The 55,432-nt window shown below is 68.8% G+C and overlaps 1 protein-coding gene across 1 annotated transcript; it reads left to right on the top strand.

Annotated features, from left to right (window-relative positions):
- Positions 1 to 3,296: 3,296 nt before the first annotated feature.
- On the top strand, positions 3,297 to 55,095 carry LOC118261507 (ryanodine receptor 1; the record flags this gene model as incomplete). Its single annotated transcript, XM_035572362.1, is given in 105 exon segments — positions 3,297 to 3,341; positions 5,643 to 5,762; positions 6,536 to 6,640; positions 7,541 to 7,615; positions 8,094 to 8,172; positions 8,730 to 8,842; positions 9,350 to 9,443; positions 9,526 to 9,619; positions 9,719 to 9,796; positions 10,717 to 10,873; positions 11,465 to 11,629; positions 12,303 to 12,424; positions 12,975 to 13,161; positions 13,667 to 13,802; positions 14,288 to 14,383; positions 14,654 to 14,772; positions 14,984 to 15,117; positions 15,909 to 16,150; positions 17,030 to 17,222; positions 18,758 to 18,930; positions 18,933 to 18,973; positions 19,456 to 19,560; positions 19,644 to 19,747; positions 19,832 to 19,915; positions 20,498 to 20,657; positions 21,537 to 21,684; positions 22,034 to 22,239; positions 22,446 to 22,620; positions 23,230 to 23,438; positions 24,008 to 24,384; positions 24,494 to 24,620; positions 25,150 to 25,310; positions 25,818 to 25,983; positions 26,082 to 26,168; positions 26,675 to 26,901; positions 27,347 to 28,172; positions 28,248 to 28,448; positions 28,672 to 28,783; positions 28,859 to 29,002; positions 29,414 to 29,687; positions 30,035 to 30,149; positions 30,226 to 30,358; positions 30,632 to 30,726; positions 30,817 to 30,952; positions 31,439 to 31,625; positions 31,818 to 31,929; positions 32,021 to 32,141; positions 32,240 to 32,409; positions 32,994 to 33,214; positions 33,304 to 33,394; positions 33,475 to 33,615; positions 34,181 to 34,344; positions 34,523 to 34,601; positions 34,691 to 34,780; positions 35,253 to 35,393; positions 35,481 to 35,558; positions 35,853 to 35,928; positions 36,139 to 36,262; positions 36,520 to 36,635; positions 36,868 to 36,935; positions 37,363 to 37,484; positions 37,935 to 37,984; positions 38,205 to 38,265; positions 38,347 to 38,585; positions 39,009 to 39,090; positions 39,495 to 39,709; positions 40,010 to 40,249; positions 40,252 to 40,320; positions 40,821 to 41,061; positions 41,152 to 41,239; positions 41,460 to 41,552; positions 42,165 to 42,179; positions 42,722 to 42,892; positions 42,983 to 43,042; positions 43,352 to 43,489; positions 43,814 to 43,926; positions 44,372 to 44,468; positions 44,567 to 44,673; positions 44,801 to 44,852; positions 44,945 to 45,025; positions 45,116 to 45,215; positions 45,655 to 45,734; positions 45,824 to 45,900; positions 46,406 to 46,479; positions 47,079 to 47,096; positions 47,986 to 48,066; positions 48,145 to 48,233; positions 48,576 to 48,704; positions 49,169 to 49,222; positions 49,224 to 49,274; positions 49,774 to 49,855; positions 50,094 to 51,334; positions 51,336 to 51,356; positions 51,358 to 51,456; positions 51,869 to 51,942; positions 52,069 to 52,210; positions 52,212 to 52,235; positions 52,356 to 52,442; positions 52,734 to 52,946; positions 54,014 to 54,144; positions 54,238 to 54,280; positions 54,374 to 54,504; positions 54,593 to 54,653; positions 54,737 to 54,883; positions 54,961 to 55,095. Coding segments are annotated over 105 exon segments (14,637 nt in total), but the record flags the coding sequence as incomplete, so codon positions are not given.
- Between the last annotated feature and the right edge of the window lie 337 nt (positions 55,096 to 55,432).

Raw genomic sequence — 55,432 nt, 5'->3', positions numbered from 1 at the left:
CCTGCTTGCACACGTGCATGTGCAGCCCCCCCGCCCAGCCACCTTCTGTCCCCACGCCCCCCCCCCTCACCCCCCCGCCTTGCACACGCGCGTGCCCGCCCTTACACGTGGCTGGTGTCCAGCAGGCGCGCGTGCCCCTCGCGCCCCTCGTGCAGTGCCGCGCGCCGCAGCTCCGCCGCCACCTCCGCCAGCGCCGGCTCCAGCAGGAACGAGTCGGGGTGCTGCAGCGCCCAGTGCCTGGGGGGGCACGGGGGGGGCACGGGGGGTGTGAGGGCACGGGGGGGGGACATGGGATGGGGACAGGGGTTGGGGACACGGGGGGGGGGGCACAGGATGGGCTGGGGACATGGGGACGTGGGGCACAGGGAGCACAAGGGGACCTGGGATGGGGACGCAAGGTGGGGTGGGGGACACGGGGTGCCAAATGGGGGACATGGGGGGGACACGAACACACGGGGGGGTGCAGGAAAACCCGGGGGGGGGACAGGACAACCCGGGGGGGGGACAGGACAACCCGGGGGGGGGACCCGTCTCACCGCACGAAGTGGCAGATGCGCAGCGCCCGCTCCTCCCGCCCGTCCCTCAGCGCCTCCTGGTACGTGGCTGCCAGTCAAGGACCCTCCTGCGCTGAGCACCCCAACCCCCCCCAGACCCCCCCAAACCCCCCAACACCCCCCCGAACACCGCCCCCACCCCCCCCAAGGCCCCCCCAGGCAGGATATAGGGCGAGGAGGCGTCGCGCCAGCTCCGCCGAGGGCACGACCCAGCCGTGCGCAGGTCAGCGTCAGGTCCACCGCGTACTCGCCGCCGCGCAGGCGCCCGTCCGGGTCTGGGGGCGAAACCCCCCCAGGCATCGTCACCCCCCCCCCCGGCACCGGGATGTGGGTGCAGCTTGGGGGGGGGGGGTGGGGATTTGGGGGGGGGCGGAGGGAGAGGTTGGAGGGGATGGGGAAGCCGTGGGGATGGGGAACCGTGGGGATGGGTTACCCGGGGGATTTGGGATCCGGGGGATTTGGGCTCCATGGGGTGGGGAACCCACGGGGCTGGGGAACCCGGGGGATTTGGGATCCGAGGGGTTTGGGCTCCAGGGCATATAGGGTGGAGGGGATGTGGGACCCCAGGAATGTGGGACCTGTGGGGATGGGGAACCAACGGGGATTTGGGATCCGAGGGGTTTGGGATCCATGGGGTGGGGAACCCACGGGGATGGGATACCCAGGGGATTTGGGATCTGTGGGGCGTAGGACCCATGGGGATGGGACACCCAAGGGCCGCAGCACCCAAGGGATGGGACGCTCAGGGGATGGGACACCCAAGGGCAGCAGCACCCAAGGGCCGTGGGGGCCGCGGCGGCGCCGCGCTCACCGAAGGCGTCGAGGCAGCGCTCCAGCAGCTGCTCCAGGCTGCAGGCCTGCGGCAAGTCCCCGAGCCCGGCGCTGGCCATGGCCTGGCTGATCTCCCGCGCCGTGGGGCACGTCATCCGCCGCCGGCACGGCCGCCGCGCCTTCGCCCCCCCGGGCTTCCTGCGGCACCGGGGCGCTCAGCGCCACCGCGCCCCCCGCCCTCGCCGGCACCCGGCGCGGTGCCGTGGGGCCGGCCCCACACATTGTATGGTGCCGTGGGGCTGGCCCCACATATTCTGCATCACCGTGGGGCTGGCCCCCCACATTTCACGGCACCATGGGGCTGGCCCCACACGTTGTATGGTGCCGTGGGGCTGGCCCCACATATTCTGCACCGCCGTGGGGCTGGCCCCACACATTGCATGGTGCCGTGGGGCTGGCCCCACACGTTGTATGGTGCCGTGGGGCTGGCCCCACACGTTGTATGGTGCCGTGGGGCTGGCCCCACATATTCTGCACCGCCGTGGGGCTGGCCCCACACATTGCGCGGTGCCGTGGGGCTGGCCCCCCACATTGCGCGGTGCCCCATGGCGGCACTTCCCCTCCCGGCACCGCTTGCCCAACGCTCTTCCGGGGGGGGCGGGCGGCCGCCGTGGGGCCCCCCCAAAACGCCGCCGTGGGGCCGTCGCCGTGACCCCAACCCCCGGTGTGGGGCACGGGGTCCCCCCCCCCCCGCCGTGGGGACGGGGAGGCGCCGGCTGCCGGCACTGGGCCCCAGTTTGGGGGCGAGACTGGTCCCAGTTTGGGGGTGAGACTGGTCCCAGTTTGGGGCCAAAGCGGCCGTACTGGGGGCACGTCCTGGTCCCAGTTTGGGAGCGGAACTGGTCCCGGTTGAAGGTGGGAGCGGGTCCCAGTTGACACCGAGGGTCACAGCCCAGTGCCGCAAACTGGTCCCAGTTTCGGAGCCGAACTGGTCCCGGAGCGGGATGGGGACAGGCAGTGGGGGGCCGCACAGCACCCCCCCTAGTACCCCCCCCAGGCCCCCCCCAGCCCCCCCAGCACCCACCTCTTGCCGTCCCCGAGGTCCATGGCTCGGCGCCCCCCGCGCGCCCCCCGCCCGCTCCCAGTCCCCGGCAGGAACTGGGCGAAGGAGGAACTGGGTGATGTCAGCCCCGGCGGGGGGGGGCCACGGCACCGCACCCCCACAGCGCCCGCCGGACCCCCCCGTGCCGGGGGTCCCCCCCCCACTGCGGGACCCCAAAATTGCTGGGGTCCCCCCCCGCTGTAAAGGATGCCCCCCATTTCTGTGCCCCCCTATTGCCATAGACCCCCCATTGCCGTGCCCCCCCCCCGTTTGCCAGGGGTCCCCCCATTTTTCAGGGGTCCCGCCCACTGCTGTGGGAACCCCCATTGCTGTGCCCCCCCCCCCCAGTTGCCAGGGGAGCCCCCCCATTTATCAGCCCCCGCCCCTTTCCCTGTGACCCCCCCCCGTGCCACCCATCCCCACCGGGACCCCCCCCATTTGGGGAGGGGGCTGGGGGGGCCATGGGGGGGGGGGTGACAGGGATCGCCCCCCCCAGCCTCCCCTTCAGCCCTCATTAGCACCCGGTGGTTAAGTGGGGCCAGCCGGGGGGGTGTGTCTGTGTGCCCCCCCCGTCCCCCCTTGTCCCCTCCCCCTCCCATCTTTGGCCGGGGGGGGCCGTGCCTCAGTTTCCCCCCCCCGTTACGTGCCGGGGGGGCCGGGCCAGCGGCACCGGGTGGCGGCAGCGGGCGGCGGCACCGGGACACGGCACCGGGACCCCCCCGCGAGGGACCCCCCCGGGACCCCCCCCGCAGCTCCAGCCCCCGCTCCCCGGAGCCCCCCTCCTCCCGTTACCGACCCCCCCACCCGGTACCGGGACCCCCCCCCCACCCGTGACCCCCCCCCCGTGACCGGGACCCCCTCCCCCAGCCATGGCCGAAGCGGACGGGGAGGACGATGTCCAGTTCCTGCGCACGGTGAGCTACTGGGAGGGACTGGGGATACTGGGAGGGGGGCTTGTGGAGGGACTGGGAGGGACTGGGGTGGGACTGGGGGCCCAGGGAGAACTTTTTTGGGGGGGAACTGGGGCTGGGGGCACTGGGGGGGGCGCTGGGGCTGGCTGGGGATACTGGGAGGGGGGTTGGGGGCGCTGGGATGGGACTGGGGATACTGGGAGGGACTGGGACACGACTGGGGGCACTGGGAGGACTTTGGGGGGGGGAACTGGGGCTGGGGACGCTGGGCTGGGGGGGGCAATGTGGGGCTGGGGGGGCTCTGGGGGGGACTGGGATGGGACTGGGAGCACTGGGATGGAACTGGGAGCACTGGGAAGGACTGGGACAGGGGCCCCCTGCCCCCATTGCCCTCCCCCCGGCCCCCGGCCCCCGGCCCCCACCTGTCGTGGCCCAAAAAAAGCACCCGGGGGGGGGGGGGGGGGCAGCTGCTGGGGGGGGGGGGGGGGCGAAACCAGAGCCGGGGGGGGGCGGGGAGCCAAAAATACCCCCCGGGGGGGGCGGGGGGGGGCGGCCCAGTTCATCCCGGTGTCCCAATTCCTCCCGGTTTGGCCTCAAAACGTGCGGGGAGGGGGGGGGTATTAACAGCCCCCCCCGCCATGGGAACAGCCTGGTTTTAAATGGGGGGGGGGGGGGCTTTTGGGGGGGGCGGGACTGATTGCCCCCCCCCCGGTGTCAGGTGCCCCCCCCCCCGCTGGGACCCGGGCTGACCCCGGCGGCATCCCAAAAATCCGCCCCCCCCCTCACCCCCCCCCGCCGAGTGACGGCCGCAGGTGGCAGCGGGGGGGGGGGACACAGCCTGGGGGGGGGTCAAGGGGCTGGGTTTGGGGGGGGGGGGGTTGCATTTTGGGGGGTTCTCTCCCATTTTTGGGGGGGGGTCTCTAATTTTTTTGGGTTGGTCTCATCTCTGGGGGTCTCATTTTTGGGGGGGTTCTGTCATTTTCTGGGGATCTCTTTGTTTTGGGGGCTTCATTTCGGGGGGGGCTCCCATTTTTTGAGGAGGTCTCATTGTTTTGGGGTCTCTCTCCTTTTCGGGGGGGGGCTTCTCTCCTCTGTTCTGGGGTGTCTGGCGGTTGTTGGGGTGCCGCTCTCATTGTTTTGGGCGTTTCTCCCTTCGGGGGGTCCCATTTTGGGGTCTCTCCCTTTGGGGGGGTCTCTCCCTTCGGGGGGGTCTCTCCCTTCAGGGGGTCCCATTTTGGGGTCTCTCCCTTTGGGGGGGTCTCTCCCATTTTGGGGTCTCTCCCTTTGGGGGGGTCTCTCCCTTTGGGGGGTCCCATTTTGGGGTCTCTCCCATTTTGGGGTCTCTCCCATTTTGGGGGGGTCTCTCCCTTCGGGGGGTCCCATTTTGGGGTCTCTCCCTTTGGGGGGGTCTCTCCCTTCGGGGGGGTCTCTCCCTTCGGGGGGTCCCATTTTGGGGTCTCTCCCTTCGGGGTCCCATTTTGGGGTCTCTCCCTTCGGGGGGGTCTCTCCCTTCGGGGGGTCCCATTTTGGGGTCTCTCCCTTCGGGGTCCCATTTTGGGGTCTCTCCCTTCGGGGGGGTCTCTCCCTTCGGGGTCCCATTTTGGGGTCTCTCCCTTCGGGGGGGTCTCTCCCTTCGGGGGGTCCCATTTTGGGGGGTCTCTCCCATTTTGGGGTCTCTCCCTTTGGGGGGTCTCTCCCTTTGGGGTCCCATTTTGGGGTCTCTCCCTTTGGGGGGTCTCTCCCATTTTGGGGTCTCTCCCGTCGGGGGGGTCTCTCCCTTCGGGGTCCCATTTTGGGGTCTCTCCCTTCGGGGGGGTCTCTCCCTTCGGGGTCCCATTTTGGGGTCTCTCCCTTTGGGGGGTCCCATTTTGGGGTCTCTCCCATTTTGGGGTCTCTCCCTTTGGGGGGTCTCTCCCTTCGGGGTCCCATTTTGGGGTCTCTCCCATTTTGGGGGGGTCTCTCCCATTTTGGGGTCTCTCCCTTTGGGGGGGTCTCTCCCTTTGGGGTCCCATTTTGGGGTCTCTCCCGTCGGGGTCTCTCCCTTCAGGGGGTCCCATTTTGGGGTCTCTCCCATTTTGGGGGGGTCTCTCCCTTCGGGGGGTCCCATTTTGGGGTCTCTCCCTTTGGGGGGGTCTCTCCCTTTGGGGTCCCATTTTGGGGTCTCTCCCTTTGGGGGGTCTCTCCCATTTTGGGGTCTCTCCCATTTTGGGGTCTCTCCCTTTGGGGGGTCTCTCCCATTTTGGGGTCTCTCCCGGCGGGGTCTCTCCCGTCAGGGGGTCCCTCACGTCTCGGGGTGCCCCCCAGGAGGACGAGGTGGTGCTGCAGTGCACCAGCGCCCTGCCCGCGGAGCAGCTCAAGCTGTGCCTGGCGGCCGAGGGCTTCGGGAACCGCCTCTGCTTCCTCGAGCCCACCTCCAACGCCCAGGTGGGGGCCGGGCCCCCCGGGGGGGGCACGGGGACGTGGGGACCCCATAAGGGGTGTGGGGATGTGGGGACCCCGTGGGGGGCACGGGAACCCCAGGAGGGGCGGGGGGGGCGGGGGGACTCCCGGGGGGCTTGGGGTTGCGGGGACCCCGTGGGGGGGCGTTGGGACCCCCAGGGTTGCGGGGACCCCGTGGGGGGGCGTTGGGACCCCCAAGGGTACGGGGACCCCTGGGGGGCACAGGGACCCGGGGGGGTTGTGGGGACATGGGGACCCCTCCCCCCCCGGCATTGGAACATGGGGACCCCATAAGGGGTGTTGGGATGTGGGGACCCCACGGGGGGGCCTGGGGACAGGGGGGCCCCGGGGGGGGCATGGGGACCCCCATGGGGGGCACAGGGACCCCATGGGGGGCGTGGGGACATGGGGACCCCCCCAGTGTGGGGACATGGGGACACGCCATAGACCTGGGCGTGGGGGCACTCCAACCAGGGGACGGGGGGACCCCAACATCGCCTGGTGGGGGGGGGGGCACCCTGTACCCCAAAACGTTGGGACCCCAACATCACGGAACGGGGGGGACCCCGACGTCACCTGGTGGGGGGGGGGTCCGTGGGGCCCCCCTCAAAACGTGGGGACCCCAACGTCACGGAACGGGGGGACCCCAACGTCACCAGACGGGGGCGCCCAGTACCCCCCACTGGGGGGGTCCCGCGGTGACCCCACGCCCCCCCCGGTGACCCCGTGCCCCCCCGCTGCCCCCGTGCCCCCCCCAGAACGTGCCCCCCGACCTGGCCGTCTGCTGCTTCGTGCTGGAGCAGTCGCTGTCGGTGCGGGCGCTGCAGGAGATGCTGGCCAACAGCGCCGAGACGGGCGCCGAGGTGGGTGGGGGGCACCCGGGGGGGGGGGTGGGGGTGGGGGGCGGCACCCATGGGGGGGTGGGGGGGGGCCCTGGGGGTCCCGGCCCCCGTGACGCCTCTCTTCTCTCTCTCCCCCCCCCCCAATGCCCGCCCCAGGGGGTCGATCTGGACAAGTGGGTAGGTGGCACCGTGGTGCTGTGACCCCCCCCGCCCCCCCCTTGTCCTTCGGCCTCACCTCCGGCCTCCTCCTCCTCCTCCTCCTCCGCATGGATCCCGGGGGGGCCCCGTCTGCGCCCCCCCACCCTAAAAAACCACCCCCCCACACTCCGATCCCGGAACCCTGAGACCTCCCCCCAGCCCTGTGTGGATCCCGGCTGCGGCCCCCCCAGGGCGAGGGGCACGGGGAGCCTTGCACGAGGGGCGTGCAAAGCAGGCGTGCAAGGCACGGGGTGTTTTGCACAAGGGGTGTGCAATGCACAGGGTGCCTTGCACAAGTAGTGTGCAAAGCAGGCGTGCAATGCACAGGGCGTCTTGCACGAGGGGCGTGCAATGCACGGGGGTGTTGCACAAGAGAAGTGGATGTGCAATGCACAGGGGGTGTTGCACAAGAGGCGTGGGTGTGCAATGCACGGGGGGTGTTGCACAAGAGAAGTGGATGTGCAATGCACAGGGGGTGTTGCACAAGAGGCGTGGGTGTGCAATGCACGGGAGGTGTTGCACAAGAGGCGTGCAACACACAGGGCACAAGCACACAGCTCTGGCACGAGGGGTGCGCAACGCACGGGGCGCCTTGCACAAGGGGTGTGCAACGCACGAGGGGCGTGCGATGCACAGGGGTTGTTGCACAAGGGGTGTGCAACGCACGAGGGCCGTGCCGCTGACCGTGTGCCCCCCCCCCCGGCCCCGTGTCCCCCCCCCAAGTCCTCGCAGGGCGGCGGGCACCGGACGCTGCTCTACGGCCACGCCATCCTGCTGCGGCACTCGCACAGCGGCATGGTGAGGGGGGGCTATGGGGGGCCCTGTGGGGCGGGGGGGGGCCCTATGGGGCTGGGGGGGCCCTATGGGGGTCCCTATGGGGCTGGGGGGGGGGGCTCTATGGGGTCGGGGGAGCCCTACGGGGCTAGGAGGGGTCTATGGGGCTGGGGGGGGGCTCTATTGGGGTCAGGGGGCTCTATGGGGTGGGAGGGGGGGGGCCCTTTGGGGGGCCCTATGGGGTGAAGGGGGGGGGGCTCTATGGGGCCGGGGGGGGCAAGGGGCTGGGGAGGGGTTTCTAGGGGTTAAGGGGAGGGCTATGGGGTAAGGGGGGTCTCTATGGGGCTGGAGGGGGGGAGTCTCTATGAGGCCTGGGGGGCTCTATGGGGCTGGGGGGGCCCTATGGGGTCTGGTAGGGGTCTCTATGGGGCCAGGGGGCTCTATAGGGCCGGGGGGGGGTCTCTATGGGGCCGGGCCGCCCCCTGACCCCGTGCCCCCCCAGTACCTGAGCTGCCTGACCACGTCGCGCTCCGTCACCGACAAGCTGGCCTTCGACGTGGGGCTGCAGGAGGACGCCGCGGGTACGGGGCCGGGGGGCTTTGGGGGGGGTTGGGGGCTCCATGGGGGGGTTAAGGGGTCTGGGGGGGGTTGGGGACTCTGGGGGGGGGTTAAAGGGGTCCCTGGGGGGGTTGGTCTCTCTATTGAGGGGGGGTTAAGGGGTCTTTGTGGGGTTTGGGGGCTCTATGGGGGGGGTTAAGGGGGTCTCTATGGGCTTTGGCTCCCCCCAGGCCCTATTTGGGGGTTTTGGGGTCCCTATACGGGGTGTAGGTGTCCCTATATTGGGGTTTTGGCAGTCCCTACGGGGTTCGGCTCCCCCTGGGCCCTGTAAGGGGGCTGTGGGGTTCCCTACATCGGGGTTTTGGTGTCCCCCAGGCCCTATATGGGGGTTTTGGGGTCCCTATATGGGGGTTTCGGGGGGTCCCTACGGGGTTCGGCTCCCCCCAGGCCCCATACGAGAGTTTCGGGGTGCCTGTACTGGGGCGCCGGGGCTCCCTGCCGGGCTCGGCGCCCCCCAGGCCCTACAGGGTGCGGGTGGGGGTGTCGGCGTGCCCCCCCCCCCCAAGCCCGGTGTGCGCAGGCGAGGCGTGCTGGTGGACCATGCACCCCGCGTCCAAGCAGCGCTCGGAGGGCGAGAAGGTGCGCGTGGGCGACGACCTCATCCTGGTCAGCGTCTCCTCCGAGCGCTACCTGGTGCGTGTGCAAGGCGTGCGAGGGGCGTGCGAGGGGCGTGCGAGGGCTGGGGACACGCGGGGGCACGCTAGGGGTGTGCAGGGGCCAGTGGCGTGCAAGGGTTGGGGGCGTGCAAGGGCAGTGCAAGGGCTGGGGGCGTGCAAGGGGCGTGCGAGGGCTGGGGGCGTGCAAGGGGAATGTGAGGGCTGGGGGAGTGCAAGGGGCATGCGAGAGGTGTGCAAGGGGCGTGCAAGGGCTGGGGGCATGGTGAAAGGGGGGGCGTGCAAGAGCTGCTGGGGGGGGGGTTCTGCCTGTGTGTGGGGTCCTGGGAGGGGGTCTCCTTGTGTGTGTGGGGGGTGTGTCCCCGGGGGGGTCTCTGTGGGTGTGGGGTCCCTGGGAGGGGTCTTCTTGGGGGGGGGCTCCTGGGGGGTTCCCCCTGGGGGGGGTCTCCCTGTGAATGGGGGGTCCCTGGGGATTCCCCCTGGGGGGGGGTCTCCCCGCTGACACCCCCCGCCGCCCCCCCCCCAGCACCTCTCGACGGCCAGCGGGGAGCTGCAGGCGGACGCCTCCTTCATGCAGACGCTGTGGAACATGAACCCCATCTGCTCGGGCTCCGAGGAAGGTGGGCGCGGGCCCAGCACCCTTGGGTGCCCCCCCCCGAGTGACCCCCCCACCCCAAATTTATGCGTGTGTCCCCCCCCCAGGCTACGTGACGGGCGGCCACGTCCTGCGCCTCTTCCACGGCCACATGGACGAGTGCCTCAGCCCCTCCGCGCCGGAGCCGGGCGGCGAGCTCAGGTTTTGGGGGGGGGGGAAGTCCCCCAAATTTTTTGGGGGTGGGGGGGGGTCCCTTGGGACCCTCCCGCCCACCCCCCCGACCCGTCGGTGTCCCCACAGCAGCGTGGTTAATTACGAGGGGGGGGCCGTCTGCACCCACGCGCGCTCCCTGTGGCGCCTGGAGCCGCTGCGCATCAGGTGGGGGGGGTCCCGTGGCCCCTGTGTCCCCCCCCCCCGCCCCGTGTCCCCCCCCGTCCCCCTGTGTCCCCCTGTCCCTGGGCTGTGTGCCCCACGTCCCTACCGCGCATCCCTGCGTCCCCGCGCCGTGTCCCCAGGTTGTGACCCCACATCCCCCGACCCCGTGTCTGTGTCCCCATTGTCCCCATGTCCCATCCCTGTGTCCCCACACCCCCGTGACCCCTCTCTGCAACCCCACCTCCTGTCCCCACGTCCTACCCTCATGACCCCGCAATGTCCCCATGTCCCCCCATACCCACCAATGTCCCCGTGTCCCCCCCCATGACACGATGTCCCCCTGTCCCCCCAGCTGGAGCGGCAGCCACCTGCGCTGGGGCCAGCCGTTCCGTCCCCAATGTCCCCATAACCCCCGATGTCCCCATGTCCCCCCGTGACCCCCCATGTCCCCATGACCCCCAATGTCCCCATAACCCCCGATGTCCCCATGTCCCCCCGTGACCCCCCATGTCCCCCTGTCCCCCAATGTCCCCATAACCTCCCATGTCCCCCCATGACCCCCAATGTCCCCCTGTCCCCCCAGCTGGAGCAGCAGTCACCTGTGCTGGGGCCAGCCGTTCCGTCCCCAATGTCCCCCCATGTCCCCCAATGTCCCCATGTCCCCATGACCCCCAATGTCCCCCTGTCCCCCCAGCTGGAGCAGCAGTCACCTGCGCTGGGGCCAGCCGTTCCGTCCCCAATGTCCCCATAACCCCCGATGTCCCCATGTCCCCCCGTGACCCCCCATGTCCCCATGACCCCCAATGTCCCCATAACCCCCAATGTCCCCATGTCCCCCAATGTCCCCATAACCCCCGATGTCCCCATGTCCCCCCGTGACCCCCCATGTCCCCATGACCCCCAATGTCCCCCTGTCCCCCCAGCTGGAGCGGCAGCCACCTGCGCTGGGGCCAGCCGTTCCGCGTGCGCCACGTCACCACGGGGCGCTACCTGGCGCTGACGGAGGAGCGCGGCCTGGCCGTGGTGGAGGCGGCCGCCGCCAGCACCCGCGCCTCCGCCTTCTGCTTCCGCGCCTCCAAGGTGCGAAGGGCGCGGGGGTCCCGTCCCGGGGGGTGCCGTCCCCGGGGGTCCCATCCCGGGGGGTCCCGTCCCAGGGTGGTCGTGGTCCTGGTCCCACTCTGGTCCCCATCGCGGTCCCGTCCCCATCCCCATCACGGACCTGGTCCTGTCCTGGTCCTCAGCCACATCAGGTCCCCACTGTGGTCCTGTCCCCATCCCAGTCCCCATCAGGTCCCCATCGTGGATCTGTCCCAGTCCTTGTCCCTGTCCCCATACCAGTCCCTGTCCCGGTCCCCTTCAGGTCCCCATATAGCTCCCTGTGCGGGTCCCAGTGGGGTCCCCGTCCCCAAACCAGGTTCCTCTGGGGTCCCTGTCCCCATACAGCTCCCCACATGGATCCCAGTGGGCTCCTTGGTCCTGTATGTCCCTGTATGTCCCTGTCCCCTAACCCGCAGGTCCTCATGGGGTCCCTGTCCCCATACACCTCCCCACGTGGGTCCCATTGGGGTCCCCCCTCCCCACACGGGTCCCATTGGGGTCCCTGTCCCTATACACCCCCCCCCCGCTGGTCCCATTGGGGTCCCCCCCAACCCTGACCGCCCCCCCTCGCAGGAGAAGCTGGAGGCGGGGGCCAAGCGGGACGTGGAGGGCATGGGCCCCCCCGAGATCAAGTACGGGGAGTCGCTGTGCTTCGTGCAGCACGCGGCCTCGGGGCTCTGGCTCACCTACGCCGCCGCCGACACCAAGGCGCTGCGCCTCGGGCTGCTCAAGAGGAAGGTGGGGGCTGGGGGGGCGCTGGGGCATCGCTGGGGGGCTCTGGGGGGGATTTTGGGGGGCTCTGGGGGGCTTTGGGGGAGTTGGGGGGGGTCTCTGAGGGGCTTGGGGGGGATTTGGAGGGATCTCTGGGGGGTTTTGGGGGGTCTCTGGGGGTCTGGGGGACTTTGGGGCATCACTGGGGGGGCTTTGGGGGTGTCACTGAGGGGTCTGGGGGGATTTGGGAGGTCTCTGGGGGGCTTTGGGTGGGATTTGGGGGGGTCTGTGGGGGGCTTGGGGCATTGCTAGGGGGCTTTGAGGGGCTTGGGGGGGTCTCTGGGGGGTGCTGGGGGGGTCTCTGGGGGGTTTTGGGGGGTCTCTGGGGGGCTGGGGGGCAGGGTGCTGTTGGGAGGGGTCTTGTGGGGACTTTGGAGCATTGCTGGGGGGCTTTAGGGGATCTCTGGGGGGGTTTGGGGGATCTCTGGGGGGTCTCGGGGGGTTTGGGGGGGTCGCTGGGGGTCTTGGGGGGATTTGGGGCATCACTGGGGAGTCTTTGGGGGGGGCTTTGGGGGTCTCACTGGGGGACTGCGGCGGATTTTGGGCATCGCTGGGGGTCTCTGGGGTGTCTCTGGGGGTCCGGGGGTGGGCTTTGGGGGTGTCCGGGGGTCCCACTGATCCCCCCCCTTCCCCCCCCCAGGCCATCCTGCACCAGGAGGGGCACATGGACGACGCGCTGTCCCTGTCCCGCTCCCAGCGCCAGGAGTCGCAGGCGGCCCGGATGATCTACAGCACGGCCGGGCTCTACGGGGTCTTCATCCGGTGGGCGCGGGGGGGATTTGGGGGGAAAGGGGCCAAATTTGGGGGAAAAGGGGCCAAATTTGGGGGGGGATGGGGCGAGATATGGGGGAAAAGGGGCAAGATTTGGGGTCAAAAGGGATGCAATTTGGGGTCAGGAGGGGCTGGGGGATTTGGGGGGGGGCAAAATTTGGGGAGGGATGAGGCAGGGTGTGGGGGGAAAAGGGGCAAGATTTGGGGACAGGAGGGGTGAGATTTGGGGTCAGAAGGGGCTGCAGGATTTGGGGTCAGAAGGGGCGAGATTTGGGGACAGACGGTGAAATTTGGGGTCAGGAGGGGCGAGATTTGCGGACAGGAGGGATGGAATTTGGGGTCAAAAGGGGCTGCAGGATTTGGGGTAAGACAGCAGAATTTGGGGACAAGGGGCTGCAGGATTTGGGGTCAGGAGGGGCTGCAGGATTTCGGGTCAGAAGGGGCTGCAGGATTTGGGGTCAGAAGAGACAAAATTTGGGCTAGGAGAGGCGCTAATGGGTTTTTTCCTGTGTCTGACCCCCCGTGTGTGTCCCCCCCCCAGGGGCCTGGACAGCCTGAGCGGGAAGGGCCGGGGGGGGGCCCCGGGGGCGCTGCCGATCGGGGCGGTGATCCTGAGCCTGCGGGACCTCATCGGGTACTTCCAGCACCCCCCGGCCGAGCTGCGGCACGAGGAGCGCCAGAGCCGCCTGCGCGCCCTGCGCAGCCGCCAGAACCTCTTCCAGGAGGAGGTGGGGGCGCGGGGGTCCCTGGGGGGCTTTTGTGGGGCTTTGGGGGGGCCCCTGGGGGGCTTTGGGGGGTGTTTGCGGGGCACAGGGGGCTTTGGGGGGGGCTTTTGGGGGTCCCTGGGGGGCTTTGGGGGCTGTGTGGGGGCTTCGGGGTGCCTTGGTGGCTTTTTGGGGGCTTTGGGGGGTCCCTGGGGGGCTTTGGGGGATGTGGGGGGGTCTCTAGGGGGCTCTTGGGGGGCACGGGGGGCTTTTGGGGGTCCCTGGGGGGGGCTTTTCGGGGTGCTTGTGGGGCCGTGGGGATGCCGATAGGGGTGCAGGGTTTTAGGGGATGCTCATGGGGCCATCGGGATGCTCGTGGGGATGCGGGGCTGCTTATAGGGCCGGGGGGATGCGGGGTTACAGGGGGTGCTCATGGGGCTGCTTATAGGGCCGAGGGGACGCTCGAGGGGCCGGGGGGGCGCTTGTGGGGCCGTGGGGACGCTCATGGGGCCGGGGGGGGCGCTTGCAGGGCATGATCCGGCTGGTGCTGACGTGCATCGACCGGCTGAGCGAGTACAGCACGGCCGCGCACTTCGCCGAGCTGGCCGGGGACGAGGCCGCGGCCTCCTGGAAGGAGATCGTCAACCTGCTCTATGAGCTGCTGGGTGCGGGGCGGGGGGGGCGGGGGGGGGGCGTGGGGGGGGTGGGAGGTGTGGGTGGGGGGGCGTGGAGGGGCGTGGGGGGGTGGGAGGTGTGGGTGGGGGGGCGTGGAGGGGTGGGGGGGTATGTGGGGGGGGTATGGGGGGCGTGGGGGAGTATGGGGGGGTCGTGGGGGGCACCTGGGGGGGGGGTATGAGGGGTGGGGAGGGGGTGTAGGGGGGGTTGTGGGGGGTATGGGGGGGGTTGTGGGGGGGTATGGGGGGCGGGAGGGTTATGGAGGGGGTAGGGGTGGTAAGGGCGGGGTCGTGGGGGGGGGGGTGTCCGTGGAGGATATGGGGGTCGTGGGGGGGGGTCGTGGGGGGCACCTGGGGGGGTATGAAGGGGGGTTGTAGGGGGTGGGGGATATGGGGGTTGTGGGGGGCACCTGGGGGGTGCAGGGGGGCAGTGTGGGGTGCCCCGGGGGGGCTCTGACCCTTGCTCCCCCCCCCAGCCTCGCTGATCCGGGGGAACCGCTCCAACTGCGCCCTGTTCTCCACCAACCTGGACTGGCTGGTCAGCAAGCTGGACCGCCTCGAGGCCTCCTCGGGTGCGTGGGACCCCCCCGTTATAGGACCGAGACCCCCCCCAAAAGGGGCCGTAGACCCCCTTATAGGGCCAGGGACCCCCTTATAGGGCCATAGACCCTTGCATGGCGGTGGAGATTAATGGGGTTGAGGGACCTCCCTGTGGGGCTGGGTACCCCCATGTGGGGCTGGGGGCCTCCCTATGGGGTCGGGGGCCCCCGTTTGGGGCCGGGGACCTCCTTATGGGGTCGGGACCCCCGTGTGGGGCTGAGGACCCCCTGGTGGCCCCGCAGGCATCCTGGAGGTGCTGTACTGCGTGCTGATCGAGAGCCCCGAGGTGCTCAACATCATCCAGGAGAACCACATCAAGTCCATCATCTCCCTGCTCGACAAGCACGGCCGCAACCACAAGGTCGGGCACGCGCACGTGTGCAAGGCCCCCTCCCCCCCCCCCCCCCCCCCCCCCCCACGTGTGCAAGGCCACACGTGTGCGTGGAGGCCACACGTGCATGCAAGGTCACGCTCATGCAAGGTCACACGCGTGTGTGCGAGATTACACGCGATTGTGCAAGGTCACCCGTGATTGTGCGCGGTCACACGCGTGTGCAACCCCCCCCCGGCAGGTGCTGGACGTGCTGTGCTCGCTGTGCGTGTGCAACGCGGTGGCCGTGCGCTCCAACCAGAACCTCATCACCGAGAACCTGCTGCCCCGGCGTGACCTGCTGCTGCAGACCGGGCTGGTCAACTACGTCACCAGGTGGGGGGGGCCGGGGGGGGGGTCTTTGGGGGTCCTGGGGGACTTCTGGGGGGTCTTGGGGGGTCCTGGAGGGGGTCCTCGGGGTCCTGGAGGGGGTCTTAGGGGGGTTTGGGGGGTCCTGGGGAGGTTCTTAGGGGTCCTGGAGGGGGCATGGGGGAGTTCTGGGGGGGGGGGGTTGGAGGGTCTTAGAGGGGTTTCTGGGGGTTCTGGAGGGGTCTTGGGGGTCCTGGGGGTTCTGGAGGGGGTCTTGGGAGGGGTTGGGGTGTCCTGGAGGGGGCTTGGGGGAGTTCTGGGGGGGTCCAGGGGGTGTTCTAGGGGTTCTAGGAGGTTTGGAGGGTTCCTGGGGGTCCTGGGGGGAGGGGGTTCTGGGGGCCTTGGGAGGGTCCTGGGGATCCTGGGAGAGTCTTGGGGGGTCTTGGAGAAGTCCTGGGGCATCCTGGAGCATCTCAAGGGGGTCCTGGGGTGGTTTGGAGGGTCCTGGGAGGGCTCCTGGGGGGTCCTGGGCTGGTCTTGGGGGTCTTGGAGAAGTCCTGGGGTATCCTGGAGCATCTTGGGGTGTTCCGGGGGGGGTCACAGGGGGTCTTGGGGCTGTTCCTGGGGGTCTCAGGGCGCGCTCCTGGGGGTCTTGGGGGAGTCCAGGGGCACCCTGAGGGACTCCGGGTGGTCTTGGGGTGTTCCTGAGGAGCTCGGGGTGGGGGGGGGCCTCGGGGTGCCGCTGGGGGTCTCGGGGTGCCGCTGGGGGTCTCAGGGTGCCTCCGCCCCCCCCCCCCACGCTCACCCCCTCCCCGCAGCGTGCGCCCCAACATCTTCCTGGGCACGCACGAGGGCTCGACGCAGTACCCGCGCTGGTACTTCGAGGTGCTGGTGGAGCACGTGCAGCCCTTCGCCACGGCCCAGGCCACCCACCTGCGCGTCGGCTGGGCCATGGCCGAGGGCTACAGCCCCTACCCGGGGGGCGGCGAGGGCTGGGGGGGCAACGGCGCCGGCGACGACCTCTACTCCTTCGCCTTCGACGGCCTCCACCTCTGGGCAGGTACCCGGCCTCCTCCTCCTCCATCCTCATCGTCATCCCTGTTGTCCTCGTCTTCATCCTCTGTCTTTGTCCTCCTTCGTCCTCGCCTTCCTCCTCCTCCATCCTTGTTTTCCTCCTCTGTTCTCGTTCTCCATCCTCATTGTCCTCCATCCTCATTGTCCTCCATCCTCATCGTCTTTGTCCTCCGTCCTCATCTTCATCCTGTGTCCTCATCCTCCGTCCTTATCTTCCTTCTCTGTCCTCCTCTTTTGTCCTCCGTCCTCCATCCTCCTTCTCCGTCCTCCATCTTCCTCGTCCTCGCCTCCATCCTCCTCATCGTTGTCCTATCCTCCGTCCTCCTCGTCCTCTGTCCTCCATCCTCCTCATCCTTTGTCCTCCTCCTTCATCCTTTGTCCTCCGTCCTCCTCCTCCATGCTCTACCTCTGTCCTCCTCCGTCTTCGTCCTCTGTCCTCCGTCCTCCTTCACTTTGTCCTCCTCCGTCCTCCTCTTTTGTCCTCCATCCTCCATCCTCCTTCTCCGTCCTCCGTCGTCCTCGTCCTCGCCTCCATCCTCCTCATCATCGTCCTGTCCTCCATCCACCTTGTCTTCATCCTCCGTCCTCCTCATCCTTTGTCCTCCTCCTTCATCCTTTGTCCTCCATCCTCCTCCTCCGTGCTCTACCTCTGTCCTCCTCCATCTTCGTCCTCTGTCCTCCATCCTCCTTCACATTGTCCTCCGTTGTCCTCCTCCTCCATCCTCCATCCTCCTCTTTCATCCTCGTCTTCCTCCTCGTCCTCCTCCTCCTTTGTCCCCCGTCCTCCTGTATTTTTTTTTTCACCCTCCCCTTTTCCCTCGCCCCCCCTCCCATCTTTCTGCCGCCCCTCCCCCCCCCCCCCCAGGCGGGGTGGCGCGCGCGGTGGCGTCCCCGCAGCAGCACGCGCTGGCGGCGGGGGACGTGGTGAGCTGCTGCCTGGACCTGGGGGTGCCCAGCATCTCCTTCCGCCTCAACGGCTGCCCCGTGCAGGGCATGTTCGAGAACTTCAACCTCGACGCCCTCTTCTTCCCCGTCGTCAGCTTCTCCGCCGGCGTCAAGTGAGGGGCTGGGGCGGGCCGTGAGGGGGGTGATGTGGGGCTGGGGATGGGGTGTTGGGGGTGCTGTGGGGCTGGGAGGTCTGCTTAGGGGGTGCTGTGGGGCTGGGGATGCTGCATAGGGGATGTTATGGGGCTGGGGGGGATGCTTGGGGGCTGCTATGGGGCTGGGGGGGATGCTTGGGGGCTGCTATGGGGTGGGGGTGATGCATAGGGGGTGCTATGGGGGTGATGTGGGGCTGGGGATGGTGCATAGGGGGTGCTATGGGGCTGGGGGTGCTGCTTAGGGGGTGCTATGGGGGTGCTGTGGGGCTGGGGATGCTGCATAGGGGATGTTATGGGGCTGGGGAGGATGCTTGGGGGCTGCCATGGGGTGGGGGTGATGCATAGGGGGTGCTATGGGGGTGATGTGGGGCTGGGGATGGTGCATAGGGGGTGTTATGGGGCTGGGGGTGCTGCTTAGGGGGTGCTATGGGGGTGATGTGGGGCTGGGGATGCTGCATGGGGGTGCTGTGGGGCTGGGGACGGTGTATAGGGGATGTTATGGGGCTGGGGGGGATGCTTGGGGGCTGCTATGGGGTGGGGGTGATGCATAGGGGATGTTATGGGGGTGCTGTGGGGCTGGGGATGCTGCATAGGGGATGTTATGGGGCTGGGGGGGATGCTTGGGGGCTGCTATGGGGTGGGGGTGATGCATAGGGGGTGCTATGGGGGTGATGTGGGGCTGGGGATGGTGCATAGGGGGTGCTATGGGGCTGGGGGTGCTGCTTAGGGGCTGCTGTGGGGCTGGGGATGCTGCATGGGGGTGATGTGGGGCTGGGGATGGTGCATAGGGGGTGTTATGGGGCTGGGGAGGATGCTTGGGGGCTGCTATGGGGTGGGGATGCTGCATGGGGGTGATGTGGGGCTGTGGATGCTGCATAGGGGATGTTATGGGGCTGGGGGGGATGCTTGGGGGCTGCTATGGGGCTGGGGGTGATGCATAGGGGATGTTATGGGGGTGCTATGGGGCTGGGGGTGCTGCTTAGGGGCTGCTGTGGGGCTGGGGGTGCTGCATGGGGGTGATGTGGGGCTGGGGATGGTGCATAGGGGATGTTATGGGGCTGGGGGGGATGCTTGGGGGCTGCTATGGGGTGGGGGTGATGCATAGGGGGTGCTATGGGGGTGCTGTGGGGCTGGGGATGCTGCATAGGGGGTGTTATGGGGCTGGGGGTGCTGCTTAGGGGGTGCTATGGGGCTGGGGGTGCTGCATGGGGGTGCTGTGGGGCTGGGGACGGTGTATAGGGGGTGCCATGGGGTGGTTTTGGGGCTGGGAATGGTTTATAAGGGATGCTGTGGGGCTGGGGTGTCGCATTGGGGCTGTTTAATCCTGGGGGGGGTCCCGTAGGACCACACCGGGGGGCGTCCGATGCCTTTGCTGCTGGTGGGGGCTTCGGGGCAAACGCCCCTGGTTCCAGGGGGGGGGTCACCCCACGGGGGTCCCACAGGGGGCCGCGACCCCCACCCCATTCCCTTCTCCACACCCCCCCCCCATCCAGGCTGCGGTTCCTGCTGGGGGGCCGCCACGGGGACTTCCAGTTCCTGCCCCCCCCCGGGTACTCGCCCTGCGCCGAGGCGCTGCTGCCCCGCGAGCGCCTGCGCCTGGAGCCCATCAAGGCCTACGGGGGGCAGGGGCCCGGCGCCCGCTGCCTGCTGGGGCCCACCCAGGCCCTGCCCACACCGCCTTCACCCCCTGCCCCGTCGACACCATGCAGGTGGGGGGCCGGGGGTGGTGGGGAGGGGGGAGTGGGGGAAATGGGGAGGGGGACTGGGGGGCTTGGGGAGGGGCGAATGGGGGAAATGGGGTTGGGGGGCTAGGGGAGGTAGCTGGGGGGGCTTGGGGATGGGTTTCGGGGGATGGGGGAGTGGGGGAAATGGGGCTGGGATTTGGGGCTGGGGGGCTTGGGGATGCTCAGGGGATGGGGTTGGGTGGGGGGGGCGAATGGGGTTTGAGGGGCTTGAGGATGGGGTTTGGGGGATGGGGGTCTTGGGGACGCTCAGGGAATGGGGTTGGGTGGGGGGAAATGGGGTTTGGGGCTGGGGGCTTGGGGAGGGGGTTGGGGGGCCTGGGGACGCTCAGGGGATGGGGTTGGGTGGGGGGGAATGGAGTTGGGGAGGAGAAGGGAGGGGATTTTGTCATTGTGTCCCCCCCCCCGGGTGTTTTTGGGGTCCCCATGGCCGTTGCCCCCCCCCCCAGATCGTGCTGCCCCCCCACCTGGAGCGCATCCGCGAGAAGCTGGCCGAGAACATCCACGAGCTGTGGGCCCTGACCCGCATCGAGCAGGGCTGGACCTACGGCCCCGTGAGTGCCCCCCAAACCCCCCCACGCCCCCCGCAGCCCTCCCAGGCTCCTGCTGAGCCCCCACCCCCCCGGTGCCCCCCCAGGTCCGCGACGACAACCAGCGCCTGCACCCCTGCCTGCTCGACTTCCACAGCCTGCCCGAGCCTGAGCGCAACTACAACCTGCAGATGTCTGGGGAGACCCTCAAGTGAGGGGGGGTCCGGGGGCCGGGGGGGGGTCGGGGGATGAGGTTTGGGGTCCCCCCCCACCACCACTTGTGTCCCCCCCCCAGGACGCTGCTGGCGCTGGGCTGCCACGTGGGCATGGCGGACGAGAAGGCGGAGGAGAACCTCAGGAAGATCAAGCTGCCCAAGACGTAGGGGCGCGGGGGGGGTCTCCAAATGAGGGGGCCTTTAGGGGTCTTTGATTGGGGGGGGACCCCTTTGGGTTATGGGTTTGGGGGGGTCCTTTAGGGGTCTTCGATTAGGGGGGAACCCATTTGGGGTATGGGTTTGGGAGGGTTCTTGGGGGGTATTCAATTAGGGGGGGACCCATTTGGGGAGGTTTCTTGGGCGGGTCTCCAAACTGGGGGGTCCTGTTTGGGGTCTCATTTTGGCGGGTCCCCATTTGGAGTCTCCATTTGGGTTCCCATTTGGGGGGTGTTGCTTGGTGGGGTCTCCAACTGGGGGGGGGGGGGTCCCTCTCTGGGGTCCCCATTTGAGGTCCTATTTTGGGGTGTCCTTTTTGGGGTCTCCAATTGGGGGGGGGGGGGTCCAATTTGGGTTCCCATTTTGGGGGCATTCCCCAGCAGGGTCTCCAACTGGGGGGTCCCTATTTAGGGTCAAATCTCGAGGTGTCCCTTTGGGAGTCCCCAACTGGGGGGTCCCCATCCCAGCCCCCCGCTGGGAGGGGGGGTCCCCGGGTGGGGTGGGGGTGTCCCAGCCGTGCCCCCCCCCAGGTACGTGATGTCCAACGGGTACAAGCCGGCGCCGCTGGACCTGGCGCACGTGCGGCTGACGCCGGCGCAGCTGACGCTCGTCGACCGCCTGGCCGAGAACGCGCACAACGTGTGGGCGCGCGACCGCGTGCAGCAGGGCTGGACCTACAGCATCGTGCAGGTGGGGGCCCCCCGCACCCCCCCCAGCCCCCAGACCCGGAGCTGCGTCCCCTGGTGTCCCCTGGTGTCCCCTGGTGTCCCCTGGTGTCCCCGTCTCCCCATGCGCACAGTGGCGGTGTCCCCAATTTCCCCGGCGTCCCTGTGCCCATGGTGGCATCCCCACGTCCCCCGTGTCCTCGACCTCCCCGGTGTCCCCTTGCCCCCCGTGTCCCCATGTCCCTGGCGGTGGTGTCCCCAGTGTCCCCACGTCCCTTTCCCCGTGGAAGCGGTGTCCCCGGTGTCCCCATGCTCACCGCATGCCTGGCACTATGGTGGTGGTGTCCCCGTACCCACAGCAGGAGGGTCCCCATAGCCCCGTGTCCCCATACCTCTAGCAGCGGTGTCCCCATACCCACAGCAGCGGTGTCCACATGTCCCCATACCCACAGCAGCAATGTCATGTCCCCATGTTCCTGTGTCCCTATACCCACAGCAGCAGTGTCCCTGTGTCCCTATGTCCCCGTATCCTGGTGTCCCCATACCCACAGTAGTGGTGTCCCCATGTCCCCATACCCACAGCAGCGGTGTCATGTCCCCATGTTCCTGTGTCCCTATACCCACAGCAGCAGTGTCCCTGTGTCCCTATGTCCCCGTATCCTGGTGTCCCCATACCCACAGTAGTGGTGTCCCCATGTCCCCATACCCACAGCAGCGGTGTCCCCATACCCCTAGCAGCAGTGTCCCTGCTGTCCCCATGTCCCCGCGTCCCCACACCCACAGCAGTGGTGTCCTCATGTCCCCACGTCCCCGTGTCCACATATCTCCAGCAGCAGTATCCCCACGTCCCCCTGTCCCCATACCTCGTGTCCCTGTGTCCCCACACCCGCGTCCCCGTCCCCAGGACATCAAGAACAAGCGCAACCCGCGCCTGGTGCCCTACAACCTGCTGGACGAGCGCACCAAGAAGACGAACCGGGACAGCCTCTGCGAGGCCGTGCGCACCCTCATCGGCTACGGCTACAACATCGAGCCCCCCGACCAGGAGAGCCGTGAGCGCGGGGCAGGGGCGCGGGGGGCTGGGAGAGACTGGCGGCGCTGGGGACACTGGGAGAGGCTGGGGGCACTGAGGGTGCTGGGGGCATCAGGGGCACTGGGGTGTACTGGGGGGCACTGGAGGCACTGGGAGAAGCTGGGGGCACTGGGGGCTGCTTGGGGGCGCTCTTTGGGCCGGGGGCAAAGAGGGTGTAGGGTGCCCCTTGGGGATGTAGGGTGCCCTTTCGGGTGCCATTTGGGGACACTGGGTGTCCTTTGGGGACACTGGGGTCCATTTGGGGGTGCAGAGGGTGCTGGGCGCCTTTGGGGGCCCCCCGGGGGGTGCTGACGCCCCGTTGCCCCCAGCCGCCCAGGGGGTGCCGCGGGGGCGCCCCGACAAGATGCGCATCTTCCGGGCCGAGCGGAGCTACGCGGTGCGCAGCGGCAAGTGGTACTTCGAGTTCGAGGCCGTCACCACCGGGGAGATGCGTGTGGGCTGGGCGCGGCCCCACGTGCGCCCCGACATCGAGCTGGGCGCCGACGAGCTCGCCTACGTCTTCAACGGGCACCGAGTGAGCCTCTTATCGCACCCCTATCGCCTCCTATCGCCCATTATTGCTCCTCTATCGCCCCCTATCGTCCACTATCGCCCCTTAGTGCTCCCCTATCGCCCCTTACTGCTCCTCTATCGCCCCCTATCGCTCCTTATTGCACCTCTATCGCCTACTGGGGAGGGCCTACGTGGGTGCCCCCCCCCCCCCAACGCTCCGGCCCGCAGGCGCAGCGCTGGCACGTGGGCAGCGAGCCCTTCGGGCGGACGTGGCAGGCGGGCGACGTGGTGGGCTGCATGATCGACCTGGCCGAGAGCCACATCACCTTCACGCTCAACGGCGAGGTGCTCATCAGCGACGCCGGCTCCGAGCTGGCCTTCAAGGACTTCGAAGTGGGCGACGGTGAGCGCGGCGTGGTAACACCCCCCCCCAGTGTGTCGCGATAACCCCCAGTGTGTCGCGATAACCGCCCTGCGTGGCGTGATAACCTTCCCATAGGTCATGTCCCCCATATGTTGCGACCCCCCCGTATGTCGCGATACCCACCCTCTATATTGCAATCTCCCTTCCATGTCACAACCCCCCCATGTGCCGCGATCCCCCCTCCACATCGTGACCCCCCCCATATGTCATGAGACCCACTCTCTATATTGCGATTCCAGCCCATGTGTCACAATCCCCCTTCCACGTCGTGATGCCCTCCCATATATCATGCCCCTCCCCTTCCATGTCACGGCCCCCCCATATATCATGACTCCCCCCATATATCATGACCCCCTCCTTATGTTGCAATCTCCCTTAGACGTCACGCCCCCCCCCCCCATATATCACGACCCTCCCCTGTATGTCGTGACCTCCCCCCCGGTATATCACGACCCTCCCCTGTATGTCGTGACCTTCCCCCAGTATATCACAACCTCCCCCCCCGTATATCGTGACCTCCCCCCGGTATATCGCGACCCTCCCCCGTATATCGCGACCCCCCCCCTCATGTCGCGACCCCCCCCCCAGGCTTCGTGCCGGTGTGCAGCCTGGGGCTGGAGCAGGTGGGGCGGCTGAACCTGGGCCAGGACGTGGGCAGCCTGCGCTTCTTCACCATCTGCGGGCTGCAGGAGGGCTTCGAGCCCTTCGCCATCAACACCAAGCGCCCGCTCACCCTCTGGTTCAGCAAGAGCCTGCCCCAGTTCGCCCCCGTGCCCCCCGACCACCCCCAGCTCGAGGTCAGTGCCCCCCCGGGGCTGGGGGGGTGCTCGCGGGGGGGGTGTCCCTGCTCAGGGTGATGCGTGGTGCCGGGGGGACCCCGACACCTGCGGGGGGCTGAGGGGGGGATGCGTGTCCCTAATGGGGTCTCCAATAGCCGTGGGGTCAGGCGTGTCCCTGTAGGGTCCCCAACACCTCTGGGGCCCTATGGTGGGGGGAGGCACGGCCCAATGGGGTCCCCAATGCCTGGGGGGGGGGAGATACATCCCTATGGGGTCCCCAATACCTGTGGGGGCCTGTGCTGGGGGGATGCATGTCCCTATGGGGTCCCCAATACCTCTGGGGTCCTATGGGGTCCCCAATACCTGTGGGGGCTGTGCTGGGGGGATGCATGCCCTTCATGGGGTCCCCAATACTTATGGGTCCCCGTAATGGGGTGACACATGTCGCCATGGGCACCCCAATACCCACAGGTCCCTATGGTGGGGGGACGCCCATCCCCATGGGCCCCCACTGCCACCCCCCCAGCCCCTTGATGCCCCCCGCCCGTGCCGTGACCCCGTGTCCCCGGGGGGGGGGGGTCCCGCAGGTGACGCGGATGGACGGGACGGTGGACGCGCCGCCCTGCCTGCGCCTGTCCCGCCGCGCCCCCGGCCCCCCGGCTGCCCCCCCCGAGCTGCTGTTCCTGCGCCTCAGCCTCCCGGTGCAGTTCCACCCCCGCTTCCGCTGCCCCCCCGGCACCACCCCGCTGCCCCAGGCCCCCCCCGAGCCCCCCGACGACGCTGGCCTCGAGCCCCTCTCCGAATTCGAGCGCCTCCGCCGCTCGGCCGGCGCCCGGCCCCCCGAGAGCGAAGGGGAGGGCGAGAAGCCCCCCGGGGGGGGCCCCGCAGCCCCGGCCCCCCGCGAGCAGCCCCGCGGGGAGAACGAGAAGGATGCGACCACCGAGAAGGGCAAGACCCGGAGGGGGTGAGTGTGGGGGGGGGGGAGACCCCTTGGGTGCCCCCTTGGGGGGATCTTGGGGGCGGCGGGGTGCCCCAATATCCCCCCCCTATGATCTGCCCCCCCCCCCCCCCAGGTTTCTGTTCAAGGCCAGGAAGACGCCGTTCGCACCCCCCCCGGCGGTGCCCACCGTCCCCCGCCTGGAGGAGGACGTGGTCCCCGACGAGCGTGACGACCCCGAGGTCATCATGAACACCACCACGGTACGGGGGCGGGCAGCCCCCCCAGACCCCCAGCCCTCCCTTCCCCCCCCCCCCCAATCTCATGTCCCCATCCCATTCCCATCTCCCCGAGGTCCCCATCCCTTCATCCCCATGGTCTCTGTCCCCACAGTCCCCATCCTTTCATCCCTGTCCCCATAGTCCCCATCCCCATGGTCCCTGTCCTTTTGTCCCCACCCCATAGTCCCTGTCCCCATGGTCTCCACCCTTTCATCTCAGTCCCCGTCCCTTCATCCCCATGGTCCCCGTCCCTTCGTGCCCGTCCCCACGATCCCAATGGCCTCCATCCCTTCATCCCTGTCCCCACGGTCCCCATCCCAACCCTTTAATCCCTGTCCCCATCCCTTCATCCATCTCCGTCCCTTCGTCCCCGTCCCCATGGTCCCTGACCCTTTGTCCCCACGGTCCCCACGGTCCCCATCCCCGTCCCTTTGTCCCCATGGTCCCCATCCCTTCGTCCCCTGGTGTCCCCCCCCCCCCCGCAGCCCCCCCAGCAGCCGTGTGCCCGCAGTACTACTACTCGGTGCGGATCTTCGCGGGGCAGGAGCCCTCGTGCGTCTGGGTGGGCTGGGTGACCCCCGACTACCACCAGCACGACGCCGCCTTCGACCTCTCGCGCGTGCGCACCGTCACCGTCACCATGGGCGATGACAAGGGCAACGTGCACGACAGGTGCCGGGGGGCAACGCGGGGCTGGGGGGGCACCGAGGGGCCGGGGGACGTGGGGACATCATGGGGCTGGGGGCATCGAGGGGGACACCGGGGTGCTGGGGGCGCCGGGGAAATGGGGACATGGAGGGGGACGCTATGGGGTTGGGGGTATGGGGACATCGAGGGGGACACCAGGGGGCTGGGGGACATGGGGACACTGAGGGGGACACTATGGGGCTGGGGGCGTTGAGGGGGGGCACCATGGGGCTGGTGATGAGTGGGGGGGTCACCTTGGGGCTGGAGACATGGGGATACAGGGGGTCTGGGGACGTTGGGGGGGACACCCCCTATTCTCCCCCCACAACACCCCCAATTCCCCCCCAACACCCCCTCTTTTCCCCCCATTTCCCCCTCATTCCTTCCCCCAACACCCCCAATTCCCCCTCCGACACCCTCAATTCCTCCCCAATCACCCCCCAACACCCTCTATTCCCCCCCCCAACACCCCAAATCCCCCCCCCCCCGCAGCATCAAGCGCAGCAACTGCTACATGGTGTGGGGGGGCGAGTTCGCCAGCAGCACCCCCCAGGCGCGCGTCAGCCACAGCGACCTGGTCATCGGCTGCCTGCTCGACCTGGCCACCGGGCTCATGACCTTCACGGCCAACGGCAAGGAGATCAACACCTTCTTCCAGGTGGGACCCCCACCCTGAGTGCCCCCCCCCCCCATCCTGGGGGTCTGGGGGGGGCTCCAGGCCGTGCCCCCCACCCCGCTGACCCCCCTTTTCTCCAGGTGGAGCCCAACACCAAGCTCTTCCCCGCCGTCTTCGCCCTCCCCACCAGCCAGAACGTCGTCCAGTTCGAGCTGGGCAAGCTCAAGGTGCCCCCCCCCGCCCCGGGATGCCCACTGGGGGCTGGGGTCCTTGGGGGGGGGGGGAGGTGTTCCTGGGGCCTTTTGGGGTGGTACTGGGGGGAGGATGGAAGTGGGGGGCAAGGGGAGGGTCTGGACGGTGTTTGGGGGATGTTGGGGGGGGTCTGGGGGGTGTTTGGGGAGGGTCTAGGGGGTGTTGGGCGGGGTTGGGAGGGTCTTGGGTGGTATGGGGAGACCCTGGGGGGTGTTGGCGGGGGTCTGGGGGGTCTGGGTGGTGTTGGGGGGGGTGTTGGAGGGGTCTTTGGGGTGTCAGGAGGATCTGGGGAGTGTTGGCAGGGGTCTGTGGGGTATTGGGGGGGATCTATGGGGGTATCATTGGGGGTCTGCAGGGTATTGGGGGGGGGATCTATGGGGCATCACAGTGGGGCTGTGGGATATCAGCGAGGGTCTATGGAGTCGGACCCTGGTTCACTGGTGCCCCCTGCCTGGCTGAGCCCCCCCCCACCCCCCCGCAGAACATCATGCCCATCTCGGCCGCCATGTTCAGCAGCGAGCGCAGGAACGCGGAGCCGCAGTGCCCCCCCCGGCTGGCCATCCAGCTGCTGGCCCCCGTCACCTGGAGCCGCATGCCCAACGAGGCGCTGGCCGTCGACACCGCGCGCATCAGCGAGCGCCACGGCTGGGCCGTGCAGTGCTCCGAGCCCCTCGTCATGATGGCCCTGCACATCCCCGAGGAGAACAGGTCGGGGACACCCCCAAACCCCCCCGGGGGAGCCGGAGTCTCTCCCCAGGTGTCCCACCCCAAGGTGTCCCTATCCCTGGGGTCCCCAAGTGTCCCATCCATGGGGTCCCCAAGTGTGCTATCGACTGGTATCCCCATCCCTGGGGTCCCCAGGTGTCCCACCCCTGGGGTCCCCAAGTGTCCCACCTCCAGGTGTCCCTGTCCTTGGGACCTGAGGTGTCCCACCCCTGGGGTCCCCAATTGTCCCACACCAAGGTGTCCTTATTCCTGGGGTGCCTGTGTGTCCCCACCTCAATGCACCCCATCCCCGGGGACCCCAGATGCCCCTGTCCTGGGGACAGATGGTGTCCCATCCCTGGGGTCCCCAAGTGTCCCACTCCAAAGTACCCCATCCCCGGGGTCCCTAAATGACCCCCCCCTCACCGTGACCCCCTCTCCCCGCCAGGTGCATCGACATCATGGAGCTGTCGGAGCGCCTGGACCTGCTGCGCTTCCAGTGGCACACGCTGAAGCTGTACTGCGCCGTGTGCGCCCTGGGCAACAACCGCGTGGCGCACGCGCTCTGCAGCCACGTGGACCAGGCCCAGCTCCTCTTCGCCATCGAGAGCCCCGAGCTGCCGGGGCCGCTGCGCGCCGGCTACTACGACCTGCTGCTGGCCATGCACCTCGACGCCGCGCAGCGCGCCCGCGCCTCCATGAGCGCCGAGTTCATCATCCCCATGACCGAGGCCACCAAGAGCATCACGCTCTTCCCCGACGGCAGCCGCGTGCCCGGCCCCCCCGGCGTGGGGCCCAGCGCCTGCCTGCGCCCCCAGCCCCATTTCGCCGAGCCGTGCTTCGTGCTGGCGGCGGGCGGCGGGCGGGCGCTGCTCAGCCCCGGGGTGCCGCTGGGCGCGCTGGGCGCTCGGGCCATCCGCATGCTGGCCGAGGCGGTGGCCGGGGGGGGTCCCCACGCCCGGGACCCCGTGGGCGGCAGCGTGGAGTTCCAGCTGGTGCCGGTGCTGAAGCTGGTGTCGGCGCTGCTGGCCGTGGGCGCGCTGGGGGACGCCGACGTGCGCCGCGTCCTGCGCATGATCGAGCCCCGCGTCTTCGGGGAGCCCCGGCGGGAGGCGGCGGCCGGCGAGGAGGAGGAGGAGGAGAGGGAGGAGGAGGAGGAGGAGGAAGCACGGAAGAAGGCTATTGAGGCCGGCGAGCTGGAGGAGGAGGAGGAGGACGAGGGGCTGGAGGAAGGGCTGCTGCAGATGAAGCTGCCCGAGTCGGTCAAGCTGCAGGTGAGGGGACCCTACCGGGGGGGGGTGTCCCCGTCCTTGGGGTCCCCGTGCCCCCCGCTGACGCTGCGGCCGCAGATGTGCAACCTGCTGCAGTACTTCTGCGACCGGGAGCTGCAGCACCGCGTCGAAGCCATCGTGGCCTTCTCGGAGCGGCACGTGGAGCGGCTGCAGCGCGACCAGCACCGCCGCTACGGGCAGCTGATGCGGGCGCTCACCATGTCGGCCGCCGAGACCGCCCGGCGCACCCGCGAGTTCCGCTCGCCCCCCCAGGAGCAGGTGCCCCCCCCCCCCCCCCCCCCCCCAGCCTGGGGGCGTGCATGGGAAACGGGGACGTGTGGGGATGGGGATGGGGACACGCACGGGAAATGGGGCCGTGTGTGGGGCCGTGCACGAGGACGTGCCCAGGACTATGCCCAAGGCCATGCCCGAGGATGTGGTGGGAGTCGGGGACGTGCCCCAGGGGACCTCAGGACCCACTGAGCCCCCCGCGCCCCCCCAGATCAACATGCTGCTGCAGTACAAGGCGGGGGCAGACGAGGAGGAGTGCCCCGTGCCCGAGGACATCCGTGACGAACTGCTCGACTTCCACAACGACCTGCTGGCGCACTGCGGTGAGCTCCCAATCCCACCCCGCTGACCCCTCCCCGTGTCCCCCCACCCCGCTGACCCGTCCCCGTGCCCCCCAGGCATCGAGCTGGCGGGCGAGGAGGAGGAGGAGGCGGAGGAGACGTCGCTGCACCACCGGCTGCTGGGGCTGGTGCAGAAGGTGGTGGGGCTGCGCAAGAAGGCGCCCGAGGAGGAGGCGCCCCCCGAGGAGCCCCCGGTGCCCAGTGAGTGGGGGACGCGGCTGGGGGGGGCTGAGACCGTGCGCGCCGTCCCCAGATCCCCAGCAGGGCTGTCCCTAGGGCATGGCCGAGCTGTCCCCAAGGTGCCAACAGGGCTGTCCCCGAGGTGCCACCCAAGCTGGCCACAAAATGCCATCGGAGCTGTCCCCAAGGTGCCAAACGGGGTGGCCACAAAATGCCACTGGAGTTGTCCCCAGGGTTCCAACAGGGCCAGCTCAAAGGCATGGCCAAGCTGTCCCCAAGGTGCCATCAGAGCCGTCCCCAAGGCACCAGCCAAGCCATCCCCACGGCACTGGCAGGCTCAGGCTGTGCCAAACCGTCCGCGAGGTGCCAGAGCCATCCGTCAGCACGGGCTGAGGTCTGTCCATCCGTCTGCCCCCCCCCCCCCCCCTGCAGGCACGCTGCAGGAGCTGATCTCGCAGACGATGGTGCACTGGGCGCAGGAGTCGTTCATCCAGAGCCCCGAGCTGGTGCGCGCCATGTTCAGCCTCCTGCACCGGCAGTACGACGGGCTGGGCGAGCTGGTGCGCGCGCTGCCCAAGGCCTACACCATCAGCGCCCACTCGGTCGCCGACACCACCGAGCTGCTCGAGTGCCTGGGCCAGATCCGCTCCCTGCTCATCGTGCAGATGGGCCCCGAGGAGGAGAACCTGATGATACAGAGCATCGGGTGCGCCCCCGGCCCCTGCGGGCACCCCGCGGCCCCTTATGGGCACCCCAGGGTCCTTCGGGCACCCCGTGTCCCCTCCGGCACCCCGTATCCAGCTCCACCACCCCATGCCCCCCCCAAATCCCCTGTGTGGGCACCCCGTGTCCCCTCTCCCACCCCATTTCCAGCATCTCACAGCCCCCCCCTTGTGCCCCCCATGTCCCCCTTGAACCCCCTCCAGCACCTCATACCCTCCCATGCCCCCCCAGCAACCCCCCCACTCCCCGATCACCTCCAGGCACTCGGGGGCAGTGTCCCGGAGCCCCCCCACAGCTCTGTGACACCCCCGCGTTCCCCCCCCCCCCCAGGAACATCATGAACAACAAGGTCTTCTACCAGCACCCCAACCTGATGCGGGCGCTGGGCATGCACGAGACCGTCATGCAGGTGATGGTCAGCGTGCTGGGCGGTGGTGAGTCCAAGGTGAGCCCCAGAACCCCCCCCCTTGAGCCCCCCCAGACGCCCCCGGCCCCCTTTTCACGCGTGTCCCCCCCACCAGGAGATCCGCTTCCCCAAGATGGTGACCAACTGCTGCCGCTTCCTCTGCTACTTCTGCCGCATCAGCCGCCAGAACCAGCGCTCCATGTTCGACCACCTCGGCTACCTGCTGGAGAACAGCAGCATCGGCCTGGGTGAGCCCCCCCCGCACCTCTGGTGGCCCCTGTTCCCAGCTCGGTGCCCTGGGGGGGGCACAAAAAAAAAAAAAAGCCTTTTTTTTTTTTGGCACCCCAAAATCCCTGCACCCCCACCCGGCACCCTTGGTCACCACCCTGACACCGTGGGGGTCCCCGCACCCCATCCTTGGCACCCTGGGGTGCCCCAATCCCAGCCTGGCACCCCCAACCCGGGTCCCCCACACACACCCTGACCCCCCCCCTGATGTTGTGCCCCCCCCTCCCCCCCAGGCATGCGGGGCTCGACCCCCCTGGACGTGGCGGCCGCCTCCGTCATCGACAACAACGAGCTGGCGCTGGCGCTGAAGGAGCAGGACCTGGAGAAGGTGCGGGGGACGCGGGGTGGGGGGCGCAGGGTGGGGGCCGTGGGGAGGGGGCCGTGGCCGTGACCCCCCCCGGTGGCCGGTGCCCTGCAGGTGGTGACGTACCTGGCGAGCTGCGGGCTGCAGAGCTGCCCCATGCTGCTCTCCAAGGGGTACCCCGACATCGGCTGGAACCCCTGCGGCGGCGAGCGCTACCTCGACTTCCTGCGCTTCGCCGTCTTCGTCAACGGTCGGCACCCCGCACCCCCAAAAGTCCCCGCGCCCCGATGTCACTGTCCCCAAGTCCCCCCGCCCCCAAGTCTGTGTGCCCCGATGTCTCTGTCCCCAGGTTCCTGAACCCCAAGTCCCTGCGCCCCCAAGTCTCCACAACCCAATGTCTCTGCCCCCAAGTCCCCGCGCCCCAAAGTTTCTGCCCTCAAGTTCCTGCACCCCCAAGTCCCCGTGCCCCGATATCTCTGTCCCCATGTTCCTGCACCCCAAATCCTCATGCCCCCAAATCCCTGCACCCCCAAGTCTGTGCACCCCAAGTCTGTGCCCCCCAAGCCCCCATCCCCGCACCCCGCCCTTCCTTGTACCCTCCTGACCTTGTCACCGCCCCCCTGGGTCCCCCCCCTCCACCTCTGCACCCCGGGGTCCGGGCACCCCCAGCCCCCCCAAAGTCTCGGCGCCCCCTCCCTGCCCTCAGGGGGGTCCCTGACGCCCCCGGTGCCCGCAGGCGAGAGCGTGGAGGAGAACGCCAACGTGGTGGTGCGCCTGCTCATCCGGCGCCCCGAGTGCTTCGGGCCGGCGCTGCGGGGCGAGGGCGGCAGCGGGCTGCTGGCCGCCATCGAGGACGCCATCAAGATCTCCGAGGACCCGGCCCGCGACGGCCCCACCATCAAGAAGGACCGGCGGCGAGAGCTGTGCGTGGGGCGGGCACTGGGACCAGCACCGGGAGGGGGACCGGGACTGGGATGGGGACCGAGACGGGGACCCCACACATGGGCGCACCCCAAGGCTGTTGGGGGTGCACGAACGTCCCCATGTCGGGTGTCCCCACACACCGGGGGGGTGCCGGGGGTCCCCTCACCCCTATGTCTGCCCCCACGCCGCAGGTTCGGGGCCGAGGAGCCGCACGAGGAGAACCGGGTGCACCTGGGCAACGCCATCATGTCCTTCTACGCCGCCCTCATCGACCTGCTGGGCCGCTGCGCCCCCGAGATGCACGTAGGGACCGGGGCTGGGGGTCTGGGGGTGTCCCTGGGGGTGTCCCCGGCCGTGCCAGGCACCCCACGCCCCCCCCGCTCGCCTCCCGCAGCTGATCCAGGCGGGCAAGGGCGAGGCGCTGCGCATCCGCGCCATCCTGCGCTCCCTGGTGCCGCTCGACGACCTCGTGGGCATCATCAGCCTCCCGCTGCAGATCCCCGCGTTCGGCAAAGGTGGGCACCGCGGGGGGGCAGGGGTGGAAGGGGGGGTGAGTGGGGGGGTGAGTGCTACCCCGCACCCATGGGTGCTGCGGCCCCCCCCCCCCCCCCAGACGGGAACCTGGTGGAGCCGCGGATGTCGGCCAGCTTCGTGCCGGACCACAAGGCGCCCATGGTGCTGTTCCTGGACCGCGTCTACGGCATCGAGACGCAGGAGTTCCTGCTGCGCCTGCTCGAGGTCGGCTTCCTGCCCGACATGCGCGCGGCCGCCTCGCTCGACACGGTGAGACGGGGTGCGGGGGGGTCCCCAAAACCTGCCCCCGCCTCGCCAGGGGGTCTCGGGGGGTCCCCTGGTGCCACGGGGTGGTGTGGGGGTGCCCCAAGCCTCCTCTTGTCCTACAGGATGGGGAGGGGGTCCTCAAAACTTTCCTTGTCCTGGGGGGGGGCAGGTGTGGGGTCCCCTTGTCCCGTGGGGCGGTGTGGGGTCCCCCAAACCTTCGCTTTTCCCATGGGATGGGTATGGGTTCCCCTTGTCCCATGAGGCAGGTATGGGGTCCCTTTGTCCTTATGGGATGGGTATGGTGTCCCCCAAACCTTTCCTTGTCTTATGGGATGGGGATGGGGTCCCCTTGTCCCACAGGCTGAGTGCGGGGGTCCCCCAAATCTCCCCTCCTTCCATGAGGTGTCCATAGGGTCCCCTCGTTCCATGGTATGGGTATGGGGTCCCTTTGCCCTAGAGGACGGGAACAGGCCCCCCCAAACCTCCCCATCCCCACGGGTCGGGTCCGGGCGCTCCCCACAGGATCCATCCCCCCAAATCCCCCCACACCATATGACGGCCCTGATGCCCCCCCCCCCCCCCCCCAGGCCGCCTTCAGCACGACGGAGATGGCGCTGGCGCTGAACCGCTACCTGTGCTTGGCGGTGCTGCCGCTCATCACCAAGTGCGCGCCGCTCTTCGCGGGCACCGAGCACCGCGCCATCATGGTGGACTCCATGCTGCACACCATCTACCGCCTCTCCCGCGGCCGCTCGCTCACCAAGGCGCAGCGGGACGTCATCGAGGAGTGCCTGATGGCGCTGTGCCGGTGGGGACCCCCCCGAAATTCACCCCCTGCCCCCCCCACCCCGGTCCCCCAGCCCCTTGACGCCCCCCCCCGTGTCCGTCCACCCGCAGGTACATCCGTCCGTCCATGCTGCAGCACCTCCTGCGCCGCCTCGTCTTCGACGTGCCCATCCTCAACGAGTTCGCCAAGATGCCGCTCAAGGTGGGCGCTGCGCGACGTGTCCCCCCCCGGCTTGGGGACCCCCCCGGCGGGTGTCCCCATGTCCCCCCGTGCCCCCCCAGCTGCTGACCAACCACTACGAGCGGTGCTGGAAGTACTACTGCCTGCCCAGCGGCTGGCCCAACTACGGGGTCAGCTCCGAGGAGGAGCTGCACCTCACCCGCAAGCTCTTCTGGGGCATCTTCGAGTCCCTGGCGCACAAGGTGGGGGGGCGGGGGGGGGCATGGGGACGTGGGGATGGGGTCGTGGGGATGGAAAAATGGGGTTGGAGAGGGGTGGGGACGTGGGGATGAGGAAATGGGGGTCAAGAGGGATTTGGGGACATGGGGATGGGGACGTGGAGGTCAAGAGGGATGGGGACATGGGGATGGGGACACCAGGGAGGGGGATGTGGGGGTCAAGGGGGATGTAGGGATGGAAAAATGGGGGTCAAGAGGGATGGGGACGTGGGGATGGGGATGTTGGGGTCAAGGGAGATATGGGGACATGGGGATGGAAAAATGGGGTTCAGGAGGGATGGGGAAATGGGGATGGGACAGGGATGTAGGAATGAGGATGGGGACATGGGGATGGAGACATGGGGACGGGGATGGGGACACTGGGATGGGGCCACAGGGACGAGGAGCAGAACCAGACGGGGCTGGTGCCGTGCGTGGGGGACTGCGGGGCCTCTGAGGACCCCGTCGGGGGCTGGAGAGGAGCCGGGTCCCTTCCCTGTCCCCATCCCCATCCTATCCCCGTCCCCCCCCCCCCCCATATCCCCCGCAGCGCTTCGACGCCGAGCTGTACAAGCTGGCCATGCCGTGCCTCTGCGCCATCGCCGGCGCGCTGCCCCCCGACTACGTGGACGCCAGCTACTCCTCCAAGACCGAGAAGAAGGCCTCGGTGGACGCCGAGGGCAACTTCGACCCCAAACCCGTCGAGACCCTCAAGTAGGGGCCCCCCCGACCCTCCCTGACCCCCCCAGCAACCCCCCCAGCCCCGCAGCGGCTCCGGCCCCGCTGCCCCCCACATCCTGGGGCTGCCGGGGGGGATCCTTGTGGGGCCTGACCCCCCACCCTATATCCATGTGTCCCCCCCACCCTATATCCGTGTCCCCCCACCCCGCAGCGTCATCATCCCTGAGAAGCTGGACGGCTTCATCAACAAGTACGCCGAGTACACGCACGAGAAGTGGGCTTTCGACAAGGTGCGGACCCCCCCCCCGGTGGCTGTGACCCGCCCCCCACCCCCGTGGCTGTGTCCCCCCCCCGATGTCCCAGCATGTCCCCCCCCCAGATCCAGAACAACTGGACCTACGGGGAGACGGTGGACGAGGAGGCCAAGACGCACCCCATGCTGCGCCCCTACAAGACTTTCTCTGAGAAGGTGCCGTCAGCGCGTCCCGGGGGGGGGGGGGACAGCACCCCCTCCCCCCAGCCCCGGTGGGATGCCCCCAACCCCATCCGGGACCCCCAGTCCCTATCTGGGGCCCCCAACCCCATCCAGGGCCCCCAAACCCCTCTGGACCCCCCAGCCCTATCCAGGACCCCCCCCCCCCCCAAACTTTCCTCCACACCCCCAATCCCCTTCCTGGGACCCCCCAACCCCATTTGAAACCCCAAAGCCCTTCCACGTCCCAGCCCCCCCAGCCCCATCCTGGCCCCAAACCCATCTGGGACCCCCCCAGCCCCATCCACCCCCCACCCCCCCCAGCCCTATCCCGACCCCAAACCCCATCCTGCCACCCCCCATTAACCCCCCCCCACCCCATTCAATTCCCCGGCCCCATCCCCCCCCCACCCCCATTCCCCTGCCCCCCAACCCCCTGCCCCCCCCCGCTGACCCCCCGCCCCCCCAGGACAAGGAGATTTACCGGTGGCCCATCAAGGAGTCCCTCAAGGCGATGCTGGCCTGGGAGTGGCTGCTGGAGAAGGCGCGCGAGGGCGACGAGGACAGGGCCGAGCGCAAGAAGCCGCGCAGGATCTCCCAGTCCGCCCAGGTGGGGGGGCTCCGGGGGGGCCCCCAGCCCCTGCCGACCCCCCCACGCTGAGGTTTCCTCGTCTCGCCCCCCCCCCCCCCCCACCAGGCCACCTACGACCCCAGCCACGGGTACAGCCCCCAGCCCGTCGACCTCTCGGGGGTGACGCTGTCGCGGGAGCTGCAGGTGAGGGGTGCCAAAAGGAGACCCCCCCCCCCCCGACCCCATGTCCCCCCCTGACCCCGTGTCCTCCCCGACACCATGCGCCCCCCTGACCCCGTGTCCCACTACTGACCCCGTGTCCCCAAATGACCCTCTGTCCTTCCCCCGACCCCATGTCCCCCCATGACCCCATTTTCCCCCTGACCCCGTGTCCCCGCCGACCCCGTGTGCCTTCCTGACCCTGTGTCGCCCCCTTGCCCGTGTCCCCTCCTAACCCCGAGCACCCCCCGACCCCGTGCCCCCCCGTGCCCCCCCCAGGCCATGGCGGAGCAGCTGGCTGAGAACTACCACAACACCTGGGGCCGCAAGAAGAAGCAGGAGCTGGAGGCCAAGGGTGAGCAACCCCCCCCCCCCCCGGCCCTCCCCGGGGTGCAGCACCCATGGGTGCTGCCCCCCAAAAGCCCCCTCCCCCAAATTCCTGCTCCCCACGGACACCTCTCTCCCCCTGGGTCCCCCCTGCTGTGTGTCTCCCATGGGTGCTGCATTGGGTTCCCCCCCCATGGGTGCCCCCACCCCTGGGTGCTGACGGGGGGGGGGCACCCAGGGGGGGGCTCGCACCCCCTGCTCGTGCCCTACGACACGCTGACGGCCAAGGAGAAGGCGCGGGACCGCGAGAAGGCGCAGGAGCTGCTCAAGTTCCTGCAGCTCAACGGCTACGCCGTCACCCGGTGGGTGCTGGGGGGGCGGGGGGGTCCTGGGGCACTGGGAGGGGGATGGGGAGGGGCTTCAAAGGGGGGGGGGGGGCGCAGAGGGATTTGGGGGCGTAGGGCAGGTTGGGGGCAAGGTGGGGGTTTGAGGAGGGGTTTTGGGGAGGGTTTTTGGGGGGGGGTTGGGGGTTTTTTGGGGCGGGGAGGTTTGGGGGGGGCGGGGGCTGGGGGGGGGCAGGGGCTGAGGCATGCCCCCCCCCCCCCCCCCCTCGGTGCAGGGGGCTGAAGGACATGGAGCTGGACACGTCGTCCATCGAGAAGCGCTTCGCCTACGGCTTCCTGCAGCAGCTGCTCAAGTGGATGGACATCTCGCAGGAGTTCATCGCCCACCTGGGTATGGGACCCCCCCCACACCCCGAGATAAACTCCCCCCCCCCAAAACCCTCCTGGTGCTCCCCGGGACCCTCCAACATCCCCCACCCCCTTGGTGCTCACCCTCTTGTGGTACCCCCAAATGTCCCCCCCTGCCTTGTCCCTGTGCAGCCGTGTCCCACCATCTGCCTGCCCCCCCCCCCCCCCACGTCCCCAGTGCCCCCCCAGCCCCTGACCATCCCGTCCCCCCCCAGAGGCGGTGGTGAGCAGCGGCCGGGTGGAGAAGTCCCCCCACGAGCAGGAGATCAAGTTCTTCGCCAAGGTCAGGGGGACCCCAAAATTGGGGGGGGGGGGGCGAGGACCCCAAAAGGAGGTGGGACGGGGACAGGGTGGCTTCGGCGCAGGCACCCCAGCGGCGCCCCCACCCATGGGAGCTGGGCAGTGGGGTGCTTGGGGACCCTTATGGGGTGCTTGGGGGTCCCTTATGGGGCGCATCCCATGCACTGGGGGTCCCCCGGGGCATTTTGGTGCCCCTGTGGGGTCCTTGGGGTCCCCTGGGGGGTGTCTGGGGGCTCTGCAGGTGTTTGGGGTCCCTTATGGGGGTCCCCCATAGGGGGGTTGGGGGGGGGTTCTTAGATGCTGGCCACGGGGATGCCCACGGGGGATTTTAGGGGTGCTGGTGGGAGGAGGGGGTGTCTCCTCGGGGTCCCCCCCCTGCCGGCCGCCCCCTGAGCCCCCTGCCCCCCCAGATCCTGCTGCCCCTCATCAACCAGTACTTCCACAACCACTGCCTCTACTTCCTCTCCACCCCGGCCAAGGTGCTGGGCAGCGGCGGCCACGCGTCCAACAAGGAGAAGGAGATGATCACCAGGTGGGGGGGGCGCGGGGTGCCGGGACCCCCCACCCCCGGGCGTGGGTGGGGTATTCGGGGTGCCACGTCCCACCCCAACGCCCCCCGTTCTGGTCCCTATAAGTTGGGGTCCCCCCTACAGGTTGGGTTTCCCCCCATAGATTGGGGTCCCCTTTGCAGCTTGGGGTCCTCCCTACGTGTTGTGTCCCCCCCCCACCCCAAGTTGGGGTTCCCCCCCTTACAACTTGGGATCCCCTACACGTTGTGTCCCCCCCATAGATTGGGGTCCCCTTTACAGCTTGGGGTCCCCCCAAAAGTTTGGGGTCCTCCTTACAGATTGGGGAAGGTCAAAATCCCCCCCTACATCTTAGGGCGATCTGGGGATCCCCTCTAGGTTTGGGGGTGCGTGGGGACACCCCCAACGTTGGGGGATTTGGGCATCCCCCCCTCCCACTAACGCTCCTCCTTCAGCCTCTTCTGCAAGCTGGCCGCGCTCGTCCGCCACCGCGTCTCCCTCTTCGGTAAGGGCGGCCGTGGGGCAGCTGCGGGGCGGCCGTGGGGCAGCTGTGGGGCTGCCGTGGGGCAGCTGTGGGGCCGCCGTGGGGCAGCTGCGGGGCGGCCGTGGGGCAGCTGCGGGGCCGCCGTGGGGCAGCTGTGGGGCCGCCGTGGGGCAGCTGCGGGGCGGCCGTGGGGCAGCAGCGGGGTGCCCCAGAGGCCCCTCACCCCATCCCGGTCCCCCAGGCACGGACGCGCCGGCGGTGGTGAACTGCCTGCACATCCTCGCCCGCTCGCTGGACGCCAGGTGGGACGGGGACCCGGTGCCTCCCAGTGCCGCCCGGCGCCGCCCGGTGCCACCCGGTGCCACCCGGTGCCCCTTCCGCAGGACGGTGATGAAGTCGGGCCCCGAGATCGTCAAGGCCGGGCTGCGCTCCTTCTTCGAGAGCGCCTCGGAGGACATCGAGAAGATGGTGGAGAACCTGAAGCTGGGGAAGGTGACGCAGAGCCGCACGCAGGTCAAGGGGGTGGCGCAGAACATCAACTACACCACCGTGGCCCTGCTGCCCGTCCTCACCTCCCTCTTCGAGCACGTGGCCCAGCACCAGTTCGGGGACGACGTCATCCGTGAGTGGGGGGACACGGGGGGGGTTGGGGGGGGGGGTAATGGCAGGGGGTTGAGGACAAGGGGACGCAGCAGAGGGTCAGGAGTAAGGGGGGGGCTGTGGGGACAGGGGGGACACATTGGGGACGGGGAGCATTTTGGGGATGGGGGGACACATCAGGGACAGTGGGAGCACTTTGGGGACAGGGGGATATATTGAGGACAGTGGGAGCAGTTTGGGGATGGGGGGGACACATCAGGGACAGTGGGAGCTCTTTGGGGACAGGGGGGTCTCACTGGGGACACTGGGAGCAGTTTGGGGATGGGGGCTGTGGGGAGCAAGGGGCGCTTTGGGGACGAGAGAACGCGTTGGGGATGGGACAAGGGGGGGGGTGTGCAGGGGTCACTGGGCTGGGGATCCCCCCCCGACTGTTCCCTCCCCACAGTCGACGACGTGCAGGTGTCCTGCTACCGCATCCTGTGCAGCATCTACTCGCTGGGCACCACCAGGAACCCCTACGTGGAGAGGTGAGGGGGGGGACCCAGCTTTGGGGTGGCCCGGGTGGCTTTGGGGTGCCCCGGTGGCTTTGGGGTGCCCATGGGACACTTAGGGTGGATTTGAGGTACCTGTGGGACGCCTGTGGTGGCTTTGGGGTGGCCATAGGGTGCCCAAGGTGGCTTTGGGGTGGTCTTGGGGCACCCGTGGTAGCCTTGGGATGCCTGTTGTGGTCGTGGGGTGCCCATGGGATGCCTATGGGGGCTTTGGGGTGGCTGTGGGACGCCTGTGGTGGCCTTGGAGCGCCCATGATGGCTTAGAGTTGCCCATGGTGGGCTTTGGGGTGCCGGTGGTGGCTTTGGGGATGCCTGTGGGGGCTTTGGGGTGCCGGCGGGGGCTTCGTGGTGGCTGTGGCTCAGCAGCCCCGTGCCCGCAGGCAGCGCCCGGCGCTGGGGGAGTGCCTGGCCCGCCTGGCCGCCGCCATGCCCGTGGCCTTCCTGGAGCCGCACCTCAACGAGTTCAACCCCTGCTCCGTCTACAGCACCAAGTCCCCCCGCGAGCGGGCCAGTGAGTGGGGCAGGGCCCCCCCAACCCTCTTCTGGGGCACCCCTGAGCCCTCTCCTTTCACCCCCAGGTTTGGGGCCCCCCCCAGCTCCTGCAGCTTTGGGGCTCCCGCTGTTCTCCCTCGCTTCTGTCTTTGGGGCACCCCTCTATCTCCAATCCCCCTCTCACCCTAATATCAGCCCCCCCCCCCCCCCAAATCCCCAATCCCCTTACACTGGGTCTCCCCAACACCCCCATTTGTCCCCCTATCCCCCGTATCACCCCCATATCACCCTAATATTGGGGCCCCCTATCTCCAGTCCCCCCTATCTCCAATCCCCCAACGCCATGACCCCCCACACCGTGCCCCCCCATCACCCCACTTCCCCCCCACCCCATGTCCCACAGTCCTGGGGCTGCCCGGCCGCGTGGAGGAGATGTGCCCGGACATCCCGGACCTGGAGCGCCTGATGCGGGACATCGGGGGGCTGGCGGAGTCGGGGGCGCGCTACACGGAGATGCCGCACGTCATCGAGGTGACGCTGCCCATGCTCTGCAACTACCTGCCCCGCTGGTGGGAGCGCGGCCCCGACACGCGGCCCCGCGGCCCCTGGGCCACCGCCGTCACCGGCCAGCACCTCAACGCCCTCCTGGGCAACATCCTGCGCATCGTGGTCAACAACCTGGGCATCGACGAGGCCTCCTGGATGAAGCGCCTGGCAGGTGGGCAAGGGGGGCCCGGCGGGCTACGGGTGCTGCTGGTGGTCCTAAGAGGGTGCTGGTGGACTTGGGCAGGTCCTGGAGATGGTGCTGGTGGCCACGGGTGGTCCTAAGATGGTGCTGGTGGCTGTGGGTGGTCCCTGGGTGGTCCTAAGAGGGTGCTGGTGGCACTGGGCAGGTCCTAGAGATGGTGCTGGTGGCCCAAAGAGTGTCCTGGTGGCCACAGTTGGCTCCAGGAGGGTGCTGGTGGTCCCAAGAGGATTGTGGTGACCCCATGAGGGTCCTGGTGGCCCCGGGTAGCCCCAAGAGGATGGTGGTGACCCCAAGAGCACCCTGGTGGCCCCAAGAGGGTCCTGGTGGCCCCAAGAGGATGGTGGTGACCCCAAGAGCATCCTGGTGGCCGTGGGAGGCTCCTGGGACGCTGCCGGTGTCCCCGGGTGGTCCCGAGGGCGGGCACCATGTCCCCGTGCGCGCCCCCATCCCTGTCCCCGTCCCGCAGTGTTCGCCCAGCCCATCGTGAGCAAGGCGAAGCCGGAGCTGCTGCGCTCCCACTTCATCCCCACCATGGAGAAGCTGAAGAAGCGTGCGGGCAAGGTGGTGGCCGAGGAGGAGCAGCTGCGCATGGAGGCCAAGGCCGAGGCCGAGGACTCGGAGCTGCTCATCCGCGACGAGTTCTCCGTGCTCTGCCGCGACCTCTACGCGCTCTACCCGCTGCTCATCCGCTACGTGGACAACAGCCGGTGAGGGGATGGGGATGGGGACCAGGGGGACGCGGGGGGCGTCCTCGTGGGGATGCCGCCATCCCCTGACGGCGGCCGCGGTGCCGGCAGGGCCAAGTGGCTGACGGAGCCCAACTCGGACGCGGAGGAGCTGTTCCGGATGGTTGGGGAGGTCTTCATCTACTGGTCCAAGTCACATGTGAGCGGGGGACACTGGGGACAGGGGGACGTGGGGACGGGAGGGCGTGGGGAACGGTGGTGCTCGGAGGGACCGGGGGGTGGTTGGAGGGGGGCAATGGGGATGTGGGTCACTGGGCTGTGGGGGGAGGTGGGGACATGGAGGGGGTGGCTGGTGGGATGTGGGGAGGTGGAGGGACATGGGGACGTGTTGGGGCTCAGCCTCGTGCCCCCCTCCCCAGAACTTCAAGAGGGAGGAGCAGAACTTCGTGGTGCAGAACGAGATCAACAACATGTCCTTCCTGACGGCCGACAGCAAGAGCAAGATGGCCAAGGTGGGGGCGTCCCTGCCAGGGCCCCCCTGGTGCCCCCCCGGTGCCCCCAAATCCCCCTCATCCTGCCCCCTGTCTGCCTGGCACCCCCAGACCCTGCTTGGGGGGCTCCATCCCTCCCGTCCCATCCGGTGTCCCCAAACCCACTCCATGTCCCCGAACCTCCCCAAACCCACTCCGTGTGCCCAGACCCAGCCATCTCCATCCCTCCTGACCCCATCTGGTGCCCCCAAACCTCCCCAGACCCAGCCACTGTCCCCAGACGCAGGCATCTCCATCCCTCCCGACACCACCTGGTGCCCCCAAATCCATCCAGTGTCCCCCAACCCACCTGGTGTCCCCAAACCCAGCCATCTCCATCCCTCCCAACCCCACCTGGTGCCCCCAAACCTCCTCCAAACCCACTTGTTGCCCCCCAACCCTCCCCTTCTTCAGGGCTCCCCATCCCTCCTCTTCCACCCAGACCCCCAACCCCCTCCTGCCCCCTCCAGTGCCCCCCAACCCAAGGGTCCCCCCCCCCCCATCCTGAGCCCCCCGTGTCCCCGCGGGCCGCGGTGGCGGGGACCTAACGCTGTCTCTTCTCTCCTGCCCTTGGCTGCGGGCGCTGGCACCTAGTCCGGAGACGGCCAGGTTAGCGGGGCCACGCCGGGTGGGGTGGGGGCCGCTGCGGCTGGGACCCCCCAGGACCCCCCCCGGGTCCTCCTCCATGGACCTCTGGGGCTGCTGGAGCTGTGGCACGGGGGTCCTGGTGCTGGTGCCCCCCAACTTTATGTCATGGGGTCTCTCCCCCCTTGGTGTCCCCATTGCTGTGGCCCTGTGGCGAGGGGCTCCTGGCCTTGATGGTGATCCCGTGGCCTTGATGATGGGGTCCCCATGGCCTCGATGATGATCCCATAGACTTGATAATTGGGTCCCCAATGCCCTGATGATGACCCCATGGCCTTGTGACGTCCCCATGGCCTTGATGGGGTCCTCATGACCTTGACAATGATCCCATGGCCTCAATAATGGGGTTCCCATGGCCTTGATCATGATCCTATGGCCTTGATGAGGTCCCCGTGGCCTTGACCACGGTCCCCATGGCTTTGATGCTGATGGTCCCGTGGCCTCGACGATGTCCCCACCCTCGTGGCCGGGGTCGGCGGCGCTGACGCCCCCATCCCTGTGCCCAGGGGGGCGGCTCGGAGCAGGAGCGGACGAAGAAGAAGCGCCGGGGGGACCGCTACTCCATCCACACCTCGCTCATCGTGGCCACCCTGAAGAAGATGCTGCCCATTGGCCTCAACATGTGCTCGCCCACCGACCAGGAGCTCATCACCCTGGCCAAGGGCCGCTACGCGCTGGTGGGTGGCCGGGGGGGCCCGCGGGGTGCGGGTGGCACCCCTGGTGGGGGGACGCAGCCCCTGAGGTGTCCCCGTGTCCCCCCCCTGCAGAAGGACACGGACGAGGAGGTGCGGGAGTTCCTCAACAACAACCTGCACCTGCAGGGCAAGGTGAGAGGGGCTGTCCCCGTCGTGGCTCCTTCGTGTCCCCACCGTGTCCCCCAAGTCCCCATGGTCCCTATGTCCCCATACGCTCACACTGGCCCATGTCCCCATGGTCCCCTCCGTGTCCCCGTGTCCCTCCATGTCCCCATGGTCCCAGTGTCCTTATGGCCACCTCCATGCCCCTGTGTCCCTCAATGTCCCCATGGTCCCCCCCATGCCACGTGACCCCGCACATCGCCATTGCCCTCCCCATGTCCCCACGGTGCCCGTACCCGCTCACGTCCCCACCTCCCCGCCGTGTCCCCATGTCCCCAGTGCGAGAACTCCTCGTCCATGCGGTGGCAGATGGCCCTGTACCGCGAGATGGCCGGCAAGGCCGAGGACTCCGACAGCCCCGAGAAGATCGTGCGGAGGGTGCAGGAGGTGTCGGCCGTGCTCTACCACCTCGAGCAGGTCTGGGGGGGGCCTGGGGGGCTGGGGGGGTCCCTGGGGTGCTCTGGGGGGCGCTGGGGTGCTCCTGGGGGTCCTCAGGATGCTCGTGAGGGTCTCCAGATGTACTTGGGAGTGCTATGGGGGAGGTCTGGGGTACTCCAGGGGCCCTGGGGTGCTTCTGAAGGTCCTCAAGGTGCTCTTGGGGGTCTCCAGATGTCCCTGGGGGTGCTGCTGGGGGTCCTCAGGGCGCTCCTGGGGGTCTCCAAATGTCCCTGGGGAGCTCTGGGGGTCCCTGGGGAGCTGCAGGGGCCCCTGGGGCAGCCCGGTGATGCCCCCCACCCGCAGACAGAGCACCCCTACAAGTCCAAGAAGGCCGTGTGGCACAAGCTGCTCTCCAAGCAGCGCCGGCGCGCCGTGGTCGCCTGCTTCCGCATGACGCCGCTCTACAACCTGCCCAGGTGGGACCCCGGGGACTGGGGGCAACTGGGAACCTGCTGGGGGCAACTGGGGGTGGCCTGGAGGCAACTGGAGGCAGCTTGGGGGCAACTGGGAATGTCCCAGAGCCTTACAGGGGCAACTGGGAGCACCCTAGGGGCAGCTGGGAACATCCCAGAGCCTTACAGGGGCAACTGGGGAGTCTCTAGGAACCACTGAGGGCAACTGGGAGCTCCCTGGGGAGCCTTTGGGGTGACTGGGATCCTCTTGGGAGCAACTGGGGAGGCACTGGGGTCAACCGGGAGCCCCTTTGGGTCAACTGGGCAAGTCCTACAGCCTTCCAGAGGCAACCGAGGGCCCTCTAGGAGCCACTGGGGGTAACCGGGAAGCTACTGAGGGTAACTGGGGAGCCTCCGGAGGCAACTGGGGACCTACTGGGGGTAACTGGGTGCAACTGGACACCCGCAGGCACCGTGCCTGCAACATGTTCCTGGAGGCCTACAAGCTGTCGTGGCTGGTGACCGAGGAGCACCCCTTCGAGGACCGCATGATCGACGACCTGTCGGTGGGCACGGGGGCACCGGGGGAGGGGGTGGGGGGGGTCACCGGCTCAGCCCCCCCCCCCGCTGAACCTGCCCCCCTCCCCCGGTGTCCCTGGGGTAGAAATCGGGGGAGGAAGAGGAGGAGGAGGAGGAGGAGAAGGACGCGAAGCCGGACCCGCTGCACCAGCTCATCCTGCACTTCAGCCGCACGGCGTTGACGGAGAAGAGGTGTGTGTGTGGGGGGGGTCCCCCAATTTGGGGGGGGGGGTCCCTGTGTTGGGGAGGGGACGCTCCCCCCCCCCGTGGGGTGGGTCCCAGTGCAGCCGCTGAGCCCCCTTCCCCTGCGCCCCCGCAGCAAGTTGGAGAAGGATCACTTGTACATGGCGTACGCTGGCATCATGGCCAAGGTGGGTCCTGTGCGTGCCCCCCCGCCCCCCCCAAAAAAATTAACTGCGGGGGGGATCAGGGGTTAAACCCCCCCACCCCCTGACCCTTCCAGAGCTGCCACATCGAGGAAGGGAGTGAGGAAGAGGAGAAGAAGGATGAGAAGGAAGAGGAGGAAGCTGAGGATTCGTTCGAGGTGGGTTGGGGGCTCCACCCTGCCCCCCCCCCCAGCTCCCTGCAGCCCCCCTGACACCCCCCCCCAAAAAAAAAAAAAAAAAAAAAACAGGAGAAGGAGATGGAGAAGCAGAAGCTGCTGTACCAGCAAGCCCGGCTGCACACGCGCGGCGCCGCCGAGATGGTGCTGCAGATGATCAGCGCCTGCAAAGGTGGGGGCTGGGGGGCACCCCGAAAATGGGGGGTCCTGGGGTGCCCCGAAAATGGGAGGGTCCTGGGGGGGTGCCAAAAAACTGGGGGAAGTCCTGGAGCACCCCAATATCTGGAGGGTCCTGGGGTGCCCCAAAACTTTAGGGGGCTGGGGGCACCCCAAAACTGTGGGGGAGGGTCTTGAGGCGCCCCGACATTTGGGGGCATCCTGGGGTGTGCCAAAGCTGGGGAGGGTCCTGGGGCACCCCAGAAATGTGGGGGGGTCCCGGGGTGCCCTGAAACTTGGGGGCATCCTGGGGCACCCCAAAACTTGGGGGCATCCTGGGACACCTCAACATCTGGGGGTCCTGGGGCACCCCCATATTTGAGGGGGGGTCCCGGGGCACCCCGACATTTTGGGGGGGCCCCGGGGGGGCGGTGACCATGCCCTGGTGCCCGCAGGGGAGCGGGGGGAGATGGTGTCGTCCACCCTCAAGCTCGGCATCTCCATCCTCAACGGGGGCAACGCCGACGTGCAGCAGGTCTGTGGGGGGGTGGGGGGGGGGGGGGGGCGTCTCTCCAGGTGTGTCCGGGTGCCCACACGTGTCCTCCCCCCCCCCCCCCCCCCCAGAAAATGCTGGACTACCTGAAGGAGAAGCGCGAGGTCGGCTTCTTCCAGAGCGTCCAGGCGCTGATGCAGACGTGCAGGTGAGGGGGGGGTGGGGCAGGCTGGCCGCCCCCCCCCCCCCCCCCCCAACCACTGGGACCCTCCTCAACCACTGGGAGCCCTCCCCAACTGTCAGGACCCCCTCCAACCATCAGCCCCACCCCCCCCCCAACCACAATTGGGACCCCCTCATTGCCTTTGGGACCCCCCCCCCCCAACCACAATTGGGACCCCCTCATTGCCTTTGGGACCCCCCCCCCAAAGATCAGGGACTCCCCCCACAGCCATCAGGACCCCCCCCCCCACAACCATCAGGAACCCCCCCAACCACCATGGACCCCCCCCCCATGGCCATCAGACCGCCCCCCAGCCATCAGACCCCCCTCCCAACCACCAGTAAGCCCCCCCCAATCAGGACCCCCATGGGTTTCCCATTGCCCCCCCCCCCCCCAACCCCCACCATGGACCCTCTCTGGGGGGGTCAGACACAGCCTGAGGGGGTGGGGGGGGCCCTTGCTGACCCCCCCCAATTTGCCCCCCCCGCAGTGTCCTGGACCTGAACGCCTTCGAGCGGCAGAACAAGGCGGAGGGGCTGGGCATGGTGACGGAGGAGGGGACGAGTGAGTGGGGGGGCCCTGCCCCAGGGACCCCCCCCCGGGAGCGGGATGTGGGGGGGGGGCTGCCATGGAGGGGGAGGGGGAGGTCCCCGTTCTGCTCCCCCCATCCCACTGCATAGCCCCCCCCCCCCCCAAGACCTTGCTATTAATTGTGGCTGTGAACCTCTAATGCCCCCCCCGAACCCAAATGACTCCCCCAAACCCAGATGACCCCCCCAAAAGATCCTAATTCCCCCTAAAACCCCTAATACTTCTCCTCCATCCCAAATAACTCCCTCCAAAAAATCCTAATTCCCCCCCCATGCAAATAACCCACTCCAAAACCCCTAATACCCCCCCAACCCTAGCACTCCCCCCCAAGTCCCCCCACACCCTAATTCCCCCCCAAACCCCAATACCCCGCAACCCTAATACCCCTCGGGGTCCTAATAGCCCTCGTAGGGTGTCCCTGCTACCCCAGACCTTAATCTCCCCCCGTTGGCCCCTATTTCAGGCTATTTGCGTCCCAAATCTCACCCCCCCATTTCCCAAAGCCCCCCCAGACCCCCCCCCCGCTCACCTCCTCTCTCCCCTTCTCTCCCCGTCCCGGCTCCCGGCGGCAGTCATCAGCCGTGAGAACGGTAAATACCCAAAACCGTAGGGTCTGTAGGGCCGGGGGGGGGGTGCGTCGGGGTCTGTAGGGCTGGGGGGGCTGTGTCGGGGTCTGTAGGGCTGGGGGGGGCTTGTATTGGGATCTGTAGGGCTAGGGGGGCTCATATGGGGGTCTGTAGGGTTGGGGGCTTGTACTGGGGTCTGCAGGGCTGGGGGGGGGTCATATCGGGGTCTGTAGGGCTGGGGTCTCGTATCGGGGTCTGTAGGGCTGGGGGGCTCGTATTGGGGTCTGTAGGGCTGTAGGAGTTGTTGCAGGGTCTATAGGGCTATGAGGTGGTGTTGTAGGGTCTATAGGGCCGTGGGGTTTATCGCAGAGTCTGTAGGGCTGGGGGGTGTTATTGTAGGGTCTCCAGGCTGCAGGGTGTTGTTATGGGGTCTGTAGGATGCTGTCGGGGGGGTCTCCAGGCAAGGCAGTGTTACCGTAGGGCCGGGGGGCTGTAGGGTGCCCTTGTAGGGTCAGCAGGGCTACGGGCTGCTACTGCAGGGCCTGTAGGGCAGGGGGTGTCCTTGTAGGGCCGGGGGTGCTCTGGTGTCCCCGCAGCATGCCTGTCCCCGCTTGCCCCTGACCCCCAGCCCCGCTGGCTGCCCCCTCCCCACGCTAACCCCACTGCCACCCTGGCGTGTCCCCACCTCACCCTGGGGTGTCCCCACGTCACCCTGGGGTGTCCCCGTGTCATTGTGGGGTGTCCCCACCTCACCCTGGGGTGTCCCCGTGTCACCCCGGGGTGCCATCCTGCCACCTGCTGCCCCGGGGCTGGCCCCATGCCCCCTGCCGCTGCCACCTCCCTGTTGTCCCTGCGCCCCCCCCCCCGGGGTGGCCCCGTGGCGCCCCCTGACCCCATCCCCGCGCCCCCCCAGGGGAGAAGGTGATGTCGGACGACGAGTTCACGCAGGACCTCTTCCGCCTGCTGCAGCTGCTCTGCGAGGGGCACAACAATGGTACGGGGGGCGTGGGGACACTTGGGGACATGGGGGGACGTGGGGGGGGCCGTTCTGACCCCACTGCCCCCCCCCCAGACTTCCAGAACTACCTGCGCACCCAGACGGGCAACACGACCACCATCAACATCATCATCTGCACCGTGGACTACCTGCTGCGCCTGCAGGTGCCCGGCCCCAACAGGCCCCAAATGTCCCCAGATGTCCCCAACTGTCCCTGTGGCCCCCCGACCTCGTGCCCCATGTCCCCGACCTTGGCCTCAGGTCCTTGTGCCACCACCTGTCCCCATGTCCCCAGCCTTGTGCTCCGTGTCCCCAACCTCATTCCCCAGGTCCCCAGCCTTGTGAACTGTGTCCCTATGTCCCCAGTCTCGTGCTCTGTGTCCCCATGTCCCCAACCTCGTGTTCTATGTCCCTGTGCCACCAACTGTCCCCGTGTCCCCAGCCTCGTGCTGCTGGGGGTCCCTGTCCCCGTGTCCCTGTCCCGCTGACGGCCCCGCTGGTGGCAGGAGTCCATCAGCGACTTCTACTGGTACTACTCGGGGAAGGACGTCATCGACGAGCAGGGGAAGCGAAACTTCTCCAAGGCCATGGCCGTGGCCAAGCAGGTCTTCAACAGCCTCACCGAGTACATCCAGGTGAGACCCCCACGTCCCCGATGTCCCTGGGGTCCTGACGTCCCTACAACTCCCTGGGGGTCCCCAAGGGTCCTGGTGTTCCTGATGGTCCCAGAGGTCCACAATGTCCCCAGGCTCCCAATGTCCCTACATCTCCCCAGGGGTCCTGGTGTCCAAGGGGTCCCAATGTTCCTGAGGGTTCCCAAGGGCCCCAGTGTCCCGGGGATCCTGATGTCCCTGAATGTCCCTGGGGGTCCCCAGGGCCCCGGTGTGCAAGGGGTCCCAGTGCCCTGAAGTGTCCCCAATGTCCCTGGGTGCCCCCAAGTGCCCCAACACCCCCCAGCTGCCAGGCATCCCAATGTCCCCGACCACCCCTGGTGTCCCCGATGCCCTGGCGATCCCCAAGTGTGCCGCCATCCCGAGGGGTCCCCGGGGTCCCCCGGCCCGCGGTGCCAGTCCCCCCCCCCCCTTTCCCCCTCCCCCAGGGGCCGTGCACAGGGAACCAGCAGAGCCTGGCCCACAGCCGCCTGTGGGACGCCTGTCGTCGGCTTCCTCCACGTCTTCGCCCACATGATGAAGAAGCTGGCGCAGGTGGGCACTGGGAGCACTGGGAGCACTGGGACGAGCACCCCCCCCCCCCCACCCCCGCCCTGTACTAACCCTCTGGCCCCGAGGAGGGTGCCCCGCTCCCCCCCCCCCATCACCCCGCTTCCCAAGGGACCCCCCCAATTTGGGGGTCCGCTCCTGACGGACGTTTCCGCCCCACTGCTGCCAGATGGGTCCGGCGCCGGGACCGCGAAACGGCGTAAGCACCCGCTGCGTGTCGTCCCCCCGCCCCCCCCCCAGCTCTGCATGGCCTCACTAACCCCCCCCTCAGCATGGCACCACCCCCCCGCCCCCCCCATGTCCCCCCCCCCACCTTCCCACCCCCCTCATTTCCCCTGCACACTGAGAGGATCAGTCCCGGAGCTGGTAAGGGGGAGGTGGGGGGGCCAGGGCTGTGCCGGGGGGGGGGTGGGGGGGTGGGGACGATGACACAACGTGGTGGGGGCACCACAGGGGGGGTCACGCTCTGTGTGTCCCCCCCCAGGATTCCAGCCAAATCGGGCTGCTGAAGGAGCTGCTGGACCTGCAGAAGGACATGGTGGTGATGCTGCTGTCCCTGCTGGAAGGTGGGGGGGGGGGGTCCCCGCTGCCTGGGGGGGTCCCTGGGGGTCTGCTGGGACCTGGTGGTGGGTCCCTGGGGGTCTGGTGGTGGGTCCAGATCTACTGGGACCTGGTGGTGGGTCGCCAGGGGTCCCCGCACCCCAGGGGGGTCCCCAGGGGTCTGCCGGGACGTGATGGTGTGTCCCCCTTCGTGGCCCCCCCCCCCCAATAAATAAATAACCCCCCTCCCAAATAACCCCGTAGGGAACGTGGTGAACGGGACGATCGCCCGGCAGATGGTGGACATGCTGGTGGAGTCTTCCAGCAACGTCACCATGATCCTCAAGTTCTTCGACATGTTCCTGAAGCTGCGCGACATCGTGGCCTCCGACGCCTTCCGCGACTACGTCTCGGACCCGCGCGGCCTCATCTCCAAGAAGGATTTCCAGAAGGCCATGGACAGCCAGAAGCAGTACGAGCCGGCCGAGGTGCAGTTCCTGCTCTCGTGCTCCGAGGCGGACGAGAACGAGATGATCGACGTGGAGGCCTTCGCCGGGCGCTTCCAGGAGCCGGCGCGCGACATCGGCTTCAACGTGGCCGTGCTGCTCACCAACCTGGCGGAGCACGTGCCCCACGACCAGCGGCTGCGCACCTTCCTGGAGCAGGCGGCCAGCATCCTCGAGTATTTCCGCCCCTTCCTGGGCCGCATCGAGATCATGGGGGCGGCGCGGCGCATCGAGCGCCTCTACTTCGAGATCAGCGCCGCCAACAAGGCGCAGTGGGAGATGCCGCAGGTGAAGGAGTCCAAGCGGCAGTTCATCTTCGACGTGGTCAACGAGGGCGGCGAGGCCGAGAAGATGGAGCTCTTCGTCAGCTTCTGCGAGGACACCATCTTCGAGATGCAGATCGCCTCGCGCCTCTCCGAGGAGGAGCCGGCGCGCGACGGCGAGGAGGGCGAGGACCAGGAGGACGAGGACGAGACCCCCCCCGCTGCCACCGCCTCTGCCGGTGGCCCCCCGCCCCCTGCTGAGCCCACCTCGGCCTTCGGGGAGCTGCTGGTGGGGGCCGGGGGGCTGCGGCGCCTGCTGGGGTCCCCCCACTCGTGGCGGCGGAGGCTGCGGCGGCTGCGCAAGAAGCCCGGCCGCGAGCTGGCCTGGGCGGCGGGGGCGGCCGCGGGCCGGGCGGTGCTGGGGGGGCTGCTGGGGGGCTGGGGGGTGCTGGGGGCTTTGGGGCGCTTGGCTTGGGTCTCCCTTTTCGGGGGGGGGCTGGTGGAAGGCGCCCAGAAGCTGGCGCTGGCCGAGCTGCTGGCCAGCATGCCCGACCCCACGCAGGACGCCGTGGGGGGCGGCGAGGCCGGGGGGGGCGGCGCGGGGGGGGATGGCGGCAGGGAGGAGGAGGCCCCCCCGCCCGCCCAGCTCCTGCCGCAGCCCCCCGAGGAAGAGGAGGAGGAGGAGGAAGAGGCGGCGGTGGCGGTGGTGCCGGCGGCTTTTGGGGGGCGCAAGGAGGTTCGGGCACTACCGGCTGGCTGCCCCCTGACGCCCCCGGGGGGCTGGGTGACATCGGGGAGCCCCCCTCCGCTGAGCCCCCCACCCCCGAGGGCACCCCCATCCTCAGGAGGAAGATCAGGGTAGGCAGCTGGGGGGGGGCCTTATGGGGAGGGGGGGGTCTGGGGCCTATGGGGGAGGGTCTGGGGGTCCCTGGGGTGTGCTGGGGTCCCTGTGGGGGGATAGAATCCACAGGGGCCTTAGGGGGGGGTTCTGGGGTCCCTATGGGGGAGCTCTGGGGTTCCTGTGGGGGTGCAGAATCCATGAGGTCCCTGCACTGGGGGGGGGCGCTGGGGGTCCCCATGGTGGGGGGGGGGGAGGACATAGAGGTTGCTAGGGGGAGGGGAGACCCTTGGGGGGGGGGGATGCTGCGGGTCCCAATGGGGTGTGTGGGGGGAGTGGGACCCCCAAATTCCCTCCCAGCAGTGGGGAGTGGGGGGGGGGCTTTGGTGTGTATGTGGGGGGGGTTGCTGCTGAGCCCCTTCCTTGCCGCAGGAGGATGGGGAGGAGGTGGTGGAGGAAGAGCCGCAGAAGGAGGAGGAGGCAGCGGCCGAGACCGAGAAAGCCGAGTGAGTGAGGGGGGGGTCCGGGGGGGTCCAGCATTGCTGGGGGGTCTCCATGGCCCCACGGGGGGGGGCTATGGGGCAGGGGCGTGGCTGTGTCCCCCCCCCCCAACATCCTGTCGTCACCCCCAGTACCGAGAATGGGGAGAAGGCTGCGGCCGAGGGGGCTGAGGGGGAGCCAGAGGCTGCGGCCCCCGAGAGGCGACGGAAATCGGCCCCCCGGGAGCGCAAGGAGCCGCCGGCCGAGGGGGGGCTCGAGTTCTGGGCCGAGCTAGGAGGTGCAGAGGGTCAAGTTCCTGGTAAGGCTCGGGGAAGAGGGAAGGCTGCTGGGGCGGGGGGGAGGCCAGGGGGAGCCTTGCGGGGGATGTGCGGTGGGGAGGGGTGTCTCACCGTGACCCCCCCCCCCCCGCTGTGCACAGAACTACTTGTCCCGGAATTTCTACAACCTGCGCTTCCTGGCGCTCTTCCTCGCCTTTGCCATCAACTTCATCCTCCTCTTCTACAAGGTCTGGCCTCCCGCGGGGGGGGGGGGTGTGAGGACTGGGGGGGTGGGGGGACAAGAGGGCTGGGGGGGGACGGGACAGGGGGCTGGGAGGGGGACAGGGGTTTTCAGGGGGCACAGGGGGTTGGAGAGGAGCACAGGGGGTTGGGGGGGACAGGGGTTGCTGGGGAGGACAGGGGTTGGAGGAGGACAGGAGGCTGGGAGGGGGACAGGGGGCTGTGGGTGGGGGCACAGGGATTTGGGGGGGGGGGGTGTCTACAAAGGGGGGGGTGCTGAGCCGGGGTCCCCGTGGCAGGTGTCGGAGCACCCGCCGGGCGCCGAGGAGGAGCCCGAGGAAGGCTCGGGGCTGGCGGTGGAGGCGGAGGCCGGGGAGGCCGGGGCGGAGGGCAGCGTGGTGTACTACTTCCTGGAGGAGAGCACCGGCTACATGCAGCCCGCGCTGCAGGGGCTGGCGCTGGCCCACACCTTGGTGGCCTTCCTCTGCATCATCGGCTACAACTGCCTCAAGGTGAGCCGGCCACGCCCCCTTTGGCCACGCCCCCTTTGGCCACGCCCATGCCTTTTTGCCCCCCCCGCCCCTGGTGTTGCTACCTGGGGCTACAGCTTGCCCTAAGCCACGCCCCCTGACACTGTAGCCACGCCCCCTGTCACCATAGTCACGCCCCAAAACGGCCACGCCCACCCCTGGTGGCCACACCCTCTGGGTCGTAGCCACGCCCCCCCCCCCCCCTCTGTGCCTCCCCTGGCCCCTGCTGACCCCAATGACCCCAATGGCCCCTGCTGACCCCAATGGCCCCAATGACCCCAATGGCCCCAATGACCCCAATGGCCCCAATGGCCCCTGCTGACCCCAATGGCCCCATTGACCCCAATGGCCCCAATGGCCCCTGCTGACCCCAATGACCCCAATGACCCCAATGACCCCAATGGCCCCTGCTGACCCCAATGACCCCAATGACCCCAATGACCCCAATGGCCCCTGCTGACCCCAATGACCCCAATGGCCCCAATGACCCCAATGGCCCCAATGGCCCCAATGGCCCCAATGACCCCAATGGCCCCAATGACCCCAATGACCCCAATGGCCCCAATGACCCCAATGACCCCAATGGCCCCAATGGCCCCAATGGCCCCATTGACCCCAATGGCCCCAATGGCCCCAATGACCCCAATGGCCCCGTGCCCCCAATGGCCCCAATGACCCCAATGACCCCAATGGCCCCGTGCCCCCAATGACCCCAATGACCCCAATGACCCCAATGGCCCCAATGGCCCCATTGACCCCAATGGCCCCAATGGCCCCGTGCCCCCAATGACCCCAATGACCCCAATGACCCCAATGGCCCCAATGGCCCCATTGACCCCAATGGCCCCAATGGCCCCGTGCCCCCAATGGCCCCAGACCCATGACCCCCTTGCCCCCCATCCCCCTGCCAACCCCAGACCCCCCTATCCCCACCAGCCCCACACCCTCTCTGACCCCAGACCCCCACGTCCCCCGCTAACCCCACTCCCCCTTGCCCCCATTGACCCCCCCCGCCCCAACTGACCCCCCCGACCCCGCTGTCCCCCCAGATCCCGCTGGTGATCTTCAAGCGGGAGAAGGAGGTGGCGCGGCGCCTCGAGTTCTCGGGGCTCTACATCACCGAGCAGCCCCCGGACGACGACGTCAAGGGCCAGTGGGACCGGCTGGTGCTCAATGCCCAGTATGGGGGGGGCCGGGGGGGCGGCTGGTTTTTTTTTGGGGGGGGGGGGCACACAACGTGGGGACCCCCCCCTCACCCCTATTCCCCCCCCAGGTCCTTCCCTAGCAATTACTGGGACAAATTCGTCAAGAGGAAGGTGAGGGGGGTCTTGTGGGGGGTGGGGGGGGTAAGGGGGGCGAGGGGGTGGTGCCCCCCCCAGCACCCACACCGGTGCCCCCCCCCCCCATAGGTGCTGGAGAAGTACGGGGACATCTACGGGCGCGAGCGCATCGCCGAGCTGCTGGGCATGGAGCGGGCGAGCCTGGAGATCGGGGCGCAGGGCGAGAGGAAGCCCCCCCCCGACAGCTCCCTGCTCAGCTGGTGGGTGCGGGGGGGGGGGCCGCTTGGGGACCCCCCCCTCCCCCATATGTCGGGGTGCCCCCAGCCTCATTTTGTGTGCCCCCCCCAGGATCACGTCCATCGACATCCGCTACCAGATCTGGAAGTTCGGGGTCATCTTCACCGACAACGTGAGTCGGGTCGGGGGGGGGGACAACGGGACGGGATGTTTTTATTTGGGGGGGGGTGACGCCGTATTTCGTGCCCCCCCCAGTCCTTCCTGTACCTGACGTGGTACATGGCCATGTCCCTGCTGGGCCACTACAACAACTTCTTCTTCGCCTCGCACCTCCTGGACATCGCCATGGGGGTGAAGACGCTGCGCACCATCCTCTCCTCCGTCACCCACAACGGCAAGCAGGTGGGTCGGGGGGGGCCGGGGGGGGGATTCTATTTTGGGGGGGGGGTTGCTGACGTCATGTTGCCCCCCCCCCCCAGCTGGCGATGACGGTGGGGCTGCTGGCCGTGGTGGTGTACCTCTACACCGTGGTGGCCTTCAACTTCTTCCGCAAGTTCTACAACAAGAGCGAGGACGAGGACGAGCCCGACATGAAGTGCGACGACATGATGACGGTACGGGGGGGCCGGGGGGGGCACGGGGGGGCTGCGGGAGGGCTTCGGGGGGGCCTGGGGGGGCTGCAGTGGTGCTGGGAGGGGGCCTGGGTGGCTCTGGGGGTGGGCTGAAGGGGGCTGGGGGGGGCCTGGGGGGAACATAGGAGGGGTTGGGGGGGACCTGTGGGGGGGCTGGGGGGGATTGGGGGGGGTTGGGGGGCCCTGGGGGGGTTCTGAGGGGGGACATGGGTGGTCCTAGGGGGGTCTGGGGGGGGGGTCCTGGGGGGTCCTGGGGGGCTGGAGGGGGTCCTGGGAGGGGTCCTGGGAAGACATGGGGGGGCCAGGGGAGGTTGAGGGG

Source organism: Cygnus atratus, unplaced genomic scaffold, assembly GCF_013377495.2.
Source record: "Cygnus atratus isolate AKBS03 ecotype Queensland, Australia unplaced genomic scaffold, CAtr_DNAZoo_HiC_assembly HiC_scaffold_97, whole genome shotgun sequence".
Classification (NCBI taxonomy): Eukaryota; Metazoa; Chordata; class Aves; order Anseriformes; family Anatidae; genus Cygnus; species Cygnus atratus.
This window is presented reverse-complemented; position numbering and strand designations above follow the sequence as displayed.